Here is a 70367-nt window from a genome sequence, read left to right on the forward strand (position 1 = left end):
GGCTAAGTCCCTCAAAGATTGACGTGCTCTCGAGGGGGAACTTGACTAGATACGCAATGTTGCCCAGCTCGTCATCTCAGAGGTCTTCGGGTCAGCGCCAAGTACTAGTGCGCCCGCCATCCGACTGGTGGAGGTTCTGGATGAGGTTTGAGCCCTCATCACCGACGGGTTGTTCTATGAAGCATCGAGGGTGTTGACTTCGGTGGCGACGTACCACCTGGACTTGGACTTCGTCACCATCTGTAGTGGGTATGCCGATGGCTGTAGCACGGAGGACATCTAGTCGTGCGGGGAGAGCTTACTGCCACACACAAAGTTGTTGGCCGAGCAAGTCTCTGCGCAGTGGGTGATGGATGCTCGCCATGCGGACATGGCCAGAAGCGTGCGTCAAGAGGACGTCACCCAGCCTACGGATGGCATGGAGCCTAGGTCAGAGATGAACGTCGCCCTACCTTCGATAGAGCCGAATGTTGTCCAGCCAAGGAGCGAGTAGCCCATGCCTTCGCCGGTCGTACCGACAACAGATGTCGCCGGGTAGCCCCAATAGCTTGTAAAGTATAAGTAGTTTAGCCGATGTAAAAAGTTAAGTTCATGGGGGAGCCCCCGTGTAAACGTTCTTGTGTACTCAATGAATACAATCAGTTTTGTTTTTTGTGATGGAATCACTCTGTTCGGGGAAGCTTGTCCTATTCATTCCTTAGTTTTACCTTAGCATAATTTTATTTTTATTCTTTCTTTTTTGCACTTGCCCATTCATCCCATAGGCTGCAACCTGAGGAGCCCAAGCATGGCCCACGAGGCTCAGCTGCTCATAACCGTAGGTAGAGGAGGGGTGCAATCGGTCAGAATATTTAAAGCAAAGCTACGTAAGGTAATTTAAAGGAACGAACTACCCTTTTGTTCGGGTAGGAAAGAGTTTTATCATATGATAGTAAACAAAAACAGAGGTGGTAGTGCACCCCCATGGAGCCCCCGAGCGACCCAGGCCGAAAATGTTTGGGTCGAGGCGCTTTTATAGGAGCAAACGTTAAGTAAACAATGGTAAGACTGAATTTTAGGGGAAGAAATGACATAGCTATTCCAAGCGTTGGTGAGAACATTGTCGTTGTTGTTGTCATCCTTCAGTCGATAGGCGTCCGGTCGAATCACCTCGACCTTCAGTCGTCTGAATCCTTGCCCGCTACGTGCCCCTTTCTTGGGCGATGCTTCTTCGCCTTTTTCATCCTTTGGCCCGCTGGCCTGTCGCAGAAGGCGCTTGAGAAGCTCGCAGTCCTTGTAGAGGTGTTTGATGGGGTAGGCGTGGTTGGTGCACGTGCTCTCCATGAGCTAGTTGAAGTGGTCTGGAAGGCCCTGCTGGGGCTGCTTGCCCGTGTGATCAGCCGTGATGACCAACACAGAGTTGGCCGGTCGGTGGCGATGTTTTCTGATCTTTTTGCCCCTCTGCATGGAGGGGCCTTCGTCCTGATCCTCATGCTTGGTCTTGCCTTTGCCTTGGCCTCCGTTGAAGCATTGTGGGAGCGGCGCTCTCTGGATGCATTGGGCAAAGGCTTGTGGTCCTGGGCCATCTGGGCTAGGACTCCGGTCGTCCAGCTGATGACCACGCCTAGGGTGTGTTTCACCACTCCTCGCGATGGACTGGCCAGGCTCTGTGTCGCCTGCCATCACTACTGCTCGATGGGTGCCATAATCCTACCGGGATTAACGTCGGTTGCTGATGACGCTGCGAGTGTCTTGGTATGGCCTGAGCCACTTGTGTACAGGCGGTTGGTGTGGAGCGGGCACCAAGTCAAGCCGAGGCACAGATGCGGCCTCCTATGCCGCGCTCAGCGGTTGTAGCGATGTGTGGGTGGAGCGATTCGTCTGGTGCGTCCCCACTCCCCTAGTGAGGAGAGAGGCTATGAGCCAGTGTCGTGATATGGAGCTCTTTGCCTGTTGAACGGCGGTGGTTTCCACCAGTGCTCGAAGGTTCTGGTGGATCACCTGTTCCTGGGGGTCGTTCGGCTCGGGAAGGCCGCGTAGAAGCATTGCCGCATCGGTGATATTTTGGTCAGCCCGAGTGAACTGTGGGGGATCGTTCCCCCCATCCATGATGTTGCGCTAGAGTTGGCGGGCATGACCCTGAGCATCGCTCACCGGTTTATGCGCACGGGGCGCAGTGTGGTGCGCCTTGCGTGCCGGCGTAGGTGGCGGCTGGTTCTATCGTCGTTGTCGTAGCTCCTCACCATGCTCTCATGTGAGCGTGAGGGTCCCCGCACAAGGGTCCAGAGGGGTGTGAGTCTGCAAGGATCCGCTACCACCAGCGGCTATCCCGGAGCGTCCACCATAGCGCACTCTCGGGATGGATGGTGGCTAGGTGCCACGTCACCGATGCTGGAGCCATCACTCTCAACATCATCATCCATGAGGTCAAGAAAATAGGTGGGAGCATAGCTCGCCATCCCCACGAATACGGATGTTAGAGGGGGTGGTGCCGGCATCCTTTGGAGCCCCCCTGGCATACGCATCCGCGAGGGATGCGAGGCCGTATGGGAGCCGGTCGCATGGTGTTCACGGCAGGGACAACAGGGTCCCTCTGGATAATCGGTAGAAGATAGCAAATAGTGAGTAAATAACAGTATGCACATTACTCACAGCAGGGTTTGAGCAGAGCGTTTGCTCAGAATGAAGCACAGGCGCCTCATCGTTGAAGTCGTTGGGTGTCCCAGAGTCGATGGAGGGCGCTCCTCTAATAGGCACTAGGATGGTTGCCTCCTCGTGGAGGTGTAGTACACCGAGCCGGTCGGCGATGAAGTCTAGGCTTTTGAAGAGTAAGGCCTAGGACGGCTCGAAGACGGGTGGGACCCGCATCCCAACAGGTGGAAGTGCGGGAAACTCTAGTGAGCCGAAGCGAGTCGTATCGCTTGAGCCCGCCATGGCGAAGGTGGCAGAAAAGTGGGCCACCCGATGACAAAAAGTGTTGAACGTACAATGTCTTGCCCACGGACGGCGCCAACTGTCGATGCAAAAAGTGACCAACACGTAAATATTTGTAGTTTTACTGTACGTTGTGATTGGAGATGACCTAGCACTCAATGACATAGTGTAAGTGCAATCAAGTCCTATTGTGGGTTTTGACATTGATAACCACCAAATTAGAGGACTAATAAGATTTATCGAGATGACAAGCAGGGAATCAAAAAATGAGGATGATGTACAGGTTGCAGGTGACCTAATTACAAAAGGTGGCTAGACCTAGCTCAAAGGAGGTTTAAATTCTTTTATGTTTTGAAATTGAGTTTAGGGAAAGCCGTACTATTAAGCAGAATTTTAGGACAATTGGTCAACTGTTGAACCAGATGCTCAAATTCTCAGATTTACATCTTCTCACCTAGTCAAAACAGCCAGCCAAATTTCACCTCAACTTACCTATTTTGGCTAGGGCAGCAGTGCCGCCCTGTTAAGAGCGGCAGTGCCGCCCTTAACTGACCGTTGGACCCAAGGGGTATTTATACCCTTCAGGCCCAGCCCACAATGGTCATCCACTTCACTCAGTCATTCTGCTCGAAATAGAATGGAACCAAAGCTCACCCTCTCTCCTCCATTGTTGCTCCATCCCTCAAGCAAATCCTTGATTCCAACCATCAAAACTTGAGAGAAAAGGCAGCAAAACTCGATTGGAGAGCAGATCCACTGATTCCCAAAGTCTAAGAGCATTTGGTTCATGTTTGGTCGGTGGTTCTAGAGTTTGTTACTCTTGGAGCTTGCTCCTAGCCGGCTAGGCGTTGCCCTTGAGCTTGCCAACTCGTGTGGCAGCCTTAGGAGGTTTGTAACCTCATTCTCAGAGCTAAGAAATCATCTCTCACTTCAAGAGTTCATCCTCTTGATTTGAGAACGAGGGTAAGGCAAGCCTTTGTGGCAAGCCCAAGCCTTTTGTGGCTTCCTCAAGAACGTGGACTTAGGCAAACCTTTGTGGTGAGCTGAACCACGAGATAAATCTTGTGTCTCGCATGCTTCATCTCGTTTACTTGCTGGTTTAGCTCTTTGGTAGCTGGTGTTAGGGTTTGGTTGCTCGATCCACTCTTGTGTGGAGTTTCTGTGGTATTCAGTCTTCGAACTAGATCTTATCTTTATATTGTAGGATTAAGTAGCTAATGGGGTTAGGTTCATCTCTGTAAAATCTCAGCTGTGTTAGATTTATTTTCGAAGAGAGGCAGTGCCACCCAAAAGGCTGGCAGTGCAGCCCTCTGTTCTGATAGAGTTTTGAGTTAAATTTTTATAGGCCTATTCACCCCCCTCTAGGCCTCCTTTATCTTCCTGTAGATCCTACACATAGGGTTTATACTAGTTCAGGCAACATGCCCTACGTCCAGATTGAGTCGGTCGATGACTTTATTCCTGAGCCTAGGTGCTCAAAGTTTGTAGTGGGGTTACAAACGAGAAGGAGAAAGATAGAGAGTACAAGAGGTCCGGTCAAACTCTGGACTGATGGGCCAAGAGTGACGGGAGCCCTACTACGTGCTAAGTGTTCGAGTGTGTGCTTTGAGATGGGCCAAACTCTGGACTGATGGGTCGAACTCTAGACTGATGGGCCGAGAAAGATAGGGATGATCATGAGTTTGCTACAGCCATCAAGACCTATGACCGCTTTGAGATGACAGATATCATGAGTTTCAGGCATGACTAGAACAGGGAGATTCTTGCATAGTTCCATGCCACTTACTATTGGAACAGGGAAGTGGATGAGCTTCATTGGATGACTGATCGGTGACATTATCGCATTGATTTTGTTACCTTCTGTTGTATTATTGGTTTTGGACACATCCACAGGGGATATGAGAGGATTCATAATGAACGTCGTCTTGAGCCAATGGAAGTAAACTTCATGTGGGAGAATCAAAATCTTGCAGTTCCTGATTGGTCAAGGACCAAGCTCAAGAGCTTCTATTACATCATGAATAATCTTTTCAGGATCACTCTTAACCCCAAAGACAATGTAACAGATTTGAATGGCTACATCACTAATGTATTATCTAGGTTTCCTAGTAGTGAAAAGTTTAATGTTCCAAGGTTTATTTGGGTTGAGATAGCATATGCCATGGATGATGAGAGGATATCTTTGCCCTATGCTCCTTACCTCATGTTTGTGATTGAGAGAGTGACTAGCATGTGGTTCCCTAAGGATTGTGAGCACACTATTTACAAGATAAAAAAAAGACCCATGGTGGCTTAGGGAGACTTGAGTCAGCTACTCAGCGCACTTGTTTTGGAGGACATGGAGATAGTGGGGCAGTAGGCTTTCACTCTTCTGGAGCTGCACATCGAGATATTCCTAAGCTGTCCAGGGCTAGGGAACAAAAGAAGTCAAAGTGGGGAAAGATGAGTGCATGGATGAAGGCAATCTTTGCTCATTGTGCATATGCTTCATAGACTACTTATGAGGATAGAATGGAAAACAGAGAAGCGGTGAGGCATGCTAGGGAAATAGCGGGGCTGCCACCCCTTCCACCAGTGCAGTCACCACCTCAGTTTCCTAACTTGCCTCGCCTTTCTTCCTCTGATGAGGAGCAGGATCAACCACATAAGCACCATTATGAATAGCCAGATGATCAGCAGTATGGGCACTCATATGAGTCATTCAGTCAGTACTATGGGTACCCACAGGGGCTGCTGTACCCACAGGGGCAGCATTTTGAGCAGCCCCCAAGGCAGCAGGACCTTGGTGCTGAGATTCACCCCATAGAGGCTGATCCACAAGTTCAGGTAGCCTTGTTTCGCACATATTTTAGGAGACCACGCCCTTTGATGGATCAGCCAGGTCCTTCTACTTCAGCTAGGGCATCTCCTCCATGTTTAGCACACTTCACTTCACACACCCACGTCGCAGGACGTGCCCCGAGTGACTTTTCTTCTTTTTCTTCCTTTTTGGTACTTGATGCCAAAGGGGGAGAAAATTAGAGGGGTCAATAAATTTTCGACGCCATGAGTTCTCTGCAGCTGTGCTTTATGTCCAGATCCAATGAGAGTAGGTGTTAGGTTGTGAGTTTGAGAGTCGCTACAAACTCTATTTTATGAAATTAAGCTACTTTATGACTTAATTTGCTTTGAATATGGACATGTATTCATGGTTACTATTTTAGCTTGTCATATTTTGAGTTTAGATTGTTTTATATTCATATGATCTATTGTAGGAACCTGATTGCTACCTGACCGATATAGTCAGGACGGCAGTGCAGCCCTCCGAGGCCGGTAGTGTCGCCCTGTGCTGTATCAGCTAGGGTCTTATGTGCTTGAACTGATATAACCTGTCATATGCATCACGTTTATTCCTGTGACACCTTGTTTGGCACCCCACAGCAGGCATGGATGTAGGGGGAGGTTCCCATCACACCTAAAATGTGAATCGTGGCCTTTCATGCCAAATTGAGAATTTAAATCTCTATTCACATATTTAGGGGGAGGCTCCTACACCCATAGCTCAAAAATCTTAGTTTAGATTTTATATCTTTTGTAAGCTCTAATTGGGTTGTCATCAATCACCAAAAAAGGAGAGATTGTAAGTGCAATCAAGTCCTATTGTGGGTTTTGGCATTGATGACCACCAAATTAGAGGACTAATGAGATTTATCGAGATGACAAGCAGGGAATCAAAAATGAGGATGATGTACAGGTTGCAGGTGACCTAATTACAAAAGGTGGCTAGACCTAGCTCAAAGGAGGTTTAAATTCTTTTATGTTTTGAAATTGAGTTTAGGGAAAATCGTACTATTAAGAGGGATTTTAGGACAGTTGGTCAACTGTTGAACCGGATGCTCAAATTCTTAGATTTACATCTTCTCACCTAATCAAAATAGCCAGCCAAATTTTACCCCAACTTACCTGTTTTGGCTAGGGCGGCAGTGCCGCCCTATTAAGAGCGGCAGTGCCGCCCTTAACTGACCGTTGGACCCAAGGGGTATTTATACCCTTCAGGCCCAGCCCACAACGGTCATCCACTTCACTCAGTCATTCTGCTCGAAATAGAACGGAACCAAAGCTCGCCCTCTCTCCTCCATTGTTGCCCCTTCATCCCTCAAGCAAATCCTTGATTCCAACCATCAAAACTTGAAAGAAAAGACAGCAAAACTCGATTGGAGAGCAGATCCACTGATTCTCAAAGTCTAAGAGCATTTGGTTCATGTTTGGTCTAGTCGAACTCTGGACTGATGGGCCAAGAGTGATGGGAGCCCTACTACGTGCTAAGTGTTTGAGTGTGTGCTTGGTATAACTTTAGAGTGTCTAAAGTTACAATGGGTGAATCAACGTAAGTGAACTGATCGATCTCTCTTTATTTGGGAGATAGCACATTCCCTTTTATAGATGAAGGGGATGCCTTTACAAGTGAGAGAGAGAGAGAGTGCGTATGTTACTAAGTCTTGTTGCCCACGTCGGTGGGTACAAGATGATGGTAGACGCCCACAATACTGTTTAATGTCAGATGCACATGGGAGGTTGCGTTGTCTTCTTCCGACATAGCAGATGTTGGTGCCTGCTATATTGTTGATGCCCAGATGCATGTGAGGGGTTTTTACCACGTTCACCTGGTAAGGTAAATGCCGGCGCCCACAATACTGTTGATGCCTAGAGGCATGTGGGGGGAGCCTTACCGTGTTTGCCTGGTATGGGAGTTGATGGCGCCCACGACACTGTTACAGAAAATGTTAGCGCCTACAACACTGCTTGGGTTCTATTATGCCAGGAGGGTAGTAGGGTACTGTTTGGCAGGTGCATAGGGTACGGTCCCTAGTGTTGCAGTTTGACTTGTGCACCCTACCCTACTTTCTTTGTCCGTTTTCTGGTCCTTACCGTACGGGCGTCCCCGATCGGTTGGTCCCAGTCGGTTCTGATTACGCCAGTCGAAGAGGAGCTGTAAGATGGGGTTCGACGTTTTCCCAGTCGGAGAAGTGGGTCGGAGTCGGAAGTGGTGTTTTGACCAGGCCTTCCAGTCGAAGAGGTCGTCTGGAGGCAGGCTGGAGACCAAAGCGAGCGCTCCGGTCGGAGAGGTGGGCCAGAGTCGAAAGCGGGCGTCGTTCCTCCTCAGCTAGGCCTTCCGGTCGAAGATTGGATCACCCTTCTAGCCTGTCGTTTAGGTACTTGGGCCGGCCCAAGAGTTGTGTGTTGGTTCGCAACGTTGTCTACTGGGCCGAGCCTTTGCTAGGAAGACGATCTATGAGGGACCCCGAGTTTATGAACCCAACACATAACAACCTATCTATTTATGAGGAGTTTCTAGCTCTCATCATGGCAGTGGAGAAATGGGCGACATATTTACAAAGGCAAGAATTTCATATTCTCACTGATCATAGATCCTTGTCCTATTTGAATGAGCAAAACCTTCACCCTGAGATGCAATGGAAGGCAATGACTAGGCTAATGGGCCTATAGTTTAAAATATTATACAAGCAGGGCAAGGAGAATTTAGCAGTAGATGCACTATTAAGGGTAGCTCATATGATGGCACTGCAAGCTATCTCTCAAGTGCAACCACAGTGGATCCAAGAGGTCCTTAATTCTTATGCTACAGATGCTCAGGCTCAAGAGTTACTCTCACAATTAGCAATCAACAGCCCTAATGCTAATGGCTATGTCCTGGATAAAGGTATCATCAGGAAAGGTCCATTGATTTGGATTGGCAACAATTCAGCTTTGCAAACTAAACTCATTGCTGCATTCCATTCCTCTGCTATTAGAGGCCATTCTGGGGTTAATGCAACTTATCATAGGCTGAAGAAACTATTTCTGTGGAAGGGAATGAAGTCTGATGTGGACAATTATGTCAAGCAGTGTAGTATCTATTAGCACACTAAACACTCTCATGACCATCTTGCTGGATTACTGCAACCACTGCCTATACCTGCTAGGGTCTAGCAAGATTTGTCAATGGACTTTGTGGAAGGCCTTCCCAAATCTGAGGGTTACACTGTTATTCTAGTCATTGTTGAAAGACTCACCAAGTTTGCTCGTTTCATCCTAATGAAGCATCCTTATACAGTAGCTACAGTGCTCAGCTCTTCTTAGACAATATTGTCAAGCTACATGGTATTCCAAGAAGTATTGTCAGTGATAGAGACAAGATCTTTGTTAGTACGTTTTGGCAACATCTATTCAAGCTCTACAAGGTCAAACTAACACTGTCCACTACCTATCATCCATAGACAGATGGCCAGACAGAGTGAATCAACCAATGTCTTGAGATGTATTTGAGGTGTTCAGTGCAGGATTCACCTAAGACATGGAAGACATGGTTGTCCCTAACTGGACTATGGTATAATTCAACTTTTCATAGTGCTCTAGGCTGCTCCCCTTTCAAAGCATTGTTTGGCTATGAGCCCAATTTAGGAAGTAATCTAGTACCTTCAGTGGATACACCACAGACAGTAACTGAAATCATCACTGACAGGGAGGCTCATTTGACAATGCTCAAACAACGTCCGAAACAGGCTAAAAACAGAATGAAAATACAAGCCGACAAGAAAAGATCTGATCGACAATTTGCAGTGGGGGATCATGTTTTACTAAAGCTGCAACCTTATACTCAGTCCTCAGTAGCCAGTTGTTGGTATATTTAACGCACATAGATAAATCCGCAAGCGCACGGATACTGCTGTAGCTTTTACCCAGAAATATTCCAAGTATCGTATCCATAGGAAAACGTGTGAGACTAACTACGATCTAACTTAACTAGGGGTAGCAACAAGGTTAAGATAAATAGGAGCGTAGAGAGAAAAACTAAGGTTCTCTAGTTCTGACTTAGGTAAGATATGTCTTCTACTATTCAACTGGGGACATTACTTAAGGAAAGACACCAGCAGATGATGTTTCCCATAGTAATCGTGTCCTACTTGCCCTATAAACAAGAGGTGGACTACAGAGGATTCAATGAGGCTATAAGAGGCACCCTCACGAGCTACCATCGATCCGGAATGCAGAATGCATCCACAAGTAACCAGAGTCTAAGCACCATGCTTACACCACAATTACTACTTTACTCTTCCCGGATAAAGAATAAAGCACTCAAACAAGTTGTGAACCTGATGAATAATATAAACAAGAAGCTTACTTGAATCAGAAGTTGGTTACTAGAGAAATATCAGAGGCAAGCTCAGATAGAACTTGGATCCGCCAAGGTACAAGCCGTAGAGAGAGCACCGACAGACCGGCATCTCCTCCAAACTCTTCCCTCACTCTCCATCTCACTATTATTTATAAGACTAGATCCTATGGAGGACTAATCTTCTCTTGATAGCTGGCTCTGATCCTGACGAGGAGAATATGAATTAGGATTTAAGGATCTGCTGAGGGAGGGGGGTAGGGGCTGATATATATAGGCTGGAGCGTCAATCCTGAGCCCTCGGATCAAACCGACTTGAATAAACGGTGAAGATTGGATCTTAATGGCGGTGGGAAACCAACTTTCAAAGCGGAGGCTGGCTGGTGGGACCCACAAGCCGGTCGGCCTACAGGTGGGGTCGGCCGGCCCCACATGGCAGCCCCTCGGGGTCTGCTTCGGTGGAGTGCCTCCTGGAGTCTTCTAGAATCTTCCCACGCCGTTTACGCGGCGGAATTCCGTAATTTCCTTTGACGAATATGTCTCCTTGACGGTTTTCTGGATAAACCCTGCTGAAAACACATATTCATCAAAACTCGTGGAATTTATTAGTTTAAACCCCTATAATTATGTTTGGTGATGGAATTAAGTATAAATGTAGGTTATGTTGATGGTTTTTAATTGATGTTAGTGACCATCAACACCAGTCGACCATTTCCAAAGCTTGCCTACAAATTCTTTGGGTCTTACAATGTTCTTGAATGGATTGGGGCTGTTGCTTATAAGTTGAAGTTGCCAGCTCACAGTGAGATACTCCGTACATCCTGTATTCCACATCTCGCAGCTCAAGCCATTTACTCCAGATTACACCCTAGTCTACTCTGCTCTACCTGCAATCACTGATCTCCAAGCTACCAACGTTGTGCCAGAACATGTTCTGCAGCGTCGTCTGGTGAAAAAAGGTAATACGGCTATTTCAGGAACTCGTCAAGTGGTCGGGATTATCGCCATCATCAGCAACTTGGGAGGACTACAACGTGCTCAAGACTAGTACCCGCTGGCGCCTGCTTGGGGTCAAGCAGAATCTTAGGCCGGGGGAGGTGTTACGGCCCACGAGTGATGAAATAGGCGTCGACCACAGAAGAAGGCGTAGTCTTATCCTTTACCGTTTTATGATCATTGTAATAGCGTATGACTAGTAGGGCCATCGTGCCAGCGGCTGTGTGCCTTATAAGGGGCCACTATTGCTTGTAAGACAATTAAGAAATATTTGCTATTCAGAAATAGGAAGACAGAGCCGTACTCTGCTCCTTCCTCGTCGGCGATATTCCCTTACTTAGCAGCCGGGAAACATGGAACTGGAACATGATCGTGGTCACGTTTCTGGTTCCGAAAACAGTTTCATTCTTTATTCTGAGAACAATTATGTTTCTATATAGTATAAAATAATAATAAAAACTTCTACAAGTACCATTAATTTCACGTTCCTTGTTCCGTGAATATGGCCCTAGTCTTGACAGCTTGTGCGCCTCTCTCCTGCAGCTCTTTGCCGTCCTGCGATGCATTGCGTTGTTACAGTAGTCTAAGGTGAATCTAACAAACCAAAGACAACATAAGACACATCTGCTGCTAAGATTAGATTGGACTGTTTGGCAGACTGAGAAAAGCCGATTTGGCCGGTTCAGTCTACCGTAGCGCCAGTCGTGTCCTGTTTTCAGCTGTAGGTTGGCTTGGGTTACATTACATCTTTTACACATCTAATGAAAATACAAAAAAATAGATAGGGAACTTACCTATCGACCCTTTCAAAAAAAAACTTACATCTCCCCAGAATTTCAGCCCTTGCGTGCATAGCCATATACTAGTAGCACGCAGTACTTTTCTTTGCTCTTTACATTAATTAATTAATATAAATAGGATGCCTGTTTGGATTCCTGCAAGATTCAATCATTCAGCCAGATTTATACTTGCATTCTGAACATCCCATTCTCCTATTTCCTTCCCAGCAAAGCTGCCTTGATCTTCTAAAAAAAGAGCAAGCTGCCATGCAAGTATCAATGATTCAAATGACCGAAGATTCCACTTGAAAATATCTAAACAGCACACTAAAGGTTCGCTTTATGTTCTCTCAGGGGTGCAAACAGAGCGCCTATTAGTTGTGCCAAAAGGACGGGCGAGTCTGATACGGCATTTTCTTTTTTGGAAGTAGTAGGCTGATACGGCACTTTCGCTGTAGTGTAGTTTCATCTTGATTCGTCTAGATGTGATCGTTTTTGTCGTTTCCTTTTGTATTTTTTTTTGGGTACTGAAAAGCGAGAATATTCTGTTGCCATACTCCGAGAAAAAACAAGATGAGCCGTCGATTGTGGCGTGCACTGATTCCTTTCTTGTGCGATGAATCACTCTGGTTACATGCATACGGTGTGTGTGCAGCTGTGATGGCGATAGATACGGCTTGCAGAGTTTCATGTACGTATGTCATAGCTTTTTTTAACCACTGGTTCGCTTTCCCGAAGCCAACTGGTAAGTGTGATGGAGATCTTTGCCTTATTATGAGATTCAAGTGGAATCACTTGCATCTGCACGAAGCTGTGTATGTGATGTATCCAGAGGGTGACCAAAACAAAAGATATCACCCGAGGGTGCAGTAGTTTTTTAAACCCATCTCTCATGAATTAAGATGCATGCATGCATGTTCTTGTGCTGTGCTCTTCCCGGTGCATGCACTGTGAGCATCAAGTGCAAAACAACTGTAACATGTAACAATACTGATGAGTATAGAGTGGAAAACTGTGGAGATGAACAGCTTAGCTGATTGCAATGGCACGGTAGAAGATGCAGGACTGCCGACTGCAGGACACAAAGCTGAACTGACTAATCGCGTGGACTGAACATTGTTTGGGATGTGAACATTTCACTCGTTACAAACTCCAGATATGGCCTATGGGGTCACTCAATCATCAACTGGCCGACGACCTGCCGACCTAAAGAGAAAGGTGGTCTAGGGATACTGGACCTAGAACGCTTTGCAAGGGCGATGCGGTTGCGGTGGCTGTGGCTAAGATGGAAGCAAAGGGAAAGGTCTTGGAATAAACTTGATCTTCCTTGTGACAACAGAGATAAGGAATTCTTCGCGGCATCCACAGTAGTAACAATTGGTAATGGGGAGATGGCTAGTTTTTGGACATCGTCTTGGATCGATGGGCGTACTCCCAAGAATATTGCGCCGACATTGTTCAAAAAAGCGAAAAGGAAAAAAATTATGGTACAAAAGGCCTTATAGGACAACCGTTGGATATCTCATATCACCCCATTACTAACTCCACAAGAAATAAATGAATATGTGTCGTTGTGGGAAGTTGTTGGTCAAATTCAACTGGAAGATAGTATCTACTGGCGTTGGACGTCGGATGGTGAATACACAGCTAAGAGCGCTTACAACATCCAATTTCAAGGGGCATTCAGTAAACTGAAACTTATGCCAATTTGGAAGGCGGAGGTGGAACCCAAATGCAAATTTTTTGCCTGGACTTTGTTACACAAGAAGATTCTTACTGCCAACAACTTGTTGAAACGACATTGGCCACACGACCCAATTTGCAAGCTCTGTGGATGCGAACCGGAGACTCCAACACACTTATGCAAGGATTGCTTCTTCTCAAAACAAGTTTGGTCTATCTTGAAGCAATGGCTCGGTCTTTCAGTACTTGTTTCAGTCACGCAAAACGGATCCCCACATAAACACTGGCGTAGATGCCGCTCTAAGATTGAAGTTAGCCAGAGAAAAGTTTTCGACGGTATTATGATCTATTTTTTGTGGAACATTTGGAAGGAAAATAAATAGAAGAACTTTTCATAACACGGCCCTGCAACCAAGACAAGTAGCACTCCTGTGCAAAGAAGACATAGAACAAAATCAGTTGGCAAATGGATCAGATGGCCAAGCCGTTTAGTTTTAGTCGAGTTTTGCGGGCGGGGGTATTTGTGGTCCAGGGTGCCTTTCAAGGAGGCTTTTACCTGTGTACCCTTAAAAAAGATGTCACACTTCTGCGTACCCCTCAAAAGTTGGTCGTCACCTATATGCCCTCGCTTGAACTTTTCTTTTCCCTCACGCCATTCCGTCGGCATTCTGTTAGGTGTTGACCGTCTGGCGGCTCTGACATGTGGGACCGGACTAGAAAAATACCATCCTTGCCCTGGATCATTGCAATGAGCGCTGGAGGGGCCATATTTTCAAGCCTGTCGGTCCTTTGATTGAACGTGCGCTGGAGGGGCCATTGCAATGAGGACTACTGGAGGGGACATGTGGGACAGGCGCTGGATCATTGCCCGACGCACGTACACATATTTTCAAGAAATGAACTGCAGGGCCATGCATGCACGTACACGTACTACTGAGCACAGTACTTTGATTGAACGTACTACTGTTGTTTATTAACCTGTATACTGTTGGTGCACTGGTACGGTGTATGCTTTTTTTTTCGATGTCGATTCGTCTGTTTACATGTTCAATTAATTTCGACAGTGCAACAGTGCGACAGTGCACGACATGCATGCTAGCTGTTTTACTGGCGTATGGATGCACACGTACGTGCCCTCGGATCCGAGTCCAGCAAAGCAAAATGTGAAAGGCAGATGCCAGATGATCAGTTGCGTCAGGTATGTGGTAGCTCTGGTGCCTAGTAGCTCTACGTGCAGTGACACAAATAAATGTATCACTGTGTTGTCTCTAAAAAAATGACGAGAATTCTAATCGCAAAATTTATCTAGCAGTAATAGCTTGTCTGGTAGCGTGTGTGATGCGTCTTCCATCCATCATGTGAATACGGACGACGAGCGAGAGTCGACAGAGGGACGTCGTCTGCCGCATCTGTACAGTCGTTTCCGTTTCAGATTTTAATGAGGATGAGCTGTCCAGTTTCGCATTTCCTGTGTAGCCTGGACCATTTGCGTACATCACCTGGTATACTCCTACTACTCCATAGTCCATACGGTTCATGGCCGCCCGTATACGGCATTTGTCCTGTACGGCTGTACTCGACTGGCTCGATTCATGGCCGGTTGCTGAAGTGGTATGTATGTGTGGACGTCACTAGCTTTTGATGCCATCAGAGATGACATGTCAAGACTGCACCTTTTGGGTAAAATTAACGAAGGTGGTGTTCCTGGATTAACTATACACCAAGCTGACTCCCAACTATTTTATGTTCCTAGTATACTCCTACTAAGGTGGTGTTGTTCCAAAGTTTCAGAAAAAAAAGAAGTGCTGCTTCAAAATACGCTTATCATTTAGCTGCATGATTTTCACTGCTACTACTCCGTAGTAGAAACAGTTAAAGGTTGGTCCTAAAGATTACTGGTGCCAAATGGAAGGCGATGTGATTAAAAAATCAGGGAGGATGCTATGCTTGGTTGCCTTTATTTTACTACTACTCTGCCAAGAAGAAAGGACGTACTACTCCACGGTGCTTCCCTGCTCCGTTGGACTCTTGCGTGCGACAAACGTGGTAGTGGTACTATTTCAATTCCGTTCCAAAAAAAAAAAAGAACGTAAAACGATGCTACAAAGTGCGTCAGCAGTGATGAGCGCGAACTGGAAACAGCCGTAAAGTTTCGGTCGCAGGGAGTATAGCGAAGCACGCGGCAGCGGAGACATCGAACCTCTCGGCTCGTGGCATTTGCGTGGCTCGTGTACGGTTCCGGCGGGAAGGAAGTTGCACAGCCAACCAAATCCCCGCGGCAATCGGATCTACAGTACCGGTGCAAAAGATCTTCCAGTCCGAGGTGGATGGAGTGCAAAAGCACAGTACGGTACGCGGGGCCTTCTTCATCGGACAGGGAAAAGGCGAAAACGGCGTGCTTGTCAGACTCTGCTACCTTTCACAGTGGCCGAGTGGCGTGACGAGGCAAGATGCATCCACCTGGCCTGGCAATGGCACAGAGGAAACGAAAAAATTCAGACACCCATATAAGTCTAAGGGCAAATGGGTCATTCTCCAGAGCCGTTACCCACCGTTACGAGTAAATGTCGACGGAATGGCATGAGGGAAAAGAAAAGTTCGAGCGAGGGCATATAGGTGACGACCAACTTTTGAGGGATACGCAGGAGTGTGATATCTTTTTTAAGGGTATACAGGTAAAAGCCTCCCTTTCAGGACCCTCCTTGTGAGTTTAGAGTAGACAGTTTATGTTGTTTTTCCAATTTTGCTAGTAGTTTGCAGTTGGGTGGTTGGCTTGGGTGTCATGTTAGTTGTGGCCTTTAGCCTATGTTTCTCTTTGTAAATCCTGTTTTTCCTCCTTTTCCTCGTCTAACAGAAATCCGGCAAGGTTGTTGTCGCCTTTCTAAAAAAAAACTGTATCACAGAGTGGCTTTTGCCATCTTAGAAAAGGACATTTGAGGCCTTCATTTTCTACGGAGGAGCAAGAAGAATCCACAGGTATCAGGACGATCATATGAGTGGTTAGTACCGAAAGTAATCCTTCCACAGAAAAGTCCACGAGGTAGTGGAGGACCAGGACTCAGAGATGAAACCCGAGCCGGCCAAGTCTTGCTGGGGGAAGGGAAAATGCCACTTTCCTTTACGTCCAATCTTGCTGCTCGATTTCGTCTTCATGATTCCCGTTGAAAGCATGAAAATGTAGCATATTTGCACCGCAAGTTTTCACGTTTGCACTACTATAAGACTCTAAGAGTCATCAGATACGCATAAATCGCGAAGCGTGCAGGTGGCAGGTCGAGTCTTGTTGAGCCTGAACTCCAAAGCATGGCCCGGGCCCAAACTGTGCGGATGTGGCCTCCCCAAACCAAAGCAAGCGGAGCCTGACGCTCGGCGTTCACAGGACGAGAGCCCATGGCACCACGTTTCAGAGTTCTGGCGGCTGCCAGGCAGGGACGGTGGTTGGCGCAAAGCACCAAAACCATAAGAGAGACAGGGCGCGTGATCTCAAGACGGCACTGCAGGAGGGCACAGCGGTTCAGGCGCCAACCGGGGGAGGCTGAGCTGAGCTCCAGAAAGCTCACAGGCTCACATCACACACAGACACATGCGCCGGCCACTGCCCACTGCTCGGCACGCGCGATAGCCGCTACGTGCTCCTGCACCTGCCTCTGCCTCTGCCTCTGCCTGCGCGGCTCCGGCCTCTGTCCCGCGTTGGCCCTTGGAGGCGGCTGGAGGCAACCCCTGTGGGAGCCGGGCGGCCTTGAGATCCTGAGAAGCTGCGTACTGCACCCACCTACTACTGCTCTAGGCGTCCTCGGACCTCGCATCGCCGGTCTCCGGCAGCTGTTGCCAAACCGGGAAGTGAAGCATCAAATGAAAGCATCCATGCATCCTCCTGGCGTCTCACCGGTTACTTGGCCATTGGAAAACGCCATGCGCCACGCGCCTTGTTAATTGGACTAGTACAGCGATTACCACAGGCCACAGCTGCTGCCTGCCGCCTCTCTGTGGCTAGGCCAATCATTTAGTCTGAGACTACTGCATTTTCCACCGGTTACTCTTGCATCACGAATGGTTTAACATAATCTTGCTGCTGGGTTTATTAATGTAACCAAAGATCTGCTTATATATTTTTGTACTAACTATTAGTGAGGGGATTGTGGATTGGTCATTGTGATTTTATTCATTTTTTTGTCTGAATTGAGAGCTGGGAATGGAGGGACTCTTGTGTTTATTAGTTCTGAGTTCTGACTTTGTGCTATGACTTTTTGACTTTATTCAGAGAGAGAAAACGATGCAAGTAAAACTTGCCCTTACGGTTATTAAAAGAAGACAGTGCAGTGTCTGCTATAGCCAGTAGAGGCCATTTGGGACGCGATTCCCATATAACCGCAGGGGTTGGTGACATGCTGTCAAGAAACACTTCGATTTGCATTCGCATCAAAAGTAGTTTGTCCTAGTGACCCTTCAGCACAACACGGTCACGGCATTTACCGAAGGGTTGCACATGTGTAATGTATCCAATTAATTAGAACTCTGATGAGAAGCCCAACCAACCCTTAGGCTATTTTCAACGACACCACCTAAAATACAAAACTCATTCGTATTTTGGGTAGCGCTACAGGCAAAAGGTTCAATACCTATTCGGCATCTTCTCCAACAACCAGACTCAAAAGAGAATACTTTTTACAAATGAGTTTCCAGGAGAGAGGATACCCATATTTAGGTTGTATCTCTCGCAACCCAAAATAGGTCTCCTGCTGATTTTGGATCTCTCACTGCCTATTTTAGGTTGGAGACGGCTTTACCGAAACAACAGTCTGAAATTCCGAACAGCCGGCTACTTGTTTCAGGAAAAAAAAAAGAAATAGAGCTCTGAATAGTCCAGCTAGCGCTATGCGATTGCGACTTGATATTAGCGGTTGCTATCTACTCGGGAAAGCTAAAATATCGTGCAGGGAGGTACCGCAGCCAGTCGGCCATGCAAGCGACGCCGCCGTTTGGAGCATGGAAAAGAAACACACGAAAAATCCAGTAGAACACCAGCCGAACGCACCATGTTTCCCATTTCCAGCCCCCCTGCGCGTGTGGTGACGCCAACACACACACTCTCTCTCTCTCTCTCGTGATTTTTGTATACATGTGCCGCCCACTGTGTGCATGCATAGGTCCCGTTTAGATTCCAAAATTTTTCACCCCAAAATATCACATCAAATCTTGCGGTACATGCATGGAGTACTAAATGTAGACGAAAAACAAAACTAATTGCACAGTTGGGTGAGAAATCGCGAGACGAAACTTTCGAACCTAATTAGTCTATAATTAGACACTAATTGTCAAATACAAACGAAAGTGCTACAGTAGCCAAAACCAAAATTTTTTGCCAACTAAACGCGCCCATATTGCATAGTACCAGGAGTCATGCAGTAGTGAAGTACCAGGAGTCTACTCGCGCGTCTCTTCATTCCTGTCGTGCTCTTTGGTCCGATGGTATCCATAATAATGATAAATATATAAATACCCCTGTCTACTAAACCCCGCACCACTACTACCTCCCGGAGTCTACTCGCGCGCCTCTTCATTCCTGGCGTGCTCTGTCGTCCGTCCCTATATAAACCCCGCACCTCTACTACCTCCCCACCTTCCAAGTTCCAAGACCAGATGCCCCTCTGAGCTTCCAATTAGCCTCGAGCTCTGGTCAAAACAACCGTCTCCGCAACTCGTGCTGGTTCGAGTACCCTCGCAACGACAATGGCGGCCTCTGTTGATCGGCACCTGGCTCCGCACCCGTGGCCGGGCAATGCTCCTCCCAAGAGCTTCGACATGTTCCACTCCGGCGGCCCAGGAGTCAAGCGCCGCGCCGGCTCCGACTCCGAGGACGAAGACAGCATCCCCCCGGACTGGCGGTCGCTGTACCGCCCGCGGCTCGAGGTGGAGCCGCCCGTCCACGACCCGCGCGACGAGGCCACCTCCGACGCGTGGGTGCGTCGCCACCCGGCGCTGGTCCGGCTCACGGGTAAGCACCCCTTCAACTCGGAGCCTCCGGTGCCGCGGCTGATGGCGCACGGCTTCATCACCCCGGCGCCGCTCCACTACGTGCGCAACCACGGGCCCGTCCCGAGGGCGGACTGGTTGACCTGGACCGTGGAGGTGACGGGGCTCGTGAGGCGCCCCGCCAAGCTCACCATGGAGCAGCTGGTGACGGAGTTCGAGGCCGTGGAGCTCCCCGTGACACTGGTGTGCGCGGGCAACCGGCGCAAGGAGCAGAACATGGTGCGCCAGACCGTCGGCTTCAACTGGGGCCCCGGGGCCATCTCCACGTCCGTGTGGCGCGGCGCGCGGCTCCGTGACGTGCTGCGCCGGTGCGGCGTCATGGGCGCAGCGGACGGCGCCGCCAACGTGTGCTTCGAGGGAGCCGAGGACCTCCCGGGGGGCGGCGGCTGCAAGTACGGCACCAGCCTGCGGCGAGGGGTGGCCATGGACCCCGCGCGCGACGTCATCCTCGCCTACATGCAGAACGGGGAGCCGCTGGCGCCCGACCACGGCTTCCCCGTGCGCGTCATCGTGCCGGGCTTCATCGGCGGCCGCATGGTCAAGTGGCTCAAGCGGATCGTCGTCGCGTCCAGCGAGTCCGAGAGCTACTACCACTACCGGGACAACCGTGTGCTGCCGTCCCACGTCGACGCCGAGCTCGCCAATGCCGAAGGTATGTATGCCTCGCTCATCGATTGTTTCTTCTGGTCGCCGACGAGCGCACGGGCGAAATGTGTTTTTTTTTATGGTTTCGTGCAGCGTGGTGGTACAAGCCGGAGTACATGATAAACGAGCTGAACATCAACTCGGTGATCACCACGCCGGGACACGACGAGGTGCTGCCCATCAACGCCCTGACGACGCAGCGGCCGTATACGATCAAGGGATATGCATACTCCGGTGAGTCAAACAACGCATCATCACCCGTGCCGACGCCGCGCCGCCGCCTCATGTGAATCTTTTCGTATTTCCTATGCGCATATACTCCGAATTTAGGAGGAGGGATCCGAATTTAGTTTGAGCTCGGGCTCTCTCCATGTAAAAGCCCAGTCAAGAACCAACGTTTTGGGCTTCTGTTGGGCCTTCCTCTTTCTTTTTCTCGTTTCCTTACCTTCCGCGTGGTGATGATTCTGCTGGCAGGTGGCGGCCGGAAAGTTACACGGGTTGAGGTGACCCTGGACGACGGCGAGACGTGGCAGGTGTGCTCGCTCGACCACCCGGAGCGCCCAACCAAGTACGGCAAGTACTGGTGCTGGTGCTTCTGGTCCGTCGACGTCGAGGTGCTCGGCGTGCTCGGGGCCAAGGAAATCGCCGTCCGCGCCTGGGACGAGGCCATGAACACCCAGCCGGAGAAGCTCATCTGGAACCTCATGGTGAGTTACCGCTTCATCGTGGCGTCGTTCCGATGCTTGTCCTCCACGGCTGTGTTAGCTTAAATGCACGCACGTGCGGCTGTTCCTGCGCGCACAGGGCATGATGAACAACTGCTGGTTCCGGGTGAAGATCAACGCGTGCCGGCCGCACAAGGGCGAGATCGGCATGGTGTTCGAGCACCCGACGCAGCCGGGCAACCAGGCGGGCGGCTGGATGGCGCGGCAGAAGCACCTCGAGACGTCGGAGAGCGCGCAGGGCACGCTGAAGAAGAGCACGTCCACGCCCTTCATGAACACCGCCACCGCGCAGTACACCATGTCCGAGGTGCGCCGCCACACGTCCCCGGACTCCGCATGGATCATCGTGCACGGCCACATCTACGACTGCACGGGCTTCCTCAAGGACCACCCCGGCGGCGCCGACAGCATCCTCATCAACGCCGGCACCGACTGCACCGAGGAGTTCGACGCCATCCACTCGGACAAAGCCCGCGGCCTCCTCGAGATGTACCGCGTCGGCGAGCTCGTCGTCACTGGCAGCGACTGCTCCCCACAGAACAGCCACGCCGACCTCAGGGCCATCGACGAGGCCCCTGCTGCTGCCGCGCCGGCGCCGCTGCCGGTGTCGACCGTCGCGCTCTCCAACCCGCGGGAGAAGGTCAGGTGCCGGCTCGTTGACAAGAAGAGCCTATCCTACAACGTGCGCCTCTTCCGGTTCGCGCTGCCCTCGCCGGACCAGAAGCTCGGCCTTCCCGTCGGCAGGCACGTGTACGTGTGCGCGTCGATAGACGGCAAGCTCTGCATGCGCGCGTACACGCCCACGAGCCCCGTCGACGAGGTCGGCCACGTCGAGCTCCTGATCAAGATATATTTCAAGGACGAGGACCCCAAGTACCCTAACGGCGGGCTCATGTCGCAGTACCTGGACTCCCTGCCGCTCGGCGCGACCATTGACATCAAGGGGCCCATAGGGCACATCGAGTACGCCGGCCGCGGCGGCTTCGTGGTGAACGGCGCGCGCCGGTTCGCGCGCAGGCTCGCCATGGTCTCTGGCGGGACGGGCATCACGCCGGTGTACCAGGTGATCCAGGCCGTGCTGAGGGACCATCCCGACGACGACACGGAGATGCACCTCGTGTACGCGAACCGGACGGAGGACGACATGCTCCTGCGGGACGAGATCGACCGCTGGGCTGCCGCGCACCCGGCGCGGCTCAAGGTGTGGTACGTGGTGAGCAAGGTGGCGCGCCCGGAGGACGGGTGGGCGTACGGCGTGGGGAGAGTGGACGAGCAGGTCATGAGGGAGCACCTGCCTTTGGGAGACAGCGAGACGCTTGCGCTCGTGTGCGGGCCGCCGGCGATGATCGAGCGCACGGTGCGCCCGGGCCTGGAGAAGATGGGGTACGACCTCGACAAAGCTTGCCTTGTCTTCTGACCTGAAGCTTTAACAGCTAACGGATGTCGTACAAGATGCAACTGTACATAGAAATACTGCGGGCCTGCTTGGTTGGTGACCAAAATTTGCCACGCCTAATCTTCGGTAAAACTATGTCTGTCAAAGAAAGTGTGGCGATCAAAATTAAAGTCACACTTGTGACAAGGTTTGGCATGAAAATGAGTCTATGACATGTGTGGTAGGGTGCTAAGAAAGTTTGGCTTATCATAGATGTGGCAATGAACCAGACAACTGCCGAAGAAACTGTGACACGATGAACCTTTGGCGTGATAGGTTTTAGTCACCAATCAGACAGACCCGCGTCTTAGAGCCCTAGTAACGCGTCGATCTAGCTAGAAACACTCTATCGAGTTCTTGTAATAATAGCGAGTTAAAGTAGTTTGTAACTGGCCATGGAAGTTCATACTAGCTGGTGCCATGGCCGTCTTGTCATGAGATGTATTGGTCCTACAGCGCAATAAAAAAACCCGAAGGCCATTGCAATTGCTTGGTGAGATTCGCTCTCCTGCAGGCTCACCAACATGGACGGCGGTGTGCACGGCCACCTGTGATGCCTCGTCCCGTTCTACCAAGCCAACGGGACGCCTGCACCACCTCTTTCTGGCTGATGTATGGCATGGTGACGAAAAATAGTTCAACCCTTAGGTCACATTAGAAAAAGCAAACCTTGCTTAAAAAAAGCAAACCTATAAGCTTGATCTCAATTCATGCAAAAGCCCACTCAATCCTCAAAAGAGCCCAGCGAGAAAGCCCAATTCTCAGAATCGCAAAAAAAAAGAAAGAAAGCCCAATTCTCAGTCTTGCAGGCACGCCTCCTACTCCAATCGAAAACTGATAGTCCGGCAACGGCCGCTTCCAGTCCCAACCTCCAAGTCCCAGCTCCGAAATACGAGCAAAGTCGCCTTTTCCCGCCCATTCCCACCCCGAGATCCGACCGCAAATTTTCCCCAATTTGGCTTCTCCGCTCATCCACTCTCGTCCCCGTCCTCCTACGCCGGCCTCCACTCTCGTCCCCGTCCTCCTATGCTGGCAATGGAGGCCGCCGCCGCCGACCTCGTCGCTGCCCTCTCGTCCCCGTCCTCCTACGCTGGCCTCCACTCTCGCTTCGCCGCCTACCTACAGCCCTTCACCCCCTACCTGTCTAGCTCAAACCCTAACCCCAAGCCACCGCAGAAGAGGGCGACGAAGAACAAGCAGCCGCCGCCTCCCGACGCGGCCACCCTCCGCCCCCTCGCGAAGCGATTCCTCCCGTTTCTCAGCCGCGCGCTCCACCTCCTCCCGCCGCTCGTCCGCGCGAGTCCTGGCTCGGGCGACAAGAGCGGCGAGGCCGCCGACGAACTGTTTGAGATCTACGGCCTCCTCTTGGACTGCCTACAGGCCATATCACCCTGCCTCGCGGGGAAGCCCTACTCCGTGTTGCTCCATCGCGGCCGCTTCGTCTGCTGCCTCGAGTCTCGCGGCCACCTCGCACGCGCCAATGCGGAGGCTGCGGCTACCCTCGACGCCCTCCGCTCCGCGCTCTCTCCACCCACCACGAGCACCAAGTCGCGACGTGGTGCTGCAAGCGTTGATTCGGTCCTCCTTCCGGACCCTGGCAGCGCTGGGGAGGCTGGCACGGATCCTGAAGTCACCGTACTTGCGGTCGAGCTCACTTCCTGCCTTGCCAATTGTTCCAGCAAGGTCAAGGTGAAGGAACCTGCCCCTTACGAACGACTTATCAGCCTTTTCAAGCAGCTAAAACCATGGCTTCGGTGAGATCACCAATTTTGTTTTAGGATTCATCAAATAAGAGAGATACTGAGTGGGCTTATCAGGAATTTATGTTTGTGTGCAGTATTCTTACTAATGAAGCCAGGAGGAAGTATCTCCCGCTGCTTGTGAATGGCATGAGCCGGTGCACATTTTTTCTGGTTTCTGAGTCTTCATTTTTCAGTAGTGATCTAGTTCATGGGTTCTGTCGACACACAGTGCAAGAATGTGTGAAAGAGGGCATGATCGAGCATTTTCCAGCAGTATGTGTCATTATGAAATTGATTTCCTTATCGATGTTCTGCAAATTGGAGCCTTAGATTGTTCGGTTAATTTTGATACTGTTTTTCCCTGGCTGCAGATTGCTCGCAAGATTTGCTCTTCTGTAGATCTGAGTTGGGGAGGGAGCACACAGCTTTTGCTCTACGTGCTAGAAACTGTCACTGATTCTGTTGTATGTGTAAAGGTAATCTCCTTCTACTCATGCTACTGGAAGTCTGTTGTAATTCCTCTGCTGTGCTCCTTTCAATTGTTATGAGTAGCACTGTTATTCACTACAGGGGCTCTAGGGCTGAATAAATACACGTAAAGGTCTATGCAGATATACAAAAACCTCCTCCTTATACAACTAGCAAATACTAGGCATGAAGATATAATAGGTCATTAATCAGGAGTAATATAAATTGGCTTTTGCACATGCGGGACAAATGATATTTTTTTGCTCATAACATTAACGAATTTTGTGCAGGATATGTATTCGTATGGACACTTAAAACATCTACAAATGCACCCAGTGAAAAATGTTGAATTTCACCAAACTTCAGAAGCATGTTACATCATGGCATCATGCTAAATTTAACAGTTACAGTGATTAATGGCAAACGCCAAAAGAACATGCAATGAATTGCCAAACTTAAAAACAAAAACGATACATTGCTTGTGCTAAACTGATGTGTAGGTCATCAGTTTCAAAATTTTGAATATAAGTACGGTTCTGTAGTTTTGGAGATGTGTGAGTGGAGAGATGTGCAGATGTTGTGGAATGCTCTGAAATTTTAGTTGAGCTTCTGCATAGATTCAACTTGTAAACAATCTTAAGAGCCCTGTTTTTCAGCATCTTGTATACATTGGATTAGACTCCTATGTATAGTTGTAGGATTACTGTCGACAGAATATACTCGGCAGTCCACCGAGGGGCATCCCGCGATGGTAGATTTGTCGGTGGGGGTGCGCGTAATCAGGAACCGGATGGTGACACAAGGCGCAGAGACAGCGATTTAGACAGGTTCGGGCCGTCTGATCGACGTAATACCCTACGTCCTGTGTCTTTGGTGTATTGTATTGAATACATGATGTCGAGTAGAGGACCCCTGCCTCTCCTTATATACTCTGGAGGGGCAGGGTTACAAGTAAAGTATCCTATTTGGTACTATACAATGTCTTGCGGTGCACGCCGAGCAGCGCCGTGCACGCCTTGATCTTGTGGGCCGGGCCACCTCCGATGGTGCGGCCCACGTCTTGGGGGCCATACCCCCACAGTTAGTCCCCGAGCCTGACAGTAGGTGACGCAGTCACGTGGTGCCAGGGTCATAAAGTAGAAGACCAGCCGAGCAGGCAGCCAGTCCCCGGGCGTAGCCTCGAGATGAGAACAAGCACATTCACCGCAAGGTGAAGTGTGCCCACTTAGTCCCCGAGCCTGCTGGAAGATGAAGAATGAATCTTGTAGCAGGGTCAAAGAAGTCTGAAAGCTTGCCGACGTCGTCTGACATACGCGTATCAAGACCCCAGACGTGCTGCCCAAGATCAGCACCCTGATCCGAATAGCATGGAGCAGCTTGATAGCACACCGACGAGACGTAGCAAGATCCGAGCAGCAAGGGAGTCCCCGGCGTCGCTGGCGATGACCGAGCACCGAGGAGCGAGGAGTCCCTGGCGTCGCTGTCGATGACCGAGCACCGAGGAGCGAGGAGTCCCCGGCGTAGGCGGCGATGTCCGAGCACCGAGGAGTCCCCGACGTCGCTGGCGATGACCAAGCACCGAGGAGCTAGGAGTCCCCGGCGTCGCTGGCGATGACCGAGCACCAAGGAGCGAGGAGTCCCCGGCGTCGCTAGCGATGACCGAGCATCGAGGAGCGAGGAGTCCCCGGCGTCGCTGTCGATGACCGAGCACCGAGGAGCGAGGAGTCGCCGGCGTAGGCGGCGATGTTTGAGCACCGAGGAGTCCCCGACGTCGCTGGCGATGACCGAGCACCGAGGAGCGAGGAGTCCCCCGGCGTCGCTGGCGATGACCGAGCACCGAGGAGTCCCGCCTCCTACGCTCCTCGGTGCTCGGACATCGCCGCCTACGCCGGGGACTCCTCGCTCCTCGGTGCTCGGTCATCGACAAGCGACGCCAGGGACTCCTCGCTCCTCGGTGCTCGGTCATCGCCAGCGACGCCGGGGACTCCCTTGCTGCTCGGATCTTGCTACGTCTCGTCGGTGTGCTATCAAGCTTCTCCATGCTATTCGGATCAGGGTGCTGATCTTGGGCAGCACGTCTGGGGTCTTGATACGCGTATGTCAGACGACGTCGGCAAGCTTTCAGACTTCTTTGACCCTGCTACAAGATTCATTCTTCATCTTCCAGCAGGCTCGGGGACTAAGTGGGCACACTTCACCTTGCGGTGAATGTGCTTGTTCTCATCTCGAGGCTACGCCCGGGGACTGGCTGCCTGCTCGGCTGGTCTTCTACTTTATGACCCTGGCACCACGTGACTGCGTCACCTACTGTCAGGCTCGGGGACTAACTGTGGGGGTATGGCCCCCAAGACGTGGGCCGCACCATCGGAGGTGGCCCGGCCCACAAGATCAAGGCGTGCACGGCGCTGCTCGGCGTGCACCGCAAGACATTGTATAGTACCAAATAGGATACTTTACTTGTAACCCTGCCCCTCCAGAGTATATAAGGAGAGGCAGGGGTCCTCTACTCGACATCATGTATTCAATACAATACACCAAAGACACAGGACGTAGGGTATTACGTCGATCAGACGGCCCGAACCTGTCTAAATCGCTGTCTCTGCGCCTTGTGTCACCATCCGGTTCCTGATTACGCGCACCCCCACCGACAAATCTACCATCGCGGGATGCCCCTCGGTGGACTGCCGAGCATATTCTGTCGACAATTACTTTGTTCCAACTATACCATATTACAGCACCACTATCTTAGTGTTAGAATTCAGTACTTAATCAGTTATTTTTTGTAGTGTTGAGACTTAATTTGGCCTTCATGTACTATAGGGGTGTTGTTTAAGTAATCTTGATTTCCTTCTTTGTCTTGTTATATTTTATGATTCCGAATTTCTGATGAGATAGGTCATTGTGTAATGTGTACAGATATAATTGAGTAATATGGTGTAGATTTCTGATGTGCTTATGCATCCCATTTATTAGTTGTATTGAGCTCACCACCTACTTAATGTTCTCTGCTCTTGATCCCATCACACTAATAAGTTCATCAAGATATAGATAATGGCTAATGGGTCTTTTATCATCAAGACATTATTGCCTGTTGTATGTAATGTAAACCATTTTCAGGATGATTTACCGAAATCTGTAAATGAGCTTCCAGTATTTGTGGCGTATTTTTGTCGGTTCGTTCTTTCTGCCAAACGGGATTTATCTGTTGGCACATCAGAACTACTTTATAAACAAAGTGGTTATTTCTCTGAGGTACATTGCTGTATTATCTTTTTAAGCACTGAATTCCCATTAAGCATACCATGTTGGTGCACATTTGTTTTGATTTGTGTAAATTCATGCGATGTATAGGTTTCCTCTCCTACTGCATCAATGCTTCGTCTTTATGCGACTGGGTTATACTTGAGTGCCCAGCAAGCAGAAAGTGAAATACCACCCTATTTATCTGTGGCTATTCCCAAGGATCAAAAGTACATACATGCTTTAGAGAAAGCTCTTGGCACATTAGCACGATGGCCACATGATAATACATCTTTGGTCACATACTTGGATTCTTTGGAGTTTATTAGCAAGGTATTATCACAGCAAGTGGATACACTTGGAAGAACTTCTCTGAAGGAAAACCAACCCATTATTCTGGTAACATGAACTATTTCTTGACAGCACTGCATCAGTTTGTCGATTCCAGCTTCGCGTATTTTAGGTAGGTCCATAAGATAAAGTATTGGCACTGTAATTAGTGAAATGCCAGAACCTTTATTGATGCATGCTTACTGTACAAGATGTTTTGTCATTTGTGCTGTAACAGCTGTATGCAAATGTCTCAAGGAGACAACGAGAGACAGCATGAACAACATGGAACCTTACTGACAGTCCTTGTATCCGCGATTAAATTTTCCTTTGTTACCAAGAAAGATGTCCAGGTATTCTAGTGTGTTTACATTGCCATTGCGCCTAGTGCAATTACAAAATCCCTGGTTATATCATGCTGTTAATATTTATGCCGAGAATTAATATTTTGTTAAGATATAGTGATCAGTAAATCTGCTTGGTTATATACAGTTGCTAGTTGTTGAAAATGGCCGTTGAGTCGTTTGCTGTTACTAGCTCTGTATCACTATCCTTATTGTCCATTAACACCTTTTGCTTGCATAGTCCAGAAGAGCTTGGGTTTCGTCGTCCGTGCCATTTCAAGTAAATGGTTAGCGCCTGAGGAGCTCAAATTCTTGATACCTTCACTTAGCAACATTGGAGTGACACTTCATAATATTGAACATGTTAAAGAGGTATTCCTTCTAAGTTTCCTTTTCTTCTATTTTTTTTAGGACAACCCCTTCTGAGCTGCCATTGAAGTGAATATTGCTGTCTCTCCTTCAGGCACCAAAGGCTTTAGAACTGTGCTGCCAAACAATATGGCGCATGTTAGGCTTTCTTACTGTAGACTATCCTCAAGGCCAAAGGAAACAACATTTTGATGGATATCATTTTGGATGCATTTGCAAGGATTGCAAAGATGGTTGACACTCTACGTAGATGTGGCACAGAAATAGAAACAACACTTGGGATTGTTGCGAAGAGCTTGTCTGAATTGTTGTCTGACTGCGATAATTCTGAATATTTCAAAGGTTCTTTTATACTGATCAAGGCATGGGTTAAGGTACAGACTAAAAACAATTCTGCTTTTTTTAAACACTTATTATGTTAGTGTAACTTATATTCTGTTTCTTAAATTATAGGCCTGTACACAAAGAGTTTGGGGATAATAAGGTGGATGGTGCTCCACTTCTCTATCCCTCTCTTTTGAAAATTGGTCTCCATGGACAACTAAGCTGATAGGCTTAATAGTAGAGCAGGTACCATATTTTATTTGTGTTTGATTAAGGCCCTGTTTAGATCCCACCCAAAATCTAAAAATTTTCAAGATTCCCCGTCACATCAAATCTTGCGGCACATGCATGAAGCATAAATGTAGGTAAAAAGAATAACTAATTGCACAGTTTGCCTGTAATTGGCGAGACGAATCTTTTAAGCCTAAATAGTCCATAATTGGACAATTTTTGTCAAATACAAACGAAAGTGCTACAGTAGCCAAAAGCCAAAAAATTCGCATCTAAACGGGGCCTAAATTAGGTGTATCTGTAGTTTTCTGTTGTTGGAATTAATGCCAAGCCATTGACAAATGTCCTGAGGCTCAAGCAATTTCAATGGATTGCTCAAGCACAAGAGGCTTTTGACAACCTCAAAGTTGCCATGACAACAACACCTATCCTGGCATTGCCAGATTTCCAGAAACAGTTTCAGGTAGAGACTGATGCTTGTGCAGAGGGGATTGGGGCTGTCCTGATACAGCAGGGACAATCAATAGCCTACCTCAGCAAAGCCTTGGGAGAAAAGCATAATGTCGGTGCAGAAAGTGACCAACATGTAAATATTTGTAGTTTTGCTGTACGTTGTGATTGAAGGTGGCGTAGCACTCAATGACACAGGGTTTATACCGGTTCAGGCAACGTGCCCTACGTCCACTTTGAGTCGGTCGGTGACTTTATTCTTGAGCCCAGGTGCTCGAAGTTTGCAGTGGGGTTACAAACGAGAAGGAGAAAGATAGGCGGTACAAGAGGTCCGATCGGACTCTGGACTGAAGGGCCGAGAGTGACGGGAGCCCCGCTACGTGTTGAGTGTTCGAGTGTGTGCTTGGTATAGCTTTAGAGTGTCTAAAGTTACAGCGGGTGATTCAATGTAAGTGAACTGATCGATCTCTCTTTGTTTGGGAGATAGCGCATCCCCTTTTTTAGATGAAGGGGATGGCTTTACAAGTGAGAGGGAGAGAGTGCGTATGTTACTAAGTCTTGTTGCCCATGCCGACGGGTACAAGATGATGGTAGGCGCCCACAATACTGTTTAATGTCTGATGCACGTGGGAGGTTGCGTTGTCTTCTTCCGGCATAGCAGATGTCGGTGGCTGTTATACTATTGATGCCCAGAGGCATGTGATGGGGTTTTACCGCGTTAGCCTGGTAAGGTAAATGTCGGTGCCCACAATACTATTGATGCCTAGAGGCATGTGGGGGGAGCCTTACCGTGTTTGTCTGGTATGGGAGTTGATGGCGCCCACAGCACTGTTATGGAAAATGTCAGCGCCTACAATACTGCTTGGGTTCTGTCGTGCCGGAGGATAGCAGGGTACTGTCTGGCAGGTGCACAGGGTGCGGTCCCTGGTGTTGCGGTTTGACTTGTGCGCCTTGCCCTACTTTTCTCCGTCCGTTTCCTGGTCCTTACCGAGCGGGCGTCCCTAGTCGGTTGGTCCTAGTCGGTTCTGATTGCGCTAGTCGGAGAGGAGCTGTAAGCAGAGGTTTAGCGTTTTCCCGGTCGGAGAAGCGGGTTGGAGTCAGAAGTGGTGTTTTGGCTAGGCCTTTCGGTCGGAGAGGCCATCCAAAGACAGGCAGGAGACCAAAGCGAGCGCTCCGGTCGAAGAGGCGGGCCGGAAGCGGAAGCGGACGTCATTCCTCCTCGACCAGGCCTTTCGGTCGGAGATTGGATTGTCCTTTTGGCCTGTCGTTTAGGTACTTGGGCCAGCCCAAGAGTTGCGCGTTGGTTCGCAACGTTGTCTGCTGGGCCGAGCCTTTGCTGGGAAGCTGGTCCATGAGGGACCCTGAGTTTATGAACCCAACAGGAGCCCCCAAGCCCCGGACAATTCAGGTAGAATTATCTGGGGGATTTTTGTCTTGACGGCGAGTGTGCGTGAGCGCACCCGCGGGTGTAGCCCCCGAGCCCCTGAGCGATTCAGGCAGAATCATCTAGGGGATTTTTCGTGTTGCCAGCGGGGGAGGTTTTGTTTCGTCAGCTGGTGCGCGCGAGCGCACCCGTGGGTGTAGCCCCCGGGTGATTCGGGCAGAATCGTCTGGGGACTATTTTATCAGCGGGCGTGTGTGCGTGCATTTTAGTCGAGACAAAGTTGTCAACCAAGGTGTCATGCGTAGCTAAGGCAGTTTTTTAGGGATCGGGCGAGTCGGAGCTCGCGGATCCTAGCATCGGGTGCAGCCGAGGGGTCGGTTAAGGCGGACTTGCGGATCCGTCGTGCGTAGCTGAGGCAATTAGTTTAGAGATCGAGCGAGATGGAGCTCGTGTATCCTAGCGTCGGTGCGATCGGGGCAGTTAGTTTAGGGATCGGGCGAGATGGAGCTCGCGGATCCTAACGTCGGTGCACCCCACGCAGCCGAGGCAGTTAGTTTTTAGGGATCGAGCGAGACGGAGCTCACGGATCCTGGCATCGGTGCAGCCCATGTAGCTGAGGCAGTTAGTTTAGGGATTGGGCGAGACAGAGCTCGTGGATCCCGGCGTCAATGCAGCCCACGCAGCCGAGGCGGTTAGTTTAGGGATTGGGCGAGACAGAGCTCATGGATCCTAGCGTCGGTGCAGCCCACACACCCAAGACAGTTAGTTTAGGGATCGGGCAAGATGGAGCTCACGGATCCTGGCATCGGTGTAGCCCACGCAGCCAAGGCAGTTAGTTTAGGGATCGGGCGAGACGGAGCTCGTGAATCCTGGCGTCGGTGTAGCCCGCGCAGCCGAGACAGTTAGTTTAGGGATCGAGCGAGATGGAGCTCGTGGATCCTGGCGTCAGTGCAGCCCGCATAGCTAAGGTAGTTAGTTTAGAGATTGGGCGAGACGAAGCTCGTGGATCCTAGCGTTGATGCAGCCCAGGCAGTTAGTTGGGTGAGACATAGCTCACGGATCCTAGCGTCGGTGCAACCCGTGCAGCCGAGGTAGTTTTCAGGTGTCTTGAGTCCCTGAGCCCTTTTTGGGCTTGATAGGGGCCGGTTTGAGTTTTGTGCGTTACCCCATTCTCGGTTTCTCACAACCAGAGAGGCTGAGCTAATGTTGCTTGCCCGATGGCTCGGGCTCGAGTGACGTGTTCGGTGTGCTCGCTAATGGGTATGATCGAGTGAAATCTAGGTCCTTCGTTCGTGACGGGGTCAGCATAGCCCTCTTGTGACATTTCACTGCTCCTTAACCTGCAACCTAGTAGATGCCTGGGTTGTTCCGAAGATCGACCTGGGTGGACCACTGGCCTCCCCTTGATGGAGATTCTATGGGTTTGGCAGAGGTTTAGGATCAAACAAAAAGGTTGAGATACCCTGTCTGCTTTAGGGCAGACTAGACGAGGGCCGCTCGGGGCTCATCTACGTTTTCTCCCCTAGCTCTGTTTGATGCAAGGCGGCCTCGAGCCCTTCGTGGGCCAGCCTTCGAACCCCGGTCGGTCGTCGCTCATGTTGAATGAGGCAACTGTCGCTTCATGACACAACATGAAGCATTGTGATGCATTTAACTGCATACGCAATGCTTTAGCCCCCGAGCCCTCGAGCGATTCGGGGTAGAATCGTTTGGGGCGCGAGTGTATGAAATGAATACGTGTATGGATGTATGAATGATTATAAAGAAAGAGCGGGGGTCGGTAATGTTACCTTGATGACTCGAGTGATGGGATTTGAGGAGCTCCAATCGGAAATGTCCGACTAGGATCTGTGCTCGTCGTTCATGACAGAGTTGGCATGACCCACATGGGGCGTCCCTTTGCTCCTTACTTGTCTCTTGGTGTTTTCCTAAGTTGTCCGATCAACCTAGGAAGCCCGTTGGTCTCTCCTGACAGAGATCCCATCGCTTGGGCCTTTCTAAGTCCTGCCTGGGAAGGCGGAGGGCCACCTACACATAGTGGCACCTTGTTTCTTATGCTCGGCATGCAGTAGTGGTGGGCCATACCCATGCCATGTCCTGTCTGACTAGGCGTCGTTCTGTCGAGCAGGGTGCGTCTTATCGGTCAGGGCATGTCCCATCGTATCCCGTCCACATTGAATGGGGAAGGGAGAGGGTTTTTTGCCCCCATTGTTTCACCTTTCTCCGATCGTTGCGCCTTTCCCAACTATTGTGCCCCTTTCTTTAAGTAAAAGAAGGGAGAGGGCTTTCGCCCTGTTCCTTCGCCTATTCCTTATCTGTCGTCTCTTCTATTTCTTCCTTCTTGCCAAGTGTGTCTGAGTGCCACGACGGTTCCTAGGAGAGAAAAGGGGAGAGCGAGGGAGAGGGGAAAACTCACAAATCCATTCACGAATCTGGAGCGAAATGTCAGGCTAGAGGTCATCCGTTGTGAGGGAGTCGGTGCTAGAGGCCTTCGTCGAGAAGGGGTTTCTGCCGCCGAAAGAGGTGGCGCACTGGAGGGCTCCCGAGAGGGAGGATTTCCCGCAACCCCAGGACGGAGAGGTCATTTCCTTCCTCGCCTTCCATGAGCATAGGTTAGGATACCCCATGCACTGGTTCCTGCATGGGCTCCTTAATGAGTGGGGTTTGGAGCTGTAGCACCTCAATCCGACTAGGGTGCTGCATATCATTGACTTCATCATCGTGTGTGAGGCCTTCCTTAGGATGGAGCTGCACGTGGATTTTTTTGGCAAATGTTCTCCGGGCGAACTTTGTCGATGGGGAATCCACCTGAGGCCACGCTGGTAGGAGGCTTTGCGCTGTAGAAGAAATCAAGCGCGGGGGGCTCGTACCTCGTGTATACCCCTTGCGATTCCAATTGGGGGGTGGCACGAAGAATGGTTCTACATTAGGAACACGGTGGAGGCGTCATTCCCTCATTTCACCGATAGGAGGCTAGAGAGACTGGACAACTAGTCATAGGGCCCTGCCAGTCGGTAGAAGAAGAAGGTGGAGATCATCGAGGCGGAGCTCTAGAAGCTTGTGCGGAGTGGCCTTGATGGGGTATGGGTGTTCCACACACTCTTCCGCCGTCGGGTTGCTCCGCTGGCGGAGAGGACGCAACTGATGTGGAAGTATAACAGCCCGATGGACCCTAACCGTGTGTTGCTGGAGGAGCTACCGAACGACAAGGTCTGAAGTCGCCTTGATTGGGTGCTGCAGTTTAAGCCCAAAGAGAAGGTCGATGGAAAGCCCGAACCTCTTAATGCCGCGATGGTGTCCAAACTGGTATGCTCCCCTTTCTTTACTCCGTGTTCTTTTCCCCTATTTTTATTTTGAGTCGCCTGTTGCGTAGGGACTTGAAGCTTACAAGTCTCGGCCGCACCTTTGAAGGGGGCGGAGGGCGCAGCTCGGCTGGCCACCTAGAAGGAGGTGGTGGATGCCAAGAAGAAGAAAGCCAAGGAGGCTTGGTGGAAGTATGAGAAGGAGAAGGAGATCACCCAACGCGTGAAGGCCGGGGAAAATAGGAGCAACGTTGAGTCAGAGCTCGAGTCAGAGGCCCCCATAGAGGTGGGGGATGACATGATTTTCTCTGAGGAGGAGGAAAGTTAGGAGGTCATTATGACCTCGATAGAGCATTGTGATCCTGTGGCCATGTCTGTTGGTGGCGAGCAGGGGGTAGAGACACATGGCGATGTTCTCACACCGAGAAAGCATGCTACGAGTGTAGACACTGTCGGCGAATGGGAGGCGAAGCTGACGCGGTCACTGCATCCTTCGGCGGCGTCACCAGTCTCATCCCCGCCTGTTGTGGACGTGTCGGGACAAACCTAACGATTGAAGGAGTGGGCTCGTACCCACACGTCATTAGGGTCAGCACCAGCGTGCGACCCACAACAGGAGGATGCCTCGCTAGCTAGAGCAGCTGGCGCGCCCTAAGCCGAAGGTCATGGTGTTTCACAAGCTGTGCTGGAGCCAGTTGGGTTGACTCCCCTAGTTAAAGCGAGGGGGCATGGGTCGTGGCCTAGGAGCGGTCCTCGCCCTATGGGCCCATTGTCGTCGGGTTGGGGCTTCAGAGTCGTATCGCTTACATCTCGGTATGCCTTTTTTTGTTTCTTTTTGATCTTGCTGTTGAGTTTTTTGGAGTATGATTGACCTGTGCTTTTTCAACAGCGATCGGATGCTAATGAGGCTGAGCATCGCCCCAACTCCCATGCAGGAGGTTTGGAGGCCCACCTTGCAGCGCGTCGCGGCGAGCGGCGGGGAGAGCAGGGTGGTGGCAGCGGATCCTTCCCTTCTAGGGGCGGCGCCCCTTGGATCCATCCGTTTCCTGGTCCTTACCGAGCGAGCGTCTCCGGTCGGTTAGTCCCAGTCGATTCTGATTGCGCTAGTCAGAGAGGAGCTGTAAACTAGGGTTCGATGTTTTCCTGGTCGGAGAAGCGGGTTGGAGTCGGAAGTGGTGTTTTGACCAGGCCTTCCGGTTGGAGAGGCCGTCCAGAGGTAGGCTGGAGACCGAAGAGAGCACTCCGGTCGGAGAGGCAGGCCAGAGTCGGAAGCGAGCGTCGTTCCTCCTTGGCTAGGCCTTCCGGTCGAAGATTTGATTGCCCTTCTGGCCTGTCGTTTAGGTACTTGGGCCGGCCCAAGAGTTGTGCGTTGGTTCATAATGTTGTCTGCTAGGCCGAGCCTTTGCTAGAAAGATGGTCCATGAGGGACCCTGAGTTTTTGAACCCGACACATAACAACCTATCTATTTATGAGGAGTTTCTAGCTCTCATCATGGCAGTGGAGAAATGGACGACATATTTACAAAGGCAAGAATTTCATATTCTCACTGATCATAGATCCTTGTCCTATTTGAATGAGCAAAACCTTCACCCTAAGATGCAATGGAAGGCAATGACTAGGCTGATGGGCCTATAGTTTAAAATATTATACAAGCAGGGCAAGGAGAATTTAGCAGTAGATGCACTATTAAGGGTAGCTCATATGATGGCACTGCAAGCTGTCTCTCAAGTGCAACCACAGTGGATCCAAGAGGTCCTTAATTCTTATGCTATAGATGCTCAGGCTCAAGTGTTACTCTCACAATTAGCAATCAGCAGCCCTAATGCTAATGGCTATGTCATGGATAAAGGTATCATTAGGAAAGGTCCATTGATTTGGATTGGTAACAATTCAGCTTTGCAAACTAAACTCATTGCTGCATTCCATTCCTCTGCTATTGGAGGGCATTTTGGGGTTAATGCAACTTATCATAGGCTGAAGAAAATGTTTCTGTGGAAGGGAATGAAGTCTGATGTGGACAGTTATGTCAAGCAGTGTAGTATCTATTAGCACACTAAACACTCTCATGACCATCCTACTGGATTACTACAACCACTGCCTATACATGCTGGGGTCTGGCAAGATTTGTCAGTGGACTTTGTGGAAGGCCTTCCCAAATCTGAGGGCTACACTGTTATTCTAGTCATTGTTGAAAGACTCACCAAGTTTGCTCATTTCATCCTAATGAAGCATCCTTATACAGCAGCTACAGTGCTCAGCTCTTCTTAGACAATATTATCAAGCTACATGGTATTCCAAGAAGTATTGTCAATGATAGAGACAAGATCTTTGTTAGTACGTTTTGGCAACATCTATTCAAGCTCTACAAGGTCAAACTAACACTATCCACTACCTATCATCCATAGACAGATGGCCAGACAGAGTGAATCAACCAATGTCTTAAGATGTATTTGAGGTGTTCAGTGTAGGATTCACCTAAGACATGGAAGACATGGTTGTCCCTAACTGAACTATGGTATAATTCAACTTTTCACAGTGCTCTAGGCTGCTCTGCTTTCAAAGCATTGTTTGGCTATGAGCCCAATATAGGAAGTAATCCAGTACCTTCAGTGGATACACCACAGACAGTAATTGAAGTCATCACTGACAGGGAGGCTCATTTGACGATGCTCAAACAATGTCCGAAACAGGCTAAAAACAGAATGAAAATACAAGCCGACAAGAAAAGATCTGATCGACAATTTGCAGTGGGGGATCATGTTTTACTAAAGCTGCAACCTTATACTCAATCCTCAGTAGCCAGTTGTTGGTATATTTAACGCACACACATAAATCCGCAAACGCACGGACACTGCTGTAGCTTTTACCCAGAAGTATTCTAAGTATCGTATCCACAAAAAAACATGTGAGACTAACTACGATCTAACTTAACTAGGGATAGCAACAAGGTTAAGATAAATAGGAGCGTAGAGAGGAAAACTAAGGTTCTCTAGTTCTGACTTAGGTAAGATATGTCTTCTACTATTCAACTGGGGGCATTACTTAAGGAAAGACACCAGCAGAGGATGTTTCCCATAGTAATCGCGTCCTACTTGCCCTATAAATGAGAGGTGGACTACAGAGGATTCAATGAGGCTATAAGAGACACCCTCACGAGCTGCCATCGATCCGGAATGCAGAATGCATCCACAAGTAACCAAAGTCTAAGCACTATGCTTACACCACAATTACTACTTTACTCTTCCCGGATAAAGAATAAAGCACTCAAACAAGTTGTGAACCTGATGAATAATATAAACAAGAATCATACTTGAATCAGAAGTTGGTTACTAGAGAAATATCAGAGGCAAGCTCAGATAGAACTTGGATCCGCCAAGGTACAAGCCGTAGAGAGAGCACCGACAGACCGGCATCTCCTCCAAACTCTTCCCTCACTCTCCATCTCACTATTATTTACAAGACTAGATCCTATGGAGGACTAATCTTCTCTTGATAGCTGGCTCTGATCCTGACGAGGAGAATATGAATTAGGGTTTCAGGATCTGCTGAGGGAGGGGGGTAGGGGCTGATATATATAGGCTGGAGCGTCAATCCTGAGCCCTCGGATCAAACCGACTTGAATAAACGATGAAGATTGGATCTCAATGGCGGTGGGAAACCGACTTTCAAAGCGGAGGCTGATTGGTGGGACCCACAGGCGGTCGGCCTGCAGGTGGGGTCGGCCGGCCCCACATGGCAGCCCCTCGGGGTCTGCTTCGGTGGAGTGCCTCCTGAAGTCTTCTAGAATCTTTCCACGCTGTTTACGCGGCGGAATTTTGTAATTTCCTTTGACGAATAGGTCTCCCTTGACGATTTTCTGGATAAACCCTACTGAAAACACAGATTCCCCAAAACTCGTGGAATTTATTAGTTTAAACCCCTATACCTATGTTTGGTGATGGAATTAAGTATAAATGCAGGTTATGTTAACGGTTTATAATTGGTGTTAGTGACCATCAACACCAGTCGACAATTTCCAAAGCTTGCCTACAAATTCTTTGGGTCTTACAATGTTCTTGAATGGATTGGGGCTGTTGCTTATTATAAGTTGGAGTTGCCAGCTCACAGTGAGATACATCCTGTATTCCACGTGTCACAGCTCAAGCCATTTACTCCAGATTACACCCTAGTCTACTCTGCTCTACCTTCAATCACTGATCTCCAAGCTACCAACGTTGTGCCAGAACATGTTCTGCAGCGTCGTCTGGTGAAAAAAGGTAATACGGCTATTCCTCAGGAACTCGTCAAGTGGTCGGGATTATCGCCATCATCAGCAACTTGGGAGCACTACAACGTGCTCAAGACTCGGTACCCGCTGGCGCCTGCTTGGGGTCAAACCGAATCTTAGGCCGGGGGAGGTGTTACGGCCCACGAGTGATGACGTTCCTGAAGAAGGCGTCGACCACTGAAGAAGGCGTAGTCTTATGTTTACCGTTTTATGATCATTGTAATAGCGTATGACTAGTAGGGCCATCGTGCCAGCGGCTGTGTGCCTTATAAGGGGCCACTATTGCTCGTAACACAATTAAGAAATATTTGCTATTCAGAAATTGGAAGACAGAGCCGTACTCTGCTCCTTCCTCGTCGGCGATATTCCCTTGTCTCTCACGTCTCCGGCGATCGCCGTTGGCCACCGGGAAACATGGAACTGGAACATGATCGTGGTCACGTTTCTCGTTCCGAAAACAGTTTCATTCTTTATTCTGAGAACAATTATGTTTCTATATAGTATAAAATAATAAAAAAACTTCTACAAGTACCATTAATTTCACGTTCCTTGTTCCGTGAATATGGCCCTAGTCTTGACAGCTTGTGCGCCTCTCTCCTGCAGCTCTTGCCGTCCTGCGATGCATTGCGTTGTTACAGTAGTCTAAGGTGAATCTAACAAACCAAAGACAACATAAGACACATCTGCTGCTAAGATTAGATTGGACTGTTTGGCAGACTGAGAAAAGCCGATTTGGCCGGTTCAGTCTACCGTAGCGCCAGTCGTGTCCTGTTTTCAGCTGTAGGCAGTGGCGGATGCACGATGCGGGATAAGGGGGGGCTAAAACAATGGAGATGTTGATTTGCATGAAGATTTAATGGTGAAATCAAGCTTTTGCTACAGTGATTAGGCTTGAAATCAAGCCATTAGGGGGGGCTGGAGCCCCCCCGCCCCCCCTTTGGATCCGCCGCTGGCTGTAGGTTGGCTTGGGTTACATTACATCTTTTACACATCTAATGAAAATACAAAAAAATAGATAGGGAACTTACCTATCGACCCTTTCAAAAAAAAAACTTACATCTCCCCAGAATTTCAGCCCTTGCGTGCATAGCCATATACTAGTAGCACGCAGTACTTTTCTTTGCTCTTTACATTAATTAATTAATATAAATAGGATGCCTGTTTGGATTCCTGCAAGATTCAATCATTCAGCCAGATTTATACTTGCATTCTGAACATCCCATTCTCCTATTTCCTTCCCAATAAAGCTGCCTTGATCTTCTAAAAAAAAGCAAGCTGCCATGCAAGTATCAATGATTCAAATGACCGAAGATTCCACTTGAAAATATCTAAGGTACCGTTTAGTTTCCAAAATTTTGCAAAAATTTTTAAGATTCCCTGTCACATCGAATCTTTGAACGCATGCATGAAGCATTAAATATAAATAAAAAAAATAAAACTAATTACACAGTTTAGACGAAATTTACGAGACGAATCTTTTAAGCCTAATTAGACTATAATTGGACACTAATTACCAAATAACAACGAAAATGCTACAGTATCATTTCCCAAAAATTTCGCCAACTAAACAAGGCCTAAACAGCACACTAAAGGTTCGCTTTATGTTCTCTCAGGCGTGCAAACAGAGCGCCTATTAGTTGTGCCAAAAGGACGGGCGAGTCTGATACGGCATTTTCTTTTTTGGAAGTAGTAGGTTGATACGGCACTTTCGCTGTAGTGTAGTTTCATCTTGATTCGTCTAGATGTGATCGTTTTTGTCGTTTCCTTTTGTATTTCTTTTGGGTACTGAAAAGCGAGAATATTCTGTTGCCATACTCCGAGAAAAAACAAGATGAGCCGTCGATTGTGGCGTGCACTGATTCCTTTCTTGTGCGATGAATCACTCTGGTTACATGCATACGGTGTGTGTGCAGCTGTGATGGCGATAGATACGGCTTGTAGAGTTTCATGTACGTATGTCATAGCTTTTTTTAACCACTGGTTCGCTTTCCCGAAGCCAACTGGTAAGTGTGATGGGGATCTTTGCCTTATTCTGAGATTCAAGTGGAATCACTTGCATCTGCACGAAGCTGTGTATGTGATGCATCCAGAGGGTGACCAAAACAAAAGATATCACCCGAGGGTGCAGTAGTTTTTTAAACCCATCTCTCATGAATTAAGATGCATGCATGCATGTTCTTGTGCTGTGCTCTTCCCGGTGCATGCACTGTGAGCATCAAGTGCAAAACAGCTGTAGCATGTAACACTGACGAGTATAGTGTGGAAAACTGTGGAGATGAACAGCTTAGCTGATTGCAATGGCACGGTAGAAGATGCAGGACTGCCGACTGCAGGACACAAAGCTGAACTGACTAATCGCGTGGACTGAACATTGTTTGGGATGTGAACATTTCACTCGTTACAAACTCTCCAGATATGGCCTATGGGGTCACTCAATCATCAACTGGCCGACGACCTGCCGACCTAAAGAGAAAGGTGGTTTAGGGATACTGGACCTAGAACGCTTTGCAAGGGCGATGCGGTTGCTGTGGCTGTGGCTAAGATGGAAGCAAAGGGAAAGGTCTTGGAATAAACTTGATCTTCCTTGTGACAACAGAGATAAGGAACTCTTCGCGGCATCCACAGTAGTAACAATTGGTAATGGGGAGATGGCTAGTTTTTGGACATCGTCTTGGATCGATGGGCGTACTCCCAAGAATATTGCGCCGACATTGTTCAAAAAAGCGAAAAGGAAAAAAATTATGGTACAAAAGGCCTTATAGGACAACCGTTGGATATCTCATATCACCCCATTACTAACTCCACAAGAAATAAATGAATATGTGTCGTTGTGGGAAGTTGTTGGTCAAATTCAACTGGAAGATAGTATCTACTGGCGTTGGACGTCGGATGGTGAATACACAGCTAAGAGCGCTTACAACATCCAATTTCAAGGGGCATTCAGTAAACTGAAACTTATGCCAATTTGGAAGGCGGAGGTGGAACCCAAATGCAAATTTTTTGCCTGGACTTTGTTACACAAGAAGATTCTTACTGCCAACAACTTGTTGAAACGACATTGGCCACACGACCCAATTTGCAAGCTCTGTGGATGCGAACCGGAGACTCCAACACACTTATGCAAGGATTGCTTCTTCTCAAAACAAGTTTGGTCTATCTTGAAGCAATGGCTCGGTCTTTCAGTACTTGTTTCAGTCACGCAAAACGGATCCCCACATAAACACTGGCGTAGATGCCGCTCTAAGATTGAAGTTAGCCAGAGAAAAGTTTTCGACGGTATTATGATCTATTTTTTATGGAACATTTGGAAGGAAATAAATAGAAGAACTTTTCAGAACACGGCCCTGCAACCAAGACAAGTAGCACTCCTGTGCAAAGAAGACATAGAACAAAATCAGTTGGCAAATGGATCAGATGGCCAAGCCGTTTAGTTTTAGTCGAGTTTTGCGAGTTTAGAGTAGACAGTTTATGTTGTTTTTCCAATTTTGCTAGTAGTTTGCAGTTGGGTGGTTGGCTTGGGTGTCATGTTAGTTGTGGCCTTTAGCCTATGTTTCTCTTTGTAAATCTTGTTTTTCCTCCTTTTCCTCGTCTAACAGAAATCCGGCAAGGTTGTTGTCGCCTTTCTAAAAAAAACTGTATCACAGAGTGGCTTTTGCCATCTTAGAAAAGGACATTTGAGGCCTTCATTTTCTACGGAGGAGCAAGAAGAATCCACAGGTATCAGGACGATCATATGAGCGGTTAGTACCGAAAGTAATCCTTCCACAGAAAAGTCCACGAGGTAGTGGAGGACCAGGACTCAGAGATGAAATCCGAGCCGGCCAAGTCTTGCTGGGGGAAGGGAAAATGCCACTTTCCTTTACGTCCAATCTTGCTGCTCGATTTCGTCTTCATGATTCCCGTTGAAAGCATGAAAATGTAGCATATTTGCACCGCAAGTTTTCACGTTTGCACTACTATAAGACTCTAAGAGTCATCAGATACGCATAAATCGCGAAGCGTGCAGGTGGCTGCTCGAGTCTTGTTGAGCCTGAACTCCAAAGCATGGCCCGGGCCCAAACTGTGCGGATGTGGCCTCCCCAAACCAAAGCAAGCGGAGCCTGACGCTCGGCGTTCACAGGACGAGAGCCCATGGCACCACGTTTCAGAGTTCTGGCGGCTGCCAGGCAGGGACGGTGGTTGGCGCAAAGCACCAAAGCCATAAGAGAGACAGGGCGCGTGATCTCAAGACGGCACTGCAGGAGGGCACAGCGGTTCAGGCGCCAACCGGGGGAGGCTGAGCTGAGCTCCAGAAAGCTCACAGGCTCACAGCACACACAGACACATGCGCCGGCCACTGCCCACTGCTCGGCACGCGCGATAGCCGCTACGTGCTCCTGCACCTGCCTCTGCCTCTGCCTCTGCCTGCGCGGCTCCGGCCTCTGTCCCGCGTTGGCCCTTGGAGGCGGCTGGAGGCAACCCCTGTGGGAGCCGGGCGGCCTTGAGGTCCTGAGAAGCTGCGTACTGCACCTAGTCCACCTACTACTGCTCTAGTCGTCCTCGGACGTCGCATCGCCGGTCTCCGGCAGCTGTTGCCAAACCGGGAAGTGAAGCATCAAATGAAAGCATCCATGCATCCTCCTGGCGTCTCACCGGTGGTTACTTGGCCATTGGAAAACGCCATGCGCCACGCGCCTTGTTAATTGGACTAGTACAGCGATTACCACAGGCCACAGCTGCTGCCTGCCGCCTCTCTGTGGCTAGGCCAATCATTTAGTCTGAGTCTACTGCATTTTCCACCGGTTACTCTTGCATCACGAATGGTTTAACATAATCTTGCTGCTGGGTTTATTAATGTAACCAAAGATCTGCTTATATATTTTTGTACTAACTATTAGTGAGGGGGTTGTGGATTGGCCATTGAGATTTTATTCATTTTTTTTGTCTGAATTGAGAGCTGGGATTGGAGGGACTCTTGTGTTTATTAGTTCTGAGTTCTGACTTTGTGCTATGACTTTTTGACTTTGTTCAGAGAGAGAAAACAATGCAAGTAAAACTTGCCCTTACGGTTATTAAAAGAAGACGGTGCAGTGTCTGCTATAGCCTATAGCCAGTAGAGGCCATTTGGGACGCGATTCCCATATAACGCAGGGGTTGGTGACATGCTGTCAAGAAACACTTCGATTTGCATTCGCATCAAAAGTAGTTTGTCCTAGTGACCCTTCAGCACAACACGGTCACGGTATTTACCGAAGGGTTGCACATGTGTAATGTATCCAATTAATTAGAACTCTGATGAGAAGCCCAACTAACCCTTACCGAAACAACAGTCTGAAATTCCGAACAGCCGGCTACTTGTTTCAGGGGAAAAAAAAAAGAAATAGAGCTCTGAATAGTCCAGCTAGCGCTATACGATTGCGACTTGAAATTAGCGGTCGCTATCTACTCGGGAAAGCTAAAATATCGTGCAGGGAGGTACCACAGCCAGTCGGACATGCAAGCGACGCCGCCGTTTGGAGCATGGAAAAGAAACACACGAAAAATCCAGTAGAACACCCGCCGAACGCACCATGATTTTTGTATACATGTGCCGCCCACCGTGTGCATGCATATTGCATAGTAGCAGGAGTCATGCAGTAGTGAAGTACCAGGAGTCTACTCGCGCGCCTCTTCATTCCTGCCGTGCTCTGTCGTCCGTCCCTATATAAACCCCGCACCTCTACTACCTCCCCAGCTTCCAAGTTCCAAGACCAGATGCCACTCTGAGCTTCCAATTAGCCTCGAGCTCTGGTCAAAACAACCGTCTCCGCAACTCGTGCTGGTTCGAGTACCCTCGCAACGACAATGGCGGCATCTGTTGATCGGCACCTGGCTCCGCACCCGTGGCCGGGCAATGCCCCTCCCAAGAGCTTCGACATGTTCCACTCCGGCGGCCCAGGAGTCAAGCGCCGCGCCGGCTCCGTCTCCGACTCCGACTCCGAGGACGAAGACAGCATCCCCCCGGACTGGCGGTCGCTGTACCGCCCGCGGCTCGAGGTGGAGCCGCCCGTCCACGACCCGCGCGACGAGGCCACCTCCGACGCGTGGGTGCGTCGCCACCCGGCGCTGGTCCGGCTCACGGGCAAGCACCCCTTCAACTCGGAGCCTCCGGTGCCGCGGCTGATGGCGCACGGCTTCATCACCCCGGCGCCGCTCCACTACGTGCGCAACCACGGGCCCGTCCCGAGGGCGGACTGGTTGACCTGGACCGTGGAGGTGACGGGGCTCGTGAGGCGCCCCGCCAAGCTCACCATGGAGCAGTTGGTGACGGAGTTCGAGGCCGTGGAGCTCCCCGTGACACTGGTGTGCGCGGGCAACCGGCGCAAGGAGCAGAACATGGTGCGCCAGACCGTCGGCTTCAACTGGGGCCCCGGGGCCATCTCCACGTCCGTGTGGCGCGGCGCGCGGCTCCGTGACGTGCTGCGCCGGTGCGGCGTCATGGGCGCAGCGGACGGCGCCGCCAACGTGTGCTTCGAGGGCGCCGAGGACCTCCCGGGGGGCGGCGGCTGCAAGTACGGCACCAGCCTGTGGCGAGGGGTGGCCATGGACCCCGCGCGCGACGTCATCCTCGCCTACGTGCAGAACGGGGAGCCGCTGGCGCCCGACCACGGCTTCCCCGTGCGCGTCATCGTGCCGGGCTTCATCGGCGGCCGCATGGTCAAGTGGCTCAAGCGGATCGTCGTCGCGTCCAGCGAGTCCGAGAGCTACTACCACTACCGGGACAACCGTGTGCTGCCGTCCCACGTCGACGCCGAGCTCGCCAATGCCGAAGGTATGTATGCCTCGCTCATCGATTGTTTCTTCTGGTCGCCGACGAGCGCACGGGCTAAATGTGTTTTTTTGGATGGTTTCGTGCAGCGTGGTGGTACAAGCCGGAGTACATGATAAACGAGCTCAACATCAACTCGGTGATCACCACGCCGGGACACGACGAGGTGCTGCCCATCAACGCCCTGACGACGCAGCGGCCGTATACGATCAAGGGATATGCATACTCTGGTGAGTCAAACAACGCATCATCACCCGTGCCGACGGCGCGCCGCCGCCTCATGTGAATCTTTTCGTATTTCCTATGCGCATATACTCCGAATTTAGGAGGAGGGATCCGAATTTAGAACCCGTTTGGAGGAGCTCCGGAGGCTCCGGCTCTGGTACTGTTCATGCACTGTAGCACGGAGCCGGCGAAGCTCGAAATCGTGGCTTCGCCGGCTCCTCCTCTTTCCGGCTTCTTTTCAGTTCATTTTGTGTCTCGATTTTCGAAACGGCTCCTGCTACAGTGTCACTACAGTACCACAAGGTGAGGAGCCGGAGCCGCCAGGAGCAGCGCCAAACGCGTCCTTAGTTTGAGCTAGGGCTCTCTCCATGTAAAAGCCCAGTCAAGAACCAACGTTTTGGGCTTCTGTTGGGCCTTCCTCTTTCTTTTTCTCGTTTCCTTACCTTCCGCGTGGTGATGATTCTGCTGGCAGGTGGCGGCCGGAAAGTTACACGGGTTGAGGTGACCCTGGACGACGGCGAGACGTGGCAGGTGTGCTCGCTCGACCACCCGGAGCGCCCAACCAAGTACGGCAAGTACTGGTGCTGGTGCTTCTGGTCCGTCGACGTCGAGGTGCTCGGCGTGCTCGGGGCCAAGGAAATCGCCGTCCGCGCCTGGGACGAGGCCATGAACACCCAGCCGGAGAAGCTCATCTGGAACCTCATGGTGAGTTACCGCTTCATCGTGGCGTCGTTCCGATGCTTGTCCTCCACGGCTGTGTTAGCTTAAAATGCACGCACGTGCGGCTGTTCCTGCGCGCACAGGGCATGATGAACAACTGCTGGTTCCGGGTGAAGATCAACGCGTGCCGGCCGCACAAGGGCGAGATCGGCATGGTGTTCGAGCACCCGACGCAGCCGGGCAACCAGGCGGGCGGCTGGATGGCGCGGCAGAAGCACCTCGAGACGTCGGAGAGCGCGCAGGGCACGCTGAAGAAGAGCACGTCCACGCCCTTCATGAACACCGCCACCGCGCAGTACACCATGTCCGAGGTGCGCCGCCACACGTCCCCGGACTCCGCATGGATCATCGTGCACGGCCAAATCTACGACTGCACGGGCTTCCTCAAGGACCACCCCGGCGGCGCCGACAGCATCCTCATCAACGCCGGCACCGACTGCACCGAGGAGTTCGACGCCATCCACTCGGACAAAGCCCGCGGCCTCCTCGAGATGTACCGCGTCGGCGAGCTCGTCGTCACCGGCAGCGACTGCTCCCCACAGAACAGCCACGCCGACCTCAGGGCCATCGACGAGGCCTCTGCTGCTGCCGCGCCGGCGCCGCTGCCGGTGTCGACCGTCGCGCTCTCCAACCCGCGGGAGAAGGTCAGGTGCCGGCTCGTTGACAAGAAGAGCCTATCCTACAACGTGCGCCTCTTCCGGTTCGCGCTGCCCTCGCCGGACCAGAAGCTCGGCCTTCCCGTCGGCAGGCACGTGTACGTGTGCGCGTCGATAGACGGCAAGCTCTGCATGCGCGCGTACACGCCCACGAGCCCCGTCGACGAGGTCGGCCACGTCGAGCTCCTGATCAAGATATACTTCAAGGACGAGGACCCCAAGTACCCTAACGGCGGGCTCATGTCGCAGTACCTGGACTCCCTACCGCTCGGCGCGACCATTGACATCAAGGGGCCCATAGGGCACATCGAGTACGCCGGCCGCGGCGGCTTCGTGGTGAACGGCGCGCGCCGGTTCGCGCGCAGGCTCGCCATGGTCTCTGGCGGGACGGGCATCACGCCGGTGTACCAGGTGATCCAGGCCGTGCTGAGGGACCATCCCGACGACGACACGGAGATGCACCTCGTGTACGCGAACCGGACGGAGGACGACATGCTCCTGCGGGAGGAGATCGGCCGCTGGGCTGCCGCGCACCCGGCGCGGCTTAAGGTGTGGTACGTGGTGAGCAAGGTGGCGCGCCCGGAGGATGGGTGGGCGTACGGCGTGGGGAGAGTGGACGAGCAGGTCATGAGGGAGCACCTGCCTTTGGGAGACAGCGAGACGCTTGCGCTCGTGTGCGGGCCGCCGGCGATGATCGAGCGCACGGTGCGCCCGGGCCTGGAGAAGATGGGGTACGACCTCGACAAAGCTTGCCTTGTCTTCTGACCTGAAGCTTTAACAGCTAACGGATGTCGTGCAAGATGCAACTGTACATAGAAATGCTGCGGGCCTGCTTGGTTGGTGACCAAAATTTGCCATGCCCACCTGTGATGCCTCGTCCCGTTCTACCAAGCCAGCGGGACGCCTGCACCACCTCTTTCTGGCTGATGTATGGCATGGTGACGAAAAATAGTTCAACCCTTAGGTCACATTAGAAAAAGCAAACCTTGCTTTAAAAAAGCAAACCTATAAGCTTGATCTCAATTAATGCAAAAGCCCACTAAATCCTCAAAAGAGCCCAGCGAGAAAGCCCAATTCTCAGAATCGCAAAAAAAAAAAAGCCCAATTCTCAGTCTTGCAGGCACGCCTCCTACTCCAATCGAAAACTGATAGTCCGGCAACGGCCGCTTCCAGTCCCAACCTAAGTCCCAGCTCCGAAATACGAGCAAAGTCGCCTTTTCCCGCCCATTCCCACCCCGAGATCCGACCGCAAATTTTCCCCAATTTGGCTTCTCCGCTCATCCACTCTCGTCCCCGTCCTCCTACGCCGGCCTCCACTCTCGTCCCCGTCCTCCTATGCCGGCAATGGAGGCCGCCGCCGCCGACCTCGTCGCTGCCCTCTCGTCCCCGTCCTCCTACGCTGGCCTCCACTCTCGCTTCGCCGCCTACCTACAGCCCTTCACCCCCTACCTGTCTAGCTCAAACCCTAACCCCAAGCCACCGCAGAAGAGGGCGACGAAGAACAAGCAGCCGCCGCCTCCCGACGCGGCCACCCTCCGCCCCCTCGCGAAGCGATTCCTCCCGTTTCTCAGCCGCGCGCTCCACCTCCTCCCGCCGCTCGTCCGCGCGAGTCCTGGCTCGGGCGACAAGAGCGGCGAGGCCGCAGACGAACTGTTTGAGATCTACGGCCTCCTCTTGGACTGCCTACAGGCCATATCACCCTGCCTCGCGGGGAAGCCCTACTCCGTGTTGCTCCATCGCGGCCGCTTCGTCTGCTGCCTCGAGTCGCGCGGCCACCTCGCACGCGCCAATGCGGAGGCTGCGGCTACCCTCGACGCCCTCCGCTCCGCGCTCTCTCCACCCACCTCGAGCACCAAGTCGCGACGTGGTGCTGCAAGCGTTGATTCGGTCCTCCTTCCGGACCCTGGCAGCGCTGGGGAGGCTGGCACGGATCCTGAAGTCACCGTACTTGCGGTCGAGCTCACTTCCTGCCTTGCCAATTGTTCCAGCAAGGGCAAGGTGAAGGAACCTGCCCCTTACGAACGACTTATCAGCCTTTTCAAGCAGCTAAAACCATGGCTTCGGTGAGATCACCAATTTTGTTTTAGGATTCATCAAATAAGAGAGATACTGAGTGGGCTTATCAGGAATTTATGTTTTGTGTGCAGTATTCTTACTAATGAAGCCAGGAGGAAGTATCTCCCGCTGCTTGTGAATGGCATGAGCCGGTGCACATTTTTTCTGGTTTCTGAGTCTTCATTTTTCAGTAGTGATCTAGTTCATGGGTTCTGTCGACACACAGTGCAAGAATGTGTGAAAGAGGGCATGATCGAGCATTTTCCAGCAGTATGTGTCATTATGAAATTGATTTCCTTATCGATGTTCTGCAAATTGGAGCCTTAGATTGTTCGGTTAATTTTGATACTGTTTTTCCCTGGCTGCAGATTGCTTGCAAGATTTGCTCTTCTGTAGATCTGAGTTGGGGAGGGAGCACACAGCTTTTGCTCTACGTGCTAGAAACTGTCACTGATTCTGTTGTATGTGTAAAGGTAATCTCCTTCTACTCATGCTACTGGAAGTCTGTTGTAATTCCTCTGCTGTGCACCTTTCAATTGTTATGAGTAGCACTGTTATTCACTACAGGGGCTCTAGGGCTGAATAAATACACGTAAAGGTCTATGCAAATATACAAAAACCTCCTCCTTATACAACTAGCAAATACTAGGCATGAATATATAATAGGTCATTAATCAGGAGTAATATAGATTGGCTTTTGCACATGCGGGACAAATGATATTTTTTTGTTCATAACATTAACAAATTTTGTGCAGGATATGTATTCGTATGGACACTTAAAACATCTACAAATGCACCCAGTGAAAAATGTTGAATTTCACCAAACTTCAGAAGCATGTTACATCATGGCATCATGCTAAATTTAACAGTTACAGTGATTAATGGCAAACGCCAAAAGAACATGCAATGAATTGCCAAACTTAAAAACAAAAACGATACATTGCTTGTGCTAAACTGATGTGTAGGTCATTAGTTTCAAAATTTTGAATATAAGTACGGTTCTGTAGTTTTGGAGATGTGTGAGTGGAGAGATGTGCAGATGTTGTGGAATGCTCTGAAATTTTAGTTGAGCTTCTGCATAGATTCAACTTGTAAACAATCTTAAGAGCCCTGTTTTTCAGCATCTTGTATACATTGGATTAGACTCCTATGTATAGTTGTAGGATTACTTTGTTCCAACTATACCATATTACAGCACCACTATCTTAGTGTTAGAATTCAGTACTTAATCAGTTATTTTTTGTAGTGTTGAGACTTAATTTGGCCTTCATGTACTATAGGGGTGGTTTAAGTAATCTTGATTTCGTTCTTTGTCTTGTTATATTTTATGATTCCGAATTTCTGATGAGATAGGTCATTGTGTAATGTGTACAGATATAATTGAGTAATATGGTGTAGATTTCTGATGTGCTTATGCATCCCATTTATTAGTTGTATTGAGCTCACCACCTACTTAATGTTCTCTGCTCTTGATCCCATCACACTAATAAGTTCATCAAGATATAGATAATGGCTAATGGGTCTTTTATCATCAAGACACTATTACCTGTTGTATGTAATGTAAACCATTTTCAGGATGATTTACCGAAATCTGTAAATGAGCTTCCAGTATTTGTGGCGTATTTTTGTCGGTTCGTTCTTTCTGCCAAACGGGATTTATCTGTTGGCGCATCAGAACTACTTTATAAACAAAGTGGTTATTTCTCTGAGGTACATTGCTGTATTATCTTTTAAGCACTGAATTCCCATTAAGCATACCATGTTGGTGCACATTTGTTTTGATTTGTGTAAATTCATGCGATGTATAGGTTTCCTCTCCTACTGCATCAATGCTTCGTCTTTATGCGACTGGGTTATACTTGAGTGCCCAGCAAGCAGAAAGTGAAATACCACCCTATTTATCTGTGGCTATTCCCAAGGATCAAAAGTACATACATGCTTTAGAGAAAGCTCTTGGCACATTAGCACGATGGCCACATGATAATACATCTTTGGTCACATACTTGGATTCTTTGGAGTTTATTAGCAAGGTATTATCACAGCAAGTGGATACACTTTGGAAGAACTTCTCTGAAGGAAAACCAACCCATTATTCTGGTAACATGAACTATTTCTTGACAGCACTGCATCAGTTTGTCGATTCCAGCTTCGCGTATTTTAGGTAGGTCCATAAGATAAAGTATTGGCACTGTAATTAGTGAAATGCGAGAACCTTTATTGATGCATGCTTACTGTACAAGATGTTTTGTCATTTGTGCTGTAACAGCTGTATGCAAATGTCTCAAGGAGACAACGAGAGACGGCATGAACAACATGGAACCTTACCGACAGTCCTTGTATCCGCGATTAAATTTTCCTTTGTTACCAAGAAAGATGTCCAGGTATTCTAGTGTGTTTACATTGCCATTGCGCCTAGTGCAATTACAAAATCCCTGGTTATATCATGCTGTTAATATTTATGCCAAGAATTAATATTTTGTTAAGATATAGTGATCAGTAAATCTGCTTGGTTATATACAGTTGCTAGTTGTTGAAAATGGCCGTTGAGTCGTTTGCTGTTACTAGCTCTGTATCACTATCCTTATTGTCCATTAACACCTTTTGCTTGCATAGTCCAGAAGAGCTTGGGTTTCGTCGTCCGTGCCATTTCAAGTAAATGGTTAGCGCCTGAGGAGCTCAAATTCTTGATACCTTCACTTAGCAACATTGGAGTGACACTTCATAATATTGAACATGTTAAAGAGGTATTCCTTCTAAGTTTCCTTTTCTTCTATTTTTTTAGGACAACCCCTTCTGAGCTGCCATTGAAGTGAATATTGCTGTCTCTCCTTCAGGCACCAAAGGCTTTAGAACTGTGCTGCCAAACAATATGGGCGCATGTTAGGCTTTCTTACTGTAGACTATCCTCAAGGCCAAAAGGAAACAACATTTTGATGGATATCATTTTGGATGCATTTGCAAGGATTGCAAAGATGGTTGACACTCTACGTAGATGTGGCACAGAAATAGAAACAACACTTGGGATTGTTGCGAAGAGCTTGTCTGAATTGTTGTCTGACTGCGATAATTCTGAATATTTCAAAGGTTCTTTTATACTGATCAAGGCATGGGTTAAGGTACTGACTAAAAACAATTCTGCTTTTTTTAAACACTTATTATGTTAGTGTAACTTATATTCTGTTTCTTAAATTATAGGCTGTACACAAAGAGTTTGGGGATAATAAGGTGGATGGTGCTCCACTTCTCTATCCCTCTCTTTTGAAAAATTGGTCTCCATCGACAACTAAGCTGATAGGCTTAATAGTAGAGCAGGTACCATATTTTATTTTGTTTGATTAAATTTGGTGTATCTGTAGTTTTCTGTTGTTGGGGCTAACTACTCTGGGAAAACATATATTCTACAGGAGTTACTAGCATATGGATTAACTGAAGCCCAAAGCACAGAATTCTGCTCTAAAATGCAGATAAGGATCATAGATGTTCTGTTGCATAAAATTTACTGTTCGAAAGAGCATTTTTTGGAGAGATCAAGGATTCTTTTAAGAAAGGCTGGTGCACTTCGTGCATCTGGAGTGGAAAACATAAAAAGCTGCCTTGAGTCTTTACATGATGCCATATCCTTACTGGTGAGTTTGGATCCCATACTGCCTTTTCTTATTTACAAAGAAAGGGAGTTATAGATTAATGTTTGTTCATCTAACCAGCAAAAGATCTCAGAGGATTCATCTGATGCCAACACTACTGCAAACAATCAATTGGCGATTGCATACTGCTTGTATGCACATTGCGCTCAGGAAGACAATCCTGGTGGGGAGGTAACCGCTTCAAACCCTACCCATGTTAGTGTATAGTGTTCATATAAGCGATACGAGCACACTCATGTTTATGTTTAGTATAACATGGTTATGCTTTATCTAATTATGTTTAGTGTCATTATTGTTATTTTGCATAGGTAATATTTGATAATGCTGAGAAAGCACTTAAGTTGTGGTTGAAGATGGGGACTTTCGATCATTCTTCTCCTGACATGGTTTTGCAACATCCATCACAAACTATTGTACCACTTATTTGTTTTTTGGTTGACCTGTTGTCTATGAAGGTAGGGCCATGATATATCTTCAGTTTATTAAGTTGGATGAGATGCAATTGCTTTCCTTTAGCAACATAATCATGCATGTTTACTCTGCCATCTCAGGGCTGTTTTGAGCTTCAGTTTAAGTTGTGCAAGGTTATGATCATGATTTGGAAGCAAGAAAAATTACCCCTTGAAAAGTTGTTGTCCTTGCTGGTGACCAATGGGCGCCTTAGTCATGCATGCTGTTATCTCCCACTGGATGAGCAATTTCTTTCTATTGCCGCAGAGCATCTTGATGTACATAGCCACCATATTAGTTTTTGGATAAACGGTTTCGAAGGAGACAATCCTTCTCTCTCTATGTTTCTTCAGAGGATGTTGCCTAGCGACCTATTTATTCCTCAGTCATGTAAGCATCCCTTTGGAAAGCAGCTCAGTTTTGATGACGTCAGCAAAGCTGCCTCATCTCTGGTTTCTGAAGTAAGTTCTGTTAGTTGCATTGCATCAAATTAGTAACCATGACCCCTTATTCCCTCTGAAATTATTTTATTGTATTCTGCAGGTTACATCTAAATGACCAATCAATCTTTCTAGCTAGCTGTTTATACTATGACTTGTCAGAAAGACTTTTTTCAGCGCGGACAACTTTTCCAGGTAACTACGCTTTCTCGCTTTCAACAATTTAGCTTTGATGTTTAATTCCTGCAGAACATTGGTGCACAATTCAGTTCAGTAACTGCTTCTAGATTTTGTGTAGTTGGTCAATACTGTAGCTTTTGTGTAAGTAAGCACATCCAATGTTTTGTTTTTACAGGCCATTTCATACGGAAAAGAAGCCCTCAATTTGCGTAAAAAGCTCCTAAAAAAGAAGTTCAAACTCAAATCGGGCATATCTGGGAAATATGGAAAGCCAACCTTGCGGGCAGGACTTTTCTCTTGAAGTGCGTGGCCCAACAGTAGTTGAGATTTTGGCCAGATTCCAGCAGATCATCCAGCATGAGAGATTCTTTCCTTACTCCATGGAGTGTACTTAGATACTACCTTGAGAGCACCTTACAGGTATTGTGATACTGTAGCATAAGGTAATTTTAATACAAACAAAGATTAGAGAAGTATGCTACTGGAACCAATTGAGTGGGGACTGGAGTTGTATATTACCACAACCACGGGCAGTAGTATAATGACTTCTTTATGCATGATTCTCAGTAAATTACGTTTACAGGTCGCTATGATGTACGAATTGATTGGAGATGGTGCTGAAGCAGAAGCTCTCTTACGGACAGGAAGAGAGATATCAAATTTCCATGGTTTTTCAGTTTTCTGTATTGTTTTTGCATCATTTCTAGGTATATATATTCTATTTCCATGGTTTATCGGTTTTTCTGTATAGTTTACACCATTTCTAGGAAAACATAATTCTTGATCATCTGTTCCTTCTATCTCACATTCCTTGAATTTTGTTCAGGTCAACTATACCGTAAGCGACAGCTATGGGATGAAGCGGAGAGTGAGCTTAACCATGCCCGAGATCTTCTTGTGAAAAATGATGCAACCATTTCATGTAAAATCTGCAAGTTAACTTTGGGGATATCAGTTGACATGCAAGTTGGTGACCTGTCTTGGAGTCTATTTGAAAAAAAATTCCAGAAACAGTCGACAGCTGATCTGTCTAATGCTTTAGGCATGTACAGATGTGCAATAGAGAAATTGAACAGCATTGACTTGGAATATTTTAATGGGTCCAATGATAGACATAAAACTGGTTGTCTTGTGTGCAGCAAAGACTGTAGAATACCGATCAAACATGAAGCTTATACTTGTCGGAAAGAACCCGCAACTTCAAAGGATGGATTGTTATCTCCATGTAGTGTTTGCACGGCAATACAAGTTCGAAGAAAAAGGTCAGGGAATGCTGAAGCTGGTCCACCATTAGATGCTAAAGCTAAGAGGCCATCCAGAAATTCATCCACGTTTAGCCAATGAACAGAATGTAGAGACTGTTGCGAAGATTAGAACTCGCTCTAGTAAGCGTAATGCACATATGAAAAGTGAAAAGGTTTTAACTGAGCTAAATAGTAAAAATAACATATCTTGGAGTGATGAATTGGCTGCAGATATTTTGGTTTGTGGTGAAGCAGAGTGTTTTCCTGATGGCATTGATCACAGCAAAGATGACTTATGCAATATGTTTGGTTGTTGGAGCTGCCTTTTGGTTAAATCCTTGAATTCGGAGTGCATTCAAAATATTTTGCAGCTCAGATTGGACTGTGTTCGCCGCCGCTACCTTGTGTCACTTCTATTAAAAAAAGGTACTTTCTTCTTAGTTTATCTTTCTGTGTTCTGTGCTTGAATGATGAGACATGCAATCATTGGCTTGACATTAGTTGTAAATGATAAATGTTTGCAGAATAATTGTCATATTTAATGATTAGGTGTACCTTGAGACTTCATCAATTTGTTGTTGTGTGTTTTGGGCATTAATTTGAGTAAGATGAAAGACTGATAGCTGACATTTCACTACATATTAGTAGGTTATGGTTAATATTAGTCTTTTTTATACTAAAATCATATTTGATAAAATACTGTACCTTGGAGATCTAACTAGTTTGTTTGAATGATGTGTTTTTAATTTACTCTGCTAAATGGCATGTTGGATTTGCACAAAGTTGCTTATCAGTGCAAGTCTGCAATAGCATGGGTTTTTAGGTTAGCATGCTATTGCGAGTTGGTTTAACATTGACACCAAAATAGTAGCCTAGTATAGGGTATTGATATGTTTAACAATTAGGAACTATAAAATATTGCTGGGAAAATGTTGGTTAATTCATTACACCATAGTCTGAATTTCAGATTGTTACTGTGATAAGTAGCTGATCCTTTGTTCTCTCTAATAACTACGAGACTTTATTTAAAGTCTATGAAGTATTACTGCTTTACAGGTAGGGGAATATTGTTCCTACAAGCTAATGGAAATATATGTTAGTCTATACTTGTGGTGTAAGAACCTTCTGGCTTGCTATGGATACCAAGGGGAGGACCTTGTGATTCTGCAAAATGTGCTGGCCCATGTTATTATTATTATTATGTTGGATACTTTCATGTGCTGCTGCTTAAGAAGTTTGATCAAATTCCTGTAATTGAGCTATCTGTTGGTTCAGCTATGTTTTTGCCCTTTTTTGCAGCTAGAGTCCTTGGGATCTCATAGCAATGGGGACCATGAAGTTCATAGTGTCTATTGGAAGTGCATATCACTGCTGTTCTTCAGGTCCCTTCCACAGGATTGCTATGGGCCTTGTTTAATTGGACTAATCATGGATAGGAGCATTATTGGTGATTTTCTTCCTTTAGAGTGTGCAGAAATACTATGGAGTATGAGCTTCTTCTTGCTAAAAAGCTCCCTTTCTGAACAGCCAAGGTTTGTTTCATCAAGTTCCTGTTATGCAACATATGCATATATGACATTCTGGTTGTAGCAATTCATGATACGTGCTTAATTGTCTTTCGTTTCATCGTACTTTTCTACAGGGACATCTGCTGTATCTTCTCTAGTGTAAAAATGGCTGATGTTGTTCCCTGGTTGCTCAAAGCTTTTGTTCTATCCAGAGAGAGCCCCTCACTTGTTCAGGAGGTTTGTTATGTTATGTTATCTTGTGCAATTGTACTGTGGACTACTTATAATGCTTAGTGGATATTACTTATTCTAGTTTTTTTTATAACAGTCAGGCTACCGTTTTCTTTAATTATTACATCCTTGTTTTACTGCTTGTGGCTTCTGTCGTAAAATCCGAATTGCCCATTGCAGGTTTGCAAGTTACTTGCATGCATATTCTTGCTATCAACTACAGATTCTTCAACTTCAACTGCCTTTGGGTTCTCATAAAGAATCTCTTTCTTTGAATCACTGGGCCGCATACTTCCATCAAGTTTCTGTGGGAACTTATCTCAATTGTCATTACATTCCTAACTTACAAGCATCGTCCAGGGGAAAAGGTTCCGAAAGTTTGTACCTTAGCAAGTTAAGAGCCGGATCAGAACAGTTCCGTATTCTGTATCTTTTATTCGTATCTACTCACATTTTCAGGGCACCCATGAAGATTTCAGAAATGTAGACGGATGACGATGTTTCGGAATTTCTCAGGTTTAGAATTTTATGTAGCATCTGAACTTGTGATCATATTGCATCTGCAAACGTGTAGTAAAATCTAAATTTCTTTATCAGGTTGTCATCAAGGGACATAATACATATTGAGAAACATATGACAGAATTCTTCCAAAAACTTCCTGATGTACCAGTTCTGTGCATTAGTATGCTTGGAGGTGATTATGTTAAAGCCCTTTTGAAATTCCATTGCCATCCTCCATTTTTTCCTGCTTGGATGTTGCTTTCAAGGTTTGATTCAACAAGTGAACCTACTACATTGCTTCTTCCAGTGGATGCTATTTCAGGTATGCAGATTACATATTGTGATTGCATGTAACCATAACTAAATCTAATCTTGGATCTTTGTATTCTTATTTGCTTATTATTGCCTAACAGAAATGCAGTTTGAAGATTCATGCATCAAAGATTTGGGCAATCCAACGAGAGTTTTAGATAAGAAGTGGCAGTGTCCTTGGGGCTATGGAATTACAGACGATGTGGCCCCAATTTTCAGAAATATACTTGAGGAGAATTTTATGTCTCTCTCCAGCACAACCCTTACTATTAATGATGTAAAGGCAGATCATGTCAGGTGGTGGTCGCATAGAATGAAGCTCAACAATTACCTTGCTAACACACTGAAGTAAGATTACCTATGCATATCAAAGTTTAAATTGGTTCATCTGTTGGAATTTGGTGGTGTCAACACAAGATAATGTTTCTTTTCCTGATATAATTTTCATTCTTTCGAACAGAGACATTGAAGATTCTTGGTTTGGACCCTGGAAATGCCTTCTGTTGGGCCATCGATTATCTGATGAACACATTGAGGCTGCCTTATCAAGTATTATCACTGATCTGGATACAAAATTCAAATTTGAATCCAATCCAGTGCTAATCAGGACTATCCTTGGTGGTGCTGTGTCAGTGGATGAAGTACAAGAATGTTTTCTCCAACTCATTTTGTATAAAGGTTACTTTGGAAGGGGAGGGTGCTGTGGGAAAGATGGACTTAGAGCTTTCTCTTCCTGTCAAATGGATGATGGAGCTATGGACACACTCAAATGTTCAATAACTGATGCAGTATATGAGTTTCCTCAGCCAGCTGATAGAGGTCCAGTTATTTTAGTTCTTGATGTCAATGTTCAGGTGAGCAACAAAATAATTTGACTGTAAGTCATTTCCTATGCAATTTAATAATTTTACATGTTCTTGATACTTCGCATCTGCATTATAAGTCTAGAACTCTGGATGGAATTGTTACTTGACTGCATATTTTGCTGGTAAGGGTGAATATCATGAGTGCTGTTATATATTATTTGTCGCTAGCCTCACTTTGTCCATTTCAGTTTCCTTTGGTGCTATCTGGTAGATAACTAGACGGTAGATGCTGTGAGGTGGTCTATTTGGGTGTCTACATTTTGCGCTGTAAATGTCTCAGTCAAAGTGGCACCTTAAATTTCCCAGTCAAATCAGCACCTAGTTCTGCTAGGCAATTCCTAACTTATTGCTTTGCACTCTGGGATTTACTGTGCTGTTTATTTAGTACTGTATATGAGCTGGACGCTGCAAATAAGATGGTGGTGGCTTGCAAAGACAGACAAGGAGAGACCTTGGTCAGGCCTAGAAGTGCCGGTCCACCAAAATGCAAAAGCTCTCTTTGCCATTGCTTTACATTCTCATGTTGGCAACGGAAATGACACATACTTTTGGACAGATAGGTGGCTGTTTGGGTGTTGCATTGAGGATCTTGCCCCAAATGTTTACACACTGGTACCTCAGAGGTTTCGCAACCGTACAGTTGCTGCTGCACTGCATGATCAGCAGTGGCCTAGCGACTTACAGGGAGGACTCTCGATGATCGGTCTCTTTGAGTACTTCCAGCTTTGGGACATTATTCAGGATTTCATGCTCTCTCCAAATGAAGACTCATAGTTGGAGGTGTGAAAGTTCAGGCGTCTTCACAACAAAATCAGCATACCGGGCCTTCTTCCATGGATCGATCAACTTTGAGCCTTGGCGCCGAATCTGGAAAAGCTTGGGCACCACCCAACTGCAAAGTTTTCCTGTGGCTGGCTGTACGGGATAGATGTTGGACTGTGGATCGTTTGGCGAAACAGAACTTGCCCCATCCCAACCAATGCCCACTTTGTGATCAAGCGGACTGAAACCATCCAACACCTGCTAACTTCTTGTGTCTTTGCACGCGAGTTTTGGTTCCGGGTCCTGTCACCACTTGGTCTCCAACATGGGGTGCCAAGCTTAAACGAGCAGAATTTTGCAGAGTGGTGGAGAAAGGCAAGTAAGCGCACCCCAAAGGACAAGAGGAAAGGATTCAATTCACTTGTGGTCATGTGTGCATGGTTGATTTGGAAGCACAGGAATGCCTGTGTCTTTGAGGGTGCCAGTCCCAACATGAATGTTAGGAACTAGCCATGGTTGGGATAGTCATATGGGCCATGGGCCTCGAGCCCAGTCCAGACATTGGATGGGATATTAGATATGTCAATGGTCAGCAGCGAGAAGGGCATCAAACATTACAGAACCAATTAACCAACAGGTTATCTCCCTTCCTAGAACTCTCCCCTCTTACTGTTCCTCTTCTTGCTCTCGATACCCTAAGATTTTACTACTTCCTCCTCTGATTCCCTCCTATTCTCTACAATCCAGTACTAGGTTGCTAACATCTGGTACCAGAGCCGTCGATTTTGGTAGTCCACCATGAATCCTTCCACCAAGCTCTTGCTCGACGAGCTCCGTAAGCTCTCCGCCGAGCAGAACGAACTCCGTAAGCTCTTCGCCGAGCAGAACGCGTGGTTGGATCGGCGATTCGCCGACCACGCCGCTTCGGTCTCGACCACGCCCGCACCTTTCGCCGTTGCCTCGGTCGCGCTCGCGCCTTCCGCCATCGCTGCCTCGGTCATGCTCGCGCCCGCACCTCCCACTGCCGCCTGTGTCACGCTCGCGCCCGTACCTTCCGCCTCCGCCTACGTTGCGCCGCGCACACCACGCTCTTCCACCCTTGGCGGGCCGTATGGTGCTACACGCCACCGCCGGTTTGCCAGACCTCGCGAGAGTCGAGTCCATCGCCTCCGCGGGCTCCGGCCTGCACACCAACGTGCTCGTCCACGCATCGGGCTACTTCCTCGCCGCGGCGTCCTGGGGCATCCACGTCTTCCAGCTCTCCATCGGCTTCGGCCCGGCGCTCGCCTGCTTCCGCCTCGGCCCCGTCGAGTACGCGCTCCGCGCCATCTTGTTCGGCGGCTACGTCGTCCCAGAGCACGGCTTCGCGCCCGACGACGACCAGGAGTTCGGCTTCGCGCCCGACGACCCCGACCTCCTCCGCAACCGCCCCGTCCCGTACCCGGAGTCTGACTTCGCGCGCGAACACGCCGGTCCCCGCCGACACCTTCTTCCGCGTCGCCCGCCTCGTCTGCCGCTACTACGCGAACTCCGCGCGCCATCTCCCACCCACAGGCGCCGGCGCAGTGCGAGCTCACGCTCAATGCCAAGGGCCTCATCGTGGCCCACGAGGCTTTCGTCGACACCGCTGGGCACCGCCGAGCACGCCGCCGCGGGAGGCCTCTGGGACACCGCCGTCATCGCGTCCGCGCATGCTGCCGAGCTCTACGACCTCCAGGTCCTCACCGATGGCATCCAGGGGGACGCCGGCAACGGCACACGCTTCGTCATGCTGGCGCGGGACCCCATCTTCCCGCCCTTCAAGACCTACATCGTCTTCGGGCACGACACCAAGGACTACCTCCACGACATCGCGCCCCAGTACATGACCTCGTCTCGCTCACCTCCGCGCCCACTCCGGCTCCACCGACCGCAGCGTGCTTCCCCGCGCCTACCTCGGCTTCGCCGACCTTGGCGTTCTCCTCCGCGCCTACCTCGGTTTCGCGGACCACGGCATGCTCCTCCGCGCCCGCCTCGGCTTCAGGGGACTGCGGCTTGCTCCTCCGCGTCTGCCTCAGCCACGCGTGCATGCGCGGCACGCGACGAACGAGCGGCGGAGGCATCTGCTCTGGCGTCTCAAGTGGCATCCTCCTTGGCGTCTCGCATGGTGCGGTCGGTGGCCGCGTCTGCGTGGACATTGCCTCCATGCCTGTCGAGGAGAGGCATCGGCTCTACTGGCTGTTCGACAAGGCGGTGGACGCGGTCTGCAACCTTTTCCCCGACGGCTGCGTTCGTTGTCCACGGCGCCTCCCAACCATGGCTATGAGCCGCCAAGGGTCTGGGTCGCAGCCTTGAGTAAGCCTGCCACCATCTCCATTCGTGCCCAAGGGGTGTTTGATGAAATGTCGCACCGTCGACGAACTACGACAGCAAGCGAGCAAGCACCAGTGTTCTCTCAGTATGCTGCTTTGATGTCTGTCGTGGTGCTCCATGCTCGTGCTATTGACAGGGAATCACGGCCACCGTGCAACGGCCTCAAGCTTGCCATGGATGTCACTTCCAAGCTGGTTACCCCGGTGTCGGTTGCAACGATGGCTCCTGCAAGCCTGTCTGAGCTGCTTGGTGGGCCATTCAGCAGGTGTATTACCATGTTTGCCTCTACTCCTGTGCTGGGTGTTTTGTTGTTGGATTTCAGCAAATGACTGAGTCGAGTTCGGTGATCCTGTGGCCACCTCAGATTCATCAGCGATACATACTCAATCATGGCTTGGAAAAGGTTGTGGACCTGTGGTCACCATGGCCTCCACCTAGATCGTTATCTCTGCAGGATTGGAATACAAGAGGTATAGAGCAGATCCATTATTCCTGGAGTTTGTTCGTTGTTCACTTGGAGTGGTGTCTCGTTCTCCGTACTAAGTTCTTCCAGGCTGCTAGCAACTGGTGCACATGCCGCTGTTCAGCTATGCACCTAGAGCTTCCATGGCCTTCTTTCAGATATTCTCATGCTGTCCTGAAGAACTGTGGAAAAGTAATTGGAGAGGTGATCTTCTTGGGTCAGCTATGCATCACTGAGGTTGATTTCTTTGCTGCTTTGGATGGTACAGGCTCAATACAATGTTGCTTATATGGTGAGTTATGCGTAACCATCCATCCTTGGTTGTTATCTGTCGGGCAGTGTGAATTCCATGATATAGCCTTGTGGTGTCTTTGGGTTAAGCTTTGGTCTGGGACACCAATGGGTCAACAAGTGAAGCTTTTATTTCTCAGCTGTGTAATCAATCCAAAAGCAATGCAACAGAACAAGTCCAAGGATATCTATTACTACAGCACGTCCAACAGAACTGCTAGAGACAACAGAACTGCAGGGTGTTGTTCATGGAAAGACGTAACTACCGTGGTCATCTTATGAGCTGCTGTCTCCTATTCAGTTTGCTTCTATTTCAGCCGTATCCAGTCTGAGGTTGCTTCAGTCAAGTGTAGTTTCACTGATCTACAACACATGTTGGGTTCACATGAAGCATTGTGGGGTCTGCATCAATTTTTGGAGCACAACTTCCGGGCATCGTCAGCTGGTCAGTCTTGTACAAATTGCAGAGCACAGCTATCTTTCAGCACCCCACCACGCAGAGTTAATTGAGCGACAATGGGGTAGTTCAACTCACATCACAATAGAAGAGGTGAAGAAGAGGATTGCTGATCTACTACAGCAATACATCAGAAATGGTGATACAACTGAGGCTTGTAGGTGCATCAGAGAATGGGCAGTGCCCCTTTTTCATCATGAAGTGGTGAAGTGAGCTCTTACTCTTGGAATGGAGAGTCCAGCTGCTGCAGCTCTTATTGTCATACATCTGAAGGAAGCATCTGAACAATGTTTAGTAGGCTTTAGTCAGATGATGAAAGGATTCTATCGTATTGATGAGAGTCTTGATGATCTCATTCTTGATATCCTATCCTCCAAGTCTGCAAAGTCTAAACCAACTGTGAAGAATGCTGCAGCTCCATCTGCCCTACACAAAAATGTTGGCAGACATCTTCCCATGAAGGAACTGAAGAAACACAGGATCGTCCAGTTTCCTTGGGATCCCGGTGGTTCCATCCTTCTCTATCGTCTTGGGGGCAAGCCGAATCTTAAGGAGAGGGGAATGTTAGGAACTAGCCATGGTTGGGACAGTCATATGGGCCATGGGCCTCGAGCCCAGTCCAGACATTGGATGGGAGATTACATATGTCAATGGTCAGCAGCGAGAAGGGCATCAAACATTACAGAACCAATTAACCAACAGGTTATCTCCCTTCCTAGAACTCTCCCCTCTTACTGTTCCTCTTCTTGCTCTCGATACCCTAAGATTTTACTACTTCCTCCTCAGATTCCCTCCTATTCTCTACAATCCAGTACCAGGTTGCTAACAATGAATAACCTGTTGCGTGCCTTTAGCGATGAACACCACTTGTGGTGTCTTGCGGGTGCTCCGAAGCTTGATGCCTTAGGTCCAGCTCTAGCGACAGGGTAGGTAGGCGGTTAGAGTGTTGGTCAGGTCTCACCCAGAGTGTGTGTTTTTATTGGTTAGAAGAACTTTGTTTCAGGACCCTCCTATGGCTCGGTCCGGAGTATGGGGGTATAATTGTACGGGACCGTTTTTTCCTCTCTTAATACAATGATACGCAGCTCTCCTGCGTATTCGAGAAAAAAAAATAGTACTGTTATGTCAGTAACATCCTTGTATGAACTATGAAGCATAGTATAGCCTTACTACATCTCCAGTGACCTCACCTGCTTCAATTGTTAACTGCAGATGCTTCCTTGGGAGAACCTGCCTGTACTAAGGAATCAAGAAATTTATCGCATGCCATCAATGGGTAGCATATTTTTAGCATTATCTCGAATCAATAATGATTACAAGGATCCTCCTTTTCCTGTCATCGATCCTTTAAATACATATTATCTGTTGAATCCAAGCGGTGACCTGAGCAGCACACAAGAAGAATTTGTTCGGTTATTCAGAAACTATGAGTGGAAGGTAAACACATGGCTTGTCAAAACTTAATTGGTAATCATATTAGAAAATTGGCTCCTTTCTCCCAACTAATTATCTCTCGTGATTTTTTTTTTCACTGGATGCTAAGATGAGAGTTTGAAATGCAGAAGTTTTGTTCAAAATAAAAGTTTGAAATGTAATATAAGTGTCTTATAAAGTAAATATGTATATGGTGTATTAGAAGTGGTTAGTAGTAACTTTTGTTAAGAATATGGTTTACTCATAGTTTTAGGTGTCACTTCCACGTCACTCAGTTCAACATCAATCAGAAGTGAATTTAATCGTAGGAACTGTATTCTACAAAATTTATTACATGTCATTGTTAAGCTAATTATGGCTTTCATTGGAAAATGATTCTGCGCTCTACATACAGATGGTGCATATTTGTATACTGATTCTATCTTGCCATAGTTAACCCCTAGACTAGTGGAGATGATCTCCCTGATTCTTTCCATAGCTGTATATGCTTCCTGTACCTATATGTACCACTAGAATCAATGAAGAATGCATCGGGTTTTCTGTCCAATCCTTTTGCGTTAAAGTGAGGTCGTGAGGATAGTGATCCAAACCATTGCATGGGGAAAAGTAATTTTTGGTGCCATTGGAAGCCACCCACGCTAGTAAAATGCCAATTTAAATTTAAAGATGTAAAAGGACATACAGATTACCAATGGCAACATAGTAATAAGCTTTAATATGTTTTCATTGTCCTTGTCAAGGATCCATTTTCCTTTCATTTGCATGTTAGAAGGTAAATTTACATTATGCTATCATAACTGCAAACAATGTAATTATGTTGTGCAGGGATTGGCTGGGAATTCTCCAAAGGCTGACGAGCTGGTTTTGGCCTTGACAAATCATGACCTTTTCCTGTACTTTGGGCATGGAAGTGGTATGCTTTAAATTTTGTTGGATATTTGCCTTGTAATTGTTCCTAGTTGTTTGAAGTTTCATTCCCTTATTAGTTGTAGGCGTAGCTGATGGTTCATCTTAGTTGTTTAGAATCTATTTATATCCCTCCCTATTGGCAGCTTGATGCATCACAACTAACTTTTTAAACCTGTGTGATAGCACAGGCTACATCACTAATCTACTAGTACCAGCATAGCCCTAGGTGAAGTTTTTTTAGGTTAAATGCCCTGAGCCCAGTTTTTAATATATATATATATATATATCTTCCATCACCATGGACTAAACTTGATAAGGATTGAGATTAACTTAGGTTGATGGGATACCAAGAAGAAACTGCTAGGCGCCATTCCTCTAGAGGTTCTGATTGCTTTTAGGTTTCTTCTTCCTTAATCCTAGAGCTCGCCATATGCCTTTCTTTTATAGGCTGGCTCCTAAAAAACATAGCTAACAGATTCAACTATATGATCTTATCTGACCAATCAATACTAATCTAATCTTTGCATGTTTCCTTGCCTGGCACATCTAGTCTGTTGCATTGATGTGCGGCTGTTGCTTTGCCTTAGAGCTGCTGAACCCATGGCCCCAGGCCCAGTCCATAACAAAACTAGACTGTTTAGATTGCGGCTTTGGGCTATATGACATGCTGGCTGCAACTAGCATACTGGCAGACATAACTGGGAACAATCTGCTATTCTAATCTGCTATTCTGCTTGTGCTAGAGCCAAGAATTTATTTTTAAGTGTCTAATGTCGTTGAGGACCAGTCTTTTATGCAACTATTGATGAATATGAACCAGCACAAGTAATTCCTATGGCCTTGTTTGGCTGCACTCAAATCCACCTCAATCCACATGTATTGGGTTGGATTGTGGAAAATTAACTAATCTCCACCAGAATTCACTACAACACACATGGGTTGAGATGGATACAAGTGCATCCAAACAAGCCCTAAGTGTGTATTGTTCATATACTCCTTATGCAATGCGCAGGATGACAGTAATGGCTGGTTGAATCAACATAACGAGTCTGTGATCTAACTAACCTGTAAATTGCTGCAGGAACTCAGTATATTTCTAGTAAGGAAATCGAGAAGATAGATAACTGTGCAGCTGCTCTTCTTATGGGATGTAGCAGTGGAACACTTCATTGCAAAGGGAGTTATGCTCCTCGAGGGGTTCCGTTGTCATATTTATTTGCTGGTTCCCCTGCTATCATTGCGAATCTCTGGGATGTTTCTGATAAGGATATCGATCGGTTTAGTAAAGCTTTGCTCAATTCGTGGTTGCATGACAGTTCTCTAGATGGCAACAATTGTTCAAAATGTTGCCAGCTAACAAAGGAATTTGAGTCCATGAGTATAGCTTCCGAGGAAAAAGGTAGAGCAAGACGACGAGGCGCACGAGGAAATAAGCAACAACAAATAAGGAGATAGTACCAAGTGCTGCAGCTGCAGGCAGAGGCGAATAGCTTCATATCTAAGCGAATCTAGGCGGGCTTGCAAGCTTCCACTTCTGATAGGCGCATCTCCAGTGTGTTACGGTATGCCAACAATCATTAAGAAGAAAGTAATGACGGATTCTGCCACGAGACGAGAGATGCCCTAAAGCGTGGTAGTATCGGCTTGGTATTGGCCACTACTGATAGTGTGATCTATGGTGTTGATGGAGGTCGCACGAAAGCGTGCCAGCTCAAATGTGCTGACTGATTTAGGCTGCTGTGGACGACCTGCTGTGGACGTGCACATATCGGTATTCCAGAGCTGTAACGAGTGTATATAGAAGTAAATGTTCTGTACAATGGCTCTGTGCAAAACTGTAATGCTATGTCAGTGGATCATAAGTTAGAGAATGTATGTTGAGGCTATTAATTTCAATTGTATAATCGTCCTGTTCGTTTGGTCTGGTTTGGCTTATAAACCATGGCTGAAAGTATTGTTGGCTGGTTTGTTGTGAGAGAAAAATATTGTTCGTTGGCTGATAAGATATGGCTTATAAGCCAGATACGAGCCAGCGAACAGGCTGAATGTGTACTTGTACAATTTTGACCCTTGCAAGTTAGTTATTATAAGCTATTTCTTCCTGTCTGTACTGTACTAAATTCTACTGGAAGTTTGGTAGGTAGCCTGGTGGTGTAGGTTTGGTGCTAGTATACGGTCAATGCTGATTTGTGAAGGGCTACTGCCTCTGCAACAAGGAAGACGAAAGAAAAAACAATATTCCTGGTTATCCAAAAAAAAATTATACCATGCACATAGATACACTTTTCTTTAAAAGTTGGGACGCATGTTTTGTTGAAAGAACGTACCTAGTGCAGAGAGCTCCCGCTCTATGTGGGGTCTGGGAAAAGGTATAAGTGGTAAGCCTTACCCTCGCCTTGTGCAATGCGAGGAGACGACTGTGACTCGATGATTTTTTTTTAAGTTCAAGAAATTTTATGTAAGCAACTGTTGCTACACACCCAAACACACTTATATATCACTAAATTTCTTTTTTTTGAGGGGTACTTATCTCTAAATTTCGACCAATACAAGTGCGCCTTTAACCAACAAACGGCGATCAGTACTTTCGGGTTATGCCTAGAGGGCAAGGTCTCTAGGCTATAGCTCCTGCATTGCAAGGTGTGCTTTCTCGAGCATCTATCTACCAAGCACTAGGGCTGGCCCCATTAAAAACACAAAGAAAACCTTGTCATCCAAGAAAGACGACAAAACAATAACGAACGACGGAAGAGCGACCATACCTTGCCATCAGTATAGTAATTAATTAGTATGCCCTCCGTTTGGTGGTTCTGATTCAGTAAACCAAAGTTGATAATAAGAATGCACTATGAAAATTATATGAAATTAATAATGTTGTAGATGTTGCTATACTTTTTTAAAACATGGTCAAATTAGATACTGTATGTTTCACTTAAGACAAATCTAATTCGACCTCCAACAAATGCTGTAGCTAAAGCAGTACACAGAAATAGAGGCTACACAAACCGCAAGAGATGGATGCGGTATTGCGGTGTTTTCCTTTTCAACAAAGAATGTGAGATAACATACATTGATGGCAAACAATGAGCTGATGTTAACATAACTACTTGGTACATGATCATGAACAAGTAAATTGAGGCCGGAATTGATGAATGCCAGGCACCAGGGAAGCATTTATGTATGTACTCCTCTGATGGTTAAACCTCACCACCTTTCCTCTCAATTAGCACCTAAAAATAATCTTCCACGGTTCCTGCGGCGGCGACGGCGCCTCCTCTCTGGTCTGAGCACATCAGTGCTTCTGCCTCCGGCCACAACCATATCATTCTCGTCCTCCCCTTCCAAGGGGTAAGAGTATGGTGTGGTTCCATTGGCACCACTGCTCACCACATAATTGTCCTCGACATTGTCAGATGCACCGGTCGCATTCTGAAGCCTTTGGTTTTGATGATGTTGAGCAACTTGGCGCATAATAAATAGAAGCATCCTACGAGTGTTTTCTGTCCCACGGCCATCATCAACATCTGCATCACTGTCAACATCCTCCAAGTCCACTCCATCCTCCAAGTCTAGCACATAATCACCAAGAACAACGGCTCTGCCCATTGTTGCAGTGATTGTACTGAGCGCATCTTGCCGCTCTCTTTCAATCTCGAGCGATCTCCATTTTTGCTCAAGGACAGGATCAACTTCCCTTGGCTTTGCAAGAGGGTGTTCCAACTTGACATGCTTGCGGAGCTCCTTGTAGGTCCCCACAAATGAGCAACCATCCTGCATGCATGTTCTCCTTTTTCCATTGAGGTAGCTTCGAGCTGGTTCTACCACTGTCCACCCTTTCACCTTGCCACGACACAATGGACATGCAAGGTCAATGGACTCAGTTTTTTCTGCAGTCAATGGCGCTGAATCCAGATTAGTGCCAATGCTATTTGCAGGAACTTCCTCAAGCAATGCCCCCTTGGTGTAGGCTTTCTTGAACTGATCCAAGCAATTCGAGTGGCGGTAGCTAGTTCCACACATGTAAGGACGGCAGCCCTTATCGTGGGATGAACAGAGGATGAGCACAGCGTTATGTGGGTATTCCATGCACACAGAGCAATTGGCATCTTCCCAGTCCATCTTTTGCAAGGCTGGCGACGCTTGCTTTCGGTTGGATTTTTTCATCGCCTTTGCCTTCCATCGGTATGAAGGAATGGGATGGGTGGACTTGAGCTGACGAGCCACATGCCTCCTAGCTCTCGCACTTCTCGCCATGTTCTCAGAAATCTGTCATAAATGGGCATGGTTACATTCTTTGCGGGGAGGCTGTAAATTTTATGAATAATCATGTAAGATCGTGCCACAGATTCCTTAACATACATCATTCAAGATATGGCAAGCAACAGAAAAAAGCAACCCTTAAGAGTATGCACAGAAAATGCCTGTGACACCATTGCACCATCACGCGAGGACTAAATACACACACACTGTGTGTGTGTGTGTCTAATGCATTCACAAGTTGTTGACTGGAACACATTTTCTTATGTAACTAAATCTAGCTGCATATTGCAAGACATAACCAAAGAAGATTTACTTAGGTTCCAGTTTTACAAAATAAGTATTGAAATGAGACCATTTCCATCAGATGGAGTTTCTTCTCACGATGTAAACAAAATAAATTGACTCTACCTGAGAAGGGCAAGGGTATGAGACACCAAGTACCATATTACCAGCAAAATGAAGCTTTGCGACCTTTCGCCCTCCTTGGAGAAGCTGATGGAACTTCAGTCCAGAATGGAGAATAAAAGCAAGGCAGGAGAGGTTATATATAGACTTTATGGGATCCAGAACTGGCCGGGCAGGCAGAAAATGAAGGAAGCAGGTGGATCAACCAAAGGCATTAAATAATCATATCAATGGAGCATGTTAGATGTGATCTACATTCCCAATTAAATAAAGTCACAAGCAAGAGCCAGATAAGAGGTATAGGGAAAGCTCTCACATGGAGCACCTCATGCCTCATCTCAGATCTGTCAGATTAGAAGGGAAAACAACAACAGATGACTTTTTAATTAAAGGAATCAAA

The 70367-nt window shown here is 48.2% G+C and overlaps 4 protein-coding genes and 1 pseudogene across 6 annotated transcripts in view; 4 read left to right on the forward strand and 1 right to left on the reverse strand.

The window, feature by feature from the left end:
* Positions 1-19134: 19134 nt before the first annotated feature.
* On the forward strand, positions 19135-22922 carry LOC136467840 (nitrate reductase [NAD(P)H]). Its single transcript, XM_066466631.1, has 4 exons — positions 19135-20209; positions 20296-20436; positions 20677-20909; positions 21007-22922. Exons 1-4 carry the CDS (start codon positions 19255-19257, stop codon positions 22342-22344), a joined length of 2667 nt encoding a protein of 888 aa, XP_066322728.1. The 5' UTR covers positions 19135-19254; the 3' UTR covers positions 22345-22922.
* Positions 22923-23205: 283 nt separating this feature from the next.
* Positions 23206-28442, forward strand: LOC136466193 (separase). Its single transcript, XM_066464628.1, has 7 exons — positions 23206-24116; positions 24200-24377; positions 24476-24580; positions 27690-27824; positions 27924-28145; positions 28236-28266; positions 28381-28442. Exons 1-7 carry the CDS (start codon positions 23389-23391, stop codon positions 28440-28442), a joined length of 1461 nt encoding a protein of 486 aa, XP_066320725.1. The 5' UTR covers positions 23206-23388.
* A 15876-nt stretch (positions 28443-44318) lies between these two features.
* On the forward strand, positions 44319-48190 carry LOC136467841 (nitrate reductase [NAD(P)H]-like). Its single transcript, XM_066466632.1, has 4 exons — positions 44319-45604; positions 45691-45831; positions 46299-46531; positions 46630-48190. Exons 1-4 carry the CDS (start codon positions 44638-44640, stop codon positions 47965-47967), a joined length of 2679 nt encoding a protein of 892 aa, XP_066322729.1. The 5' UTR covers positions 44319-44637; the 3' UTR covers positions 47968-48190.
* A 195-nt stretch (positions 48191-48385) lies between these two features.
* On the forward strand, positions 48386-67362 carry LOC136467842 (separase-like; annotated as a pseudogene).
* Positions 67363-68292: 930 nt separating this feature from the next.
* LOC136464600 (uncharacterized) overlaps positions 68293-70367 on the reverse strand; it is a 3191-nt gene continuing 1116 nt past the window's right edge. The window contains exons 2-3 of one of the 3 annotated variants that reach the window (XM_066463550.1): positions 69971-70063; positions 68293-69568 (exon numbers count right to left, since the gene is read on the reverse strand). In XM_066463550.1, the coding sequence (XP_066319647.1) occupies positions 68522-69568; positions 69971-70006 (1083 nt within the window). In that variant the 5' untranslated portion in view covers positions 70007-70063 and the 3' untranslated portion in view covers positions 68293-68521. The remainder of the gene's footprint in view (positions 69569-69970; positions 70064-70367) is intronic. The other 2 variants (XM_066463552.1, XM_066463551.1) reach the window with 2 other exon arrangements.

Source organism: Miscanthus floridulus, chromosome 7 (genome assembly GCF_019320115.1).
Source record: "Miscanthus floridulus cultivar M001 chromosome 7, ASM1932011v1, whole genome shotgun sequence".
NCBI lineage: Eukaryota > Viridiplantae > Streptophyta > Magnoliopsida > Poales > Poaceae > Miscanthus > Miscanthus floridulus.

Coding starts and splice junctions, on each gene's coding strand:
- LOC136467841 (XM_066466632.1), top strand. CDS start 44,638: ATGGCGGCATCTGTTGATCGGCACCTGGCTCCGCACCCGTGGCCGGGC. Junction 45,605..45,690: donor CGAGCTCGCCAATGCCGAAG/GTATGTATGCCT, acceptor GGTTTCGTGCAG/CGTGGTGGTACAAGCCGGAG. Junction 46,532..46,629: donor AGCTCATCTGGAACCTCATG/GTGAGTTACCGC, acceptor CTGCGCGCACAG/GGCATGATGAACAACTGCTG.
- LOC136467840 (XM_066466631.1), top strand. CDS start 19,255: ATGGCGGCCTCTGTTGATCGGCACCTGGCTCCGCACCCGTGGCCGGGC. Junction 20,210..20,295: donor CGAGCTCGCCAATGCCGAAG/GTATGTATGCCT, acceptor GGTTTCGTGCAG/CGTGGTGGTACAAGCCGGAG. Junction 20,437..20,676: donor CAAGGGATATGCATACTCCG/GTGAGTCAAACA, acceptor TTCTGCTGGCAG/GTGGCGGCCGGAAAGTTACA.
- LOC136466193 (XM_066464628.1), top strand. CDS start 23,389: ATGCTGGCAATGGAGGCCGCCGCCGCCGACCTCGTCGCTGCCCTCTCG. Junction 24,117..24,199: donor CAGCTAAAACCATGGCTTCG/GTGAGATCACCA, acceptor GTTTGTGTGCAG/TATTCTTACTAATGAAGCCA. Junction 24,581..27,689: donor ATTCTGTTGTATGTGTAAAG/GTAATCTCCTTC, acceptor AACCATTTTCAG/GATGATTTACCGAAATCTGT.